The sequence below is a fragment of the Tachyglossus aculeatus genome, chromosome 6 (genome assembly GCF_015852505.1).
Source record: "Tachyglossus aculeatus isolate mTacAcu1 chromosome 6, mTacAcu1.pri, whole genome shotgun sequence".
NCBI lineage: Eukaryota > Metazoa > Chordata > Mammalia > Monotremata > Tachyglossidae > Tachyglossus > Tachyglossus aculeatus.
This window is the reverse complement of record NC_052071.1, coordinates 22,024,426-22,096,514: the sequence shown is the minus strand read 5'-3', so window position 1 is coordinate 22,096,514 and position 72,089 is coordinate 22,024,426. Positions and strand designations below refer to the sequence as shown.

At 44.0% G+C, this 72,089-nt stretch overlaps 1 protein-coding gene across 2 annotated transcripts; it reads right to left on the bottom strand.

Annotated features, from left to right (window-relative positions):
* Positions 1-29,193: 29,193 nt before the first annotated feature.
* Positions 29,194-70,560, bottom strand: UBE2A (ubiquitin conjugating enzyme E2 A). Of its 2 annotated transcripts, none has more exons than XM_038748538.1 (8): positions 70,448-70,560; positions 62,510-62,584; positions 51,448-51,610; positions 51,288-51,368; positions 51,082-51,107; positions 33,284-33,373; positions 31,187-31,275; positions 29,194-30,446 (listed from the first exon to the last, which is right to left on the bottom strand). In XM_038748538.1, exons 3-8 carry the CDS (start codon positions 51,489-51,491, stop codon positions 30,318-30,320), a joined length of 459 nt encoding a protein of 152 aa, XP_038604466.1. In that variant the 5' UTR covers positions 51,492-51,610; positions 62,510-62,584; positions 70,448-70,560; the 3' UTR covers positions 29,194-30,317. The 2 variants fall into 2 exon arrangements, with proteins under 2 accessions (XP_038604466.1, XP_038604467.1); XM_038748539.1 differs by lacking the exon at positions 70,448-70,560 and adding an exon at positions 63,347-63,363.
* Between the last annotated feature and the right edge of the window lie 1,529 nt (positions 70,561-72,089).

Here is a 72,089-nt window from a genome sequence, read left to right as displayed (position 1 = left end):
ATTAGAAACAGGGGGGGAAAAATAATATAAAAGGATGCTGAAGACACAGTATTCTACCAAAGGTATCACACAGACATCACTATTAGCACTGAATTTGCCTTCTGCACCATGGCTATATGTATCATCTTCAAGAACTGCATTTATCAAAAGAAACAGCTTTAAATTTATGAATCATTTACCTTGTTTTATAATAATCCATCTTAATAAAATGTAAAAAAGTAGGAAGGTGTAGGGGTTGACTCCATTTGCAATTTGAAGCTGCAAATTTGTTCAGCATCTTGATTTAAGGGGGGGAAAAAAAATCTAATGAAAGCCTCTGGCTGTCACATCAGGCTTAAGACAGTGAACCTATAACTAAATCATGTCACCAATGTGACTCTCAATTCTTTAAAGCAGAGAGGGCAGGTCAAAAGAGCTGACACCTAGCACATATTCTTTTCAGGCATTAAAAAAAAAACAAACCAAAAACTAATTTACCAGTCCCGAAGCTTTCCCAATTAGCAAGGAGCTCCACCTTGTGTTTCGTTTTAGTTTTTATTTTGGGGGCCTCAATTCCACTTGAGCACCAACAAATCATTGACAATCAAATTACTTTACTTTTATTAATCATCTTATCAATATTCAGTTAATCTTCACAGCCAACGAAACCAATCCTCAGTCTTCACCTGACGCACTAATGTGATTTATTGGATTTTGTTAGTGACTAAACTTGGATTTTAAACAATTGTGGTGCCTTACTATGTAATAATAAGAAAAATAAGAATAATGATGGCATTTATTAAGCGCTTACTATGTGAAAAGCACTGTACTAAGCGCTGTTCTAGCCCCTTCCTTCCTCTCCCCCTCGTCCCCCTCATCTTACTTCCTTCCCTTCCCCACAGCACCTGTACATATGTATATGTTTGTACATATTTATTACTCTATTTTACTTGTACATATCTATTCTATTTATTTTATTTTGTTAGTATGTTTGGTTTTGTTCTCTGTCTCCCCCTTTTAGACTGTGAGCCCACTGTTGGGTAGGGACTGTCTCTATATGTTGTCAACTTGTACTTCCCAAGTGCTTAGTACAGTGCTCTGCACACAGTAAGTGCTCAAAAAATACGATTGATTGATTGGGGAGGTTACAAGGTGATCAGGTTGTCCCACGGGGGGCTCACAGTCTCAATCCCCATTTTACAGATGAGGTAACTAAGGCACGGACAAGCTAAGTGACTTGTCCAAAGTCACACAGCTGACAATTGGCAGAGCCGGGATTTGAACCCGTGACCTCTGACTCCAAAGCCCGTGCTCCTTCCACTGAACCACGCCGCTTCTCTGTGTCAGTCACTGCATTAAGTGCTAGAGTAGGTTGGACACAATCCCTAGCCTACGTGAGGTTCAAAGTAGGAGAGAGAACACTTATTTAATCCCCATGTTACAGATGAGGAAACTGAAGCACAGAAACATTAGGTGACTTGCTCAATGTCACACAGCAAACAAGTGGAAGAGTTGGAATTAGAACCTAGATCCATACCCTTTCCACTAGGTTACACCTCTGATGTTGATGAAATGTCTTTGTTCATGACAAGTAGTGTGGCCTAGGGATAAAGCACGGGCCTGGCAGTGAGAAGGACTTGGATTCTAATTCCTGCTCTGTGACCTTGGCCAAGTCACTTAACTTCTCTGTTCCTCAGTTAAGTCACCTGTAATACGGGGACTAAGACTGTGAGCCTCATGTTAGACAAGGACTGTGTCCAACCCAATTGGCTTTTATCTACCCCAGCGCTTAGTACCGGGCCTGGCACATAGTAAGCACTTAATATGACTATTATGGCATCAGTCTCCTCAGGTATCTTACTGGAAACACTATTTTGGTCTTGGTTTTTCTACCACATTTCTCTCAGTTTTGCTCTTACTGTCAGGCCATTCCTTCTCAGTCTTCTTTTGCAGCTGTTTCTCTCCTTCCCACCCGTAACAGTGGGTGTCCGTTTATAACTCTCTTCTGGTTCCCTTCTCTGTTCACTTTACTCCCCAGCAGAGTCAATCTACTCCCATGGTTTAATTCGCCATCTCTACTGATGACTCTCAAATCTGCTTAGACACCTCAAGATCAACTCCTCATCCTCTATCCATTCTTCCATTCTAGCTTTCCCATTGATCGTGACCCCTTCCCACCACTCTTCGCTCCGTCTTCCCCCCCACCCCCAAGGAACAGGGACTTGTCTAATTCCTACTGTGCATACTCTCCCAGCGCTTGGTACAGTGCTCTGCACAGACTGTAAGCTCACTGTGAGCAGGGAATGTATCTACCAACTCGTACTATTGTACTTTCCCAAGAGCTTAGTACAGTGCTCTACACAGTAAGTGCTCAATAAATACAATTGATGAATAAAAACTGCTACTACTACTATCACAGCTAACATCAGCACAATCCTCCCCATCTCCAAAGCCCACAACCATGATATTATTCTTGATTCCTCCCTTTCTGTTAACATCCGTATTAAATTTGCCATCACATCTTGCCTGGGTTTATTTCCCATAGCCTTCCTTTAAATTCCACCAGGCTGGTCCAGGCCTTTGTCATATATTAGCTTGACTAATCCATCAGCCTTCTCTCAGATCTCCTTGTCTCCAGTCTCTCTCTTTTACAGCCCACACTTCACTCTGCTGCCCGGATAATTTTTCTTTCAAGTCATTCTGAACCATATTAAGCGCTTGGGCGAGTACAATATAACAGAATTGGTAGACAAGGTCTCTGCCCATAACAAGCTTATCATCTAAAGGGAGAGTCAGATATTAATATAAATAAATGCCAGATACGTATATAAGCAGCAGCATGGCCTAGTGAATACAGCACAGGCCTGGGAATCAGAAGGACCTGGGTTCTAATCCCAGATCCACCACTTGCCTGTTGCGCGACCTTGGGCATGTCACTTCACTTCTCTGTGCCTCAGTTTCCTCATCTGGAAAACGAGGATTAAAACTGTGAGCCCTGTGAGGGACAAGGACTGTGTCCCACCTGATTATCTTGTACTTAGAACAGTGCCTGGCACATAATAAGCACTTAAATATCACAATTATGAATTATTATTATTATGTGCTGTGGGGCTAAGGGTGGGGTGAATACCAAGTGCCCGAAAGGTACAGATCAAAATGTAGACAACACAGAAAGGAGAGGGAGCCCCTCATAAACTGAATCGCTCAATCCACTTAACAGTATCAGTGTTCACCAGGTACACAACATTATAAGAAGCACTTGAGTAGAATACAAGTAAAAAACACAGTCCCTACCCTCAAGGAGTCTAGTTTACAATCTGAAGGACCGCAAACCAAAAACGTAACATGGCAGGGACCTGCATGCAGAAAATAAATCAATAAAATCTTCCTTTAACCTTAGTGGTAAATGGGGACAATGGTGAGCAGTAATGGAAGTAAGATGTGGCACTACCAAGAGCCTGGGCCCATGTGAACAGATGCCCCCATGCAAAACCACTGAAACGGCAAAGTCATCATGAAACATACAGTAAATATGGCATTTTTAAAACACTTGCTAAGCACAGGAGTGGATACAAGGCTATGAAGATCAGATACAGTCCCTGTCCCACATGGAGTTTATAATATACTTTACTCTCATTTTAAAAATGAGAAATGAGCACTTGAGCTGAGTCCTAGAGAGGTTAGAACCTGATACCATTCCAAAAACTGGTAGACTTCAAGCCCATTGATTGATGATATTTATATAAAAATAGTTTCTAGGAAATACCAAAATTATAAAGATTTATTATGCTTATGAAAACAAACCACTTCTGACGGATTTTCATCATCTTAGAATCTTATGTAAATACGCTACTGATGTCATAATACTGCTACTAGGTCTGAATTGGACTATATCCTATTGACTCAGTCAGCGATGTAAACACAGTTACAGAGACTGTTAGAGAATGCTTTATGGACTAGACATTTCAACATGAATCTTCTCCTTCCACTTTTATTGCTTTCTTTTCTCATACATGGCAGTAGACCAGCTAGCAAAAGACAAATACTATCTCAAGGTATGTGTATAGTGGTGAAGTGCTAATATGACAAGTTTAGAGCAAGTTTTCTGTGAGAAAAATGCATTTGTCATGTGGGAACTATTTCTCTTTCACCTTTATTTCAAGGCATTCCTCGAATTTTAGCATTGCCTGCCTTGAAATTCTAGAGACAGTCAAGCAAACAAGCTTTTTGGTCAGCAAATAAGAAGGTGGTTAAATTCGGCCAGGGAATGATTGATCTTTTGTTTTTTACAAGAACCTTGAGTATTTCCCCTGTCGAGAACAAGTTTTCTGTTGGTTTCTTGGTACACAGTACCTGTCAGGGCCCTTTCTCCTCCTCCGCACCCTGTCCTCCGTGAGAGGAAGGAGACAGACCATGCTGACATCATCTTGCTGCCTCCTCCCAACCCCTTTATATTCGCTTAGATTAATCAGTGGCACTTTTTGAGAGTTTACCGAGGGGCAGAGCAATATACTAAGGGTTTGGGAGAATACAATACAGTTGGTAGACATGCTCCCCACCTAAGGAGTTTACAATCCCCAATGCTGGTTTGCCAGATTCATAGCACCTTTGCCACAGGCTCATTCCAAAGGTCACAGGTTGAATCCACCCAAAAAATCCTCATCCTGAGTTTTAACCCCAAATTTGTCCCAGCTCCCCCTCCACTATGACCAGAAAACACATTCAAAATGTCTCTGAGATCACTATCCCTCCCATCAGACTGAGGAACACTACTGGTTCATCCTCAATCTCCTAAAAGCTGCTCTCCCCCTCAGTTAAGTTTGAGCAATTTTTTTTTTGAGTGTACAACCCATTTCTTGAAAGAATATAGTTGAGAGCTCTAGCCTCTCAAGTTTTCCATGTGCCTTGGTTAGGAGTCAACAATATACGATGAGAATCACCCAAATTGGGGAAAAACAAAAGCCAATCAATGGTATTTATTGAACACTTACTGTGTGCAGAGCACCGCTATACTGTAAGCTGCTTGAGGTAGGGATGTGTCTTCTGACTTTAGTGTATCCAACTGTTTAGTGCAGTGCTTTGCATTAGTCTAAATTGAGTATGAGGAAAAATCTAAATTCAAGCAGAATTAAAAACGAAAAAGAAAGTGACCCATTTCAGGCTGGGTTAATTAACAAAGTTTTAACAGACTGAGGGATGTTCCTCTCCCAAATGCTAGGTAATCAATGGTTTTAACAGATTACTTAATTTGTGTGGATCACTGTACTAAACGCTTGGGAGAGCACAATTTTTTGACCCTGGCTTCAAAGAGTTTACTATTATCTAGCCAGGGAGAGAGATTAAATTACAGATATGGGGAAGGAACAGAGTATAAGGCTATGTACATAATTTCTGTGGGGGTGAGGTAAGCAACAACGTGCTTAAGGAGTACTGACAAGTGCATCAGTGGTGCAAAAGGGAGGGAGAATAAGTTGGGAGATGAGAGGTTAGCCAGGGAAGGCTTCCTGGAGTAGATACAATTTTATTAGGAAAATTGGGGAGAGGGGTGATATGTGGCGTGGCTCAGTGGAAAGAGCATGGGTTTGGGAGTCAGAGGTCATAGGTTCGAATCCTGCCTCTGCCACTTGGCTGTGTGACCTTGGACAAGCCACTTAACTTCTCTGTGCCTCAGTTACGTCATCTGTAAAATGGGGATTAAGACCGTAAGCCCCAAGTGGGACAACTTGATCATCTTGTATCCCCCATGGCACTTAGAACAGTGCTTTACACATAGTAAGCGCTAACATACCACTATTATTATTATTATTATTAGAGGGAAGTCCCAGGCTGGAGTGGAGCTGTGGGGTAGTAATAGAAGCAGAGGAAAATTAGATTTGTATTCTCATCAGTACCTCAGGCACTAGAATGGCCACCAACAGCCCATGTACAAGTACTTGTGCAGAATAATTTTAATCATCACCATCAGTAGTATTTGGGTGCTTACTCGGTGCAAACATAATGAACTGTCAAAAAAGTTTAACATGTCTTTTTTTCCTAACTTTCTTTTTCTGTCTAAAGGAAATTCAGAGGTTCAAAAGCTGAAGCAAAACCTCATCATTGCCATCCTGTGTACATGCTTAGTGTTCTCCCTCTTGTTCATTCTTTGTTTCATTTTAATGCATTACAACATGAAAGCAAACAAAACGTAAGTTCGATAGTCTAGAAATTCTATAGAGTTACTTTAATTTCTTGGAGCCTTTTCAAATTAAGTATAGATGCTTTATTTGTCCATATCTCAAATGCACATGCAGAAATAAATAAAAGCTATGTAAATTAAAGTGGTTGACTCAAGATAGAGGCAAACAAGTATCTAGTGGGGGATTAACTAAGGTAACTATTGTTTACATCAACCTGTTAACCACTGTTACCACAAAGTATTTATCAGAGCCCAAAGGGAGATAAGGACTCTGTCAAGCATTAGGGAATGTATTTTTAAAAAAATAAATAAATAGCATTAATTGAGAGGCTATAGCACATAGGACACTGAACTAAGTGCATGAGAATGTACAAAAGATTTAGAATACATGCTCCCTGACACAAAGGATCAAACATTGGTATTTACTGAGTGCTTACCATGTGCAAGCACTTTAGTTAGCGCTTGAAAGTACAAGCCAAGAGAGTTGGTTGGCACATTCCCTGCTCACCAGTAGTTTAAGTACATAAGTCCTGTGAGGTTGAGGGTGGAGTAAATATCAAGTGCTTAAAGGATACAGATCAAATGCAAGGGCAACGCAGAAGAGAGAGGGAGTATGGGGAAATGAAGGCTTAGAAGGGGAAGACAACTTGGAGATGTAGTTTTAATAAAGCTTTGAAAGTGGAGCAAGTGATGATCTGTTGAATATGAAGGGAAAGAGAATTCCAGGCCAAAGGGAGGATGTGGGCAAGGGGTCAGTGGAGAGACAGAGGAGATTGAGTTTCTGTGAGTAGGTTGATGTTGGAAGAGCAAAGCATATGGGCAGAATTGGGGAAAGAAATCAGTTAAGGTAAGAAAGGAGGGGGTGAGATGATTGAATGCATTAAAGCTGTGAAGGAGTTTCTGTTTGCTGGGTTTTTTTTGTTTGTTATGATTTTTAGAAAAGTGACCCAGGTAGCAGAGTGAAGTTAGGACTTAAGTGGGGAGACAGGAGGTTGGCAAGAGGAGACAGGATAAGTGCTATAATCAGAAAAGTAGCAGTTTGGAAGGAAAGGGAGGATTTTAATGATGGGCAATAACCACAAGAGGGATTTGGTGGCAGATTGAATATATGTTGCTATTTGTACTTCCCAAGCGCTTAGTACAGTGCTCTGCACACAGTAAGTGCTCAATAAATACGATTGAATTAATATGTGGGTTGAAAGAAATGGGTCGAGCATAATGCCCAAGTTAGAGGATTGAGAGACAGGGAGGCTACTGGAGTTGCCTATGGTGGTAGGGATGGTAGTTAAAGCCATGGGAGCAAATGAGTTTCCAAGCAAGGGAATGTAGGTGGAGAATGGAAGGGGACCCCCCTCTACCCCCTGGGTTAGTACAGTGCCTGGCATAAAAATGCTTAAATACTTACAAAAAGCAGTGGGGAAGAAGCCATTAGAGAGTGAACAGTTGACAATAGTGTTCCGGGAAAGAAGAAGGGAGGGGGTGCTAAGAGTCTTGCAGTTTTCTAACCACTGGAGTAGATACAATTTTATCAGGTTAGACACTGTCCCTCTCCCACACGGACTCATAGTCCAGATAGGAGGGAGTAAGATTTAATCCTCATTCCACAGTTAGGGAAACCAAGGTATAGAGAAGTTCAGTGACTCGCCCAAGGTCACAGCAAGCATTTGGCAGAGCCGGGATTAGAACTACTGGCTCCCAGGCCCAAGCTCTTTCCATTAATGATGGGGTCCGAGGCTCAGGGGGAGGGGGTAGACTTTTAGAAGATGTGGGAGCTTGCCCCTTGAGGTACTGTTGGACAAGATAGGAGAGTAAAAGAAGGAGCAGAAGGAGAGAGGAACTAGAGGGAAGCCAGGGAGATTTTTGAAGAGATTACGCTTGATGGTTTCAATTTTATCAATCAAGTATGTGGCCAGGTCATTAGGGACAAGAAAAAGGGGACAGGGCTTTGAGGAGGGAATTAAATGACAAACAGCTAGTTGGGGAGTGGGCATGGGAGTCAATGAGAATGGAGAATTAATGTTGCAAGACAGAGGAGAAGGGCAGAGTTAAAGCAGGTGAGGATCTGTGAGGTCTAACAGTGGTGAAAGACAACTCAAAAATTGCATACAGGGTGAGTAATTGAGTATATAGAGTAGGTACTCAAAGATTACAGGGCTTGTGGTAACCGTAATAATAATAACAACAATAATAAGTCATAAGCAGAGAAGCAGCGTGGCTCAGTGGAAAGAGCACAGGCTGTGAAGTCGGAGGTCATGGGTTCAAATCCCAGCTCTGCCACTCGTCAGTTGTGTGACTTTGGGCAAGTCACTTCACTTCTCTGGGCCTCAGTTACCTCATCTATAAAATGGGGATTAAGACTGTGAGCCCCCTGTGGGACAACCTGATCACCTTGTAACTTCCCCAGTGCTTAGAACAGTGCACACAGTAAGTGCTTAATAAATGCCATTATTATTACTATTATAAGCACTACTATGAACTAAACACTGTACTAAGTGCCAGGGAAAATACAAGATAATCAGGTCAGATAGTCCCTATCCCACATGGGGCTCAGTCTAATGAGAAGGGAGACCAGATATTTAACCCCCATTTTATAGATGAGGAAACTGAGGTATTGAGACATTGCCCAAAGTCACCCAGCAGGCAAGTGTCTGAGTCGGGATTAGAACCTAAATCAATCAATGGTATTTACGGAGTGCTTACTGTGTGCAGAGCACTGTACTAAATGCGTGGGAGAGTACAGTTCAAAAGTTACATTCCCTAGCCACAACATGCTCTGATTCCCTGGCCCGTGCTCTTCCCACTAGATCATTATCGTGGTATTTGTCAAGTGCTTAGAATGGGCCAAGCACTGTTCTAAGCAGTGGGTTGTCTGCCTTGTTTTGTGCTAAGTCATCTCCGACCCACAGCGACTCCATGGACATATCTCTCCCAGTTCGCCCCACCTTAATCTGCAATCATTGTGGTAGTGTATCCATAGAGTTTTCTTGGTAAAAATATGGAAGTAGCTTACCATTGCCTTCTTCCACACAGTAAACTTGGGTCTCCGCCCTCGACTCTCTCCCATGCTGCTGCCCAGAACAGGTGAGTTTGACTTATAGCAGATCGCCTCCAATCGCTAACCACTACTTAAGTAGGAATGGAATGGGTATGCCTCTGCTTAACTCTCCCACCCGAAGCCGAAAGTAGTAGAGTATTGGAAACTTTCCAGGTGTGATCCTGAGAGGGAACGCAGTGGGTTAGATACAAGCTAATCATATCAGGCACGGTTCCTGTCCCATATAAGGCTCATAGTTTAAGTAGGAACGTCTTAAGTGTTTAAGGGGCTCAGATGGGCAGAAGTGCCAGCTGGAGGACATAATGTGGTGAGATTAAAGATTATTGGGGAAGGCTGCCTGGAGAAGCTGCTATCTCAGAAGTCCTCTGAAGTAGTGTGGTTTAAAGGATGGGCTTGGGAGTCAAAAGGACCTTGAGTTCTAATCCCAGCCCTGCCACACATCTGCTGTGTGACCTGGGCAAGTCACTTCACTTCTCTGGGCTTCAGTTACTTCACCTGTAAAATGGGGATTAAGACTGAGCCCTGCGATTAGAACAGTACTTTGCACAAAGTGCTTAATCAATCAATCATATTTGAGCGCTTACTGTGTGCAGAGCACTGTACTAAGCGCTTGGGAAGTACAAGTTGGCAACATATAGAGACGGTCCCTACCCAACAGCAGGTGCTCATTCTAGAAGGGGGAGACAGACAACAAAACATATTAACAAAATAAAATAGAATAAATATGTACAAGTAAAATAGTAATAAATATGTACAAACATACATACACGTGTGGTGGGGAGGGGAAGGAGGTAAGGTGGGGGGATGAGGAGTGGGAGGAGGGGAAGAGGAAGGAGGGGGCTCAGTCTGGGATAAAGAGGTGAGAGTGAGGTGAAAGAGAAGAGAAATGAGAGATACAGAGCAGAGAGATGGACAGACACAAAGAGGGAAGAGAGAGATGAAACAGAAGAGAGAAGAGAGACAGAGAGAGGAAAGAAGGAGGGGGAAGAGATGAAGAGGTGAGAGAGAGGCAAAAGATGAGAGATGGCAAGCAGAGAGATGAGACACAAAGGGGAGAGATGAAACAGAGAGAAGAGAGATGGAGAGAGACAGAGAGATGAAAGATAGTGAGCAGAGAGAGGGAGAGAGACAAAGGGGAGAGAGAGATGAAACAGAAGAGAGATGGAGTCACCTGCTCTACCAGAGACAGAGGGAATTCTTCACACATCCACAGCATTGCTTTAAACCTCTCGAAGGCGATGTTGGCTGGAAGGTAGTCTACCAAGTGCTTAGTAAGGGGCACTGCACACAGTAAGCACTCAATCAATACAACTGAATGATTGAGAAGAAATGCTTTGCACATAGTAAGCTCTTAACAAATGCCATCATTATTATTAAGAGTATGAACTGGATTAGAGTGGGAGAAGAGGCATAGTGATTATGCTGTTGAATTTTAGACTATAAAATTTATGGGCAGTCTCAATTAAATGTACTCTAGGGTACCAATGAGTGAAGTCTTCTCATTCATTCAATCAAATGTATTGAGTACTTACTGTGTGCAAAGCATTGTACTCAGCACTTGGGAGAGGACAATATAACAGCAGACGCATTCCTGCCCACAACGAGCTCACAGTCTAGTGGAGGGGGACAGACAAACTGATAAATAAATAAATAAATAACAGATACATACAACTATCTCTCTCAAATCCCATTCATGAATTCTCTCTCAGGCTTTGGAAGAAGCAAGTGAAAGCAAGCATGATGACTGAGACCATTAAAACAGATTTTACCAAATGTCCCATGAAAGTTGAAAAATTAAACATCGTTGAATATGAGAAAAAAATCTCCCTAACCTCAAATAAAGCACAAAGGGCTTCTGCAAAATTGGAGTATCCAAACAAAAGCACTACTCTTCAACTGCAATCTTCATCTTCACTGTTCAATTAATGCCGAGATACTGCCACTTCCGTGAAAAATGAACTATCTAAAAACAAAGCCCTTGAATCTCTTCCTGCACATTTGTGAAGAAAGACCATCTTGCCAAGTATCCCGGTATTTGCCCTCATTTCAAAATGTGATTCACTTCTTTTATATCTGGTAATATTTCTAGTCTCCTTGCAGCTCTATTGCTTACAAAGTACATTTTGTCAATGAAAATTATAAATAAAATCAGCATTAAGTGGAAAATGTGTTTCCTGTGTGATGCTATCCTTTTTTATAGTCCAAGTCAGAGCTACTTTAAATGAGAGTTGGCTAGTATTCAGCAGTGGAACTGAGACCTTCAGCTTCCTGACCTCTACTCCCCTCTATTGTTGAAATCCACAATATATTTGGAAAATGGATCGCTATATAACACTTCAAGAATTTTCTAGAAACATGAAGGACTCATTCAATGGTTTTAGGAGCAGTTGCTGTGTCCACTGTACTAAGCACTTGAGATAACGCTAAAAGTGAATAAAAAGTGAAAAGCAAAGTCCAAGGTAAATTCTATTAGACGATACATGGAACACAACGAAAATCAGAATTTGCAGATTGCTCATCTAATTATATAAGATTTGAATTTCAAGGATTTAGTTAATCCATAATAATGGAATCAGTGTACAAGACTTGAGTCTTCCATTAACTAGAAAGCTGTACATTTAATAAACAGTTCTTTCATTAGACTCAGCTAAGGTAGTTTAGCTAATCTTATTTAGCTTAAAAAAGGTTGCTCTAAGAGTAATTTCATCCAAGTGTAGGGGCGAAGAAATAATATTACCAATCCTCACAAAAACAGAGAGTCATTTTCTACCCATTCTCTTGTCACTAATAAAAATAGTATTTATCAGATATCTACTGGGTTCTGAGCATTTACTAAGAACTTGGGAAAATACAACTGAGTTACTAGACATGATTCCTGCCTTCAAGGAGCAGAGCCTATAAAAAATTATAGTTAGGCAGACATAAGAATATTGAATACAGATCAGTGCTATGGCAATTACAAATGACGCAGCGAGATTAGAAATCATTTGGGGAAGACCTCAATGAATGGTATTTATTGAATGCTTATGGGATAAGCACTTAGACTATTTCCTGGAGGAAATGTGATTTTTAGAAAGGCCTTGAAGATGGGAAGAGCAGTGACATGCTAACTGGGGAGGGGCGGGGGGAGTTCTTCCTGGCCAGAGAGAGATGAATGTCATCAGCAGAAGAGATTGGTCAATCAACAGTATTTATTGGCCACTATGGGATGCAGAAGATGCAGAATATTGTACTAAACACTTGCCAAAGTACAACATTGGTAGATATGATTGATGTCTTCCCACAAGGTGCATACAGTCTACAGGGGGAGACAGACATTAAAACAAATTACAGATATGAGAAACAGAGTTTAAGGATATTCACCTAAGTGCCACAGCGGAAGACAGACATGAAAATCAATTACAGACATGGGAAATAGAGTATAAGGATATTCACCTAAGTGCCGCGGGGCTGGGGTATCAAAGTGCTTAAGGATGATGATGTTGGTATGTGCTAAGCGCTTACTATGTGCCAAGCACTGTTCTAAGCACTGGGGTAGATACAAGGTTATCAGGTTGTCCTATGTGGGGCTCACAGTCTTAATCCCCATTTTACAGATGAGGTAACAGGCACAGAAAAGTTAAGTGACTTGCCCATTGTCACACAGCTGACAAGTGGTGGAGCCGGGATTAGAATCCACAACCTCTGACTTCCAAGCCTGGGGTCTTTCCACTAAGCCATGCTGCTTCTTGGGGTACACAGCCGAGGGATACACACCTTAAGGGGTACACAGTCAAGTGCCCAAGCAATTGCGGTATTTGTTAATACATATATCAAGCACCCTTCTAAGCTCTGGGGTGGATATAAGTTAATCAGGTCAGATACAGTTCCGGTCCCACATAGCCTCATGTTGTAAGTACGAGGAAGGATAAGCTAATTGAATTCCCATTTTACAGAAGAGGAAGCTAAGGCACAAAGAGGTAACTTGCCCAAGGTCCCCCAGCAAGCCAGTGGCAGAGTCAGGATTAGAACTCAGGTCCTCGGGGAGAGTGGGTGGGGAAAAAGAGGGCTTAGTCAAGGAAGGCTTGTTGGAGGAGAGATGAAGGTTTACAAGTAGTGGGCAAAGGATTTTCTTTTGTCTTGTTTTTTTATGGTATTTGTTAAGTGCTTACTATGTGCCAGGCACTCTTCTAAGTGCTGCGGTAGATACAAGCTGGTCAGGTTGGACACAGTCCATGTTCCACAGGGGCTCACAATTTTAATCCCCATTTTACAGATGAGGTAACTGAGGTACAGAGAAGTTGGGTGACTTGCCCAAGGTCACACAGCAGACAAGTGGTGGAGCCAGGATTGGAATCCAGATCCTTCAAGGTATTTCTCCTCTGCCTCACCCATCCCATAGCTCTAGGGAGACCTCCCCCAACCCTGCCTCCACTCCATTGCCCCTCCACCGCCCCAGAAACAAAAGTCCACTCCACCCATCTTTATTTGAACTTCCCCGGCTCTCCCCACCCCACCGGTCCAGACCCCAACACTCTTCTCCCTCTTCTTCTCCAGCCCCTCCACTCCCCCGCCCTGGTCCCCGACAAAATACAGGGTGGCAGAGATGGAGAGAAAGATGTCTGAATCAGGATCTGTGCGGCAAGGACAGGTTGAAGAAGGTAGGAAAGGTTGGGGAACTGTATGGTGGAAAGGTCAAAGTGGGTTCCCCCCAAAACTGCAGGAATAGGGACAGGGAAAGGATCAAATGAGGCAGACTTGGGATGGGAAAGAGTACAGCAAGTGTGGTAGAGGAAGTGTGGGGGAAAAAATGACAATAGTATTTGAGAACTTATTGTGCACAAAATTCTACTAAGCACTTGGGAAAGTAGAATACAACAGAGTTAGTTGACACCCTCCCTGCCCACAAGGAGCTTGCAATCTACAGACATTAAAATTATGGATTGTACATGGGAGAATATTGGGTGCTTAATGATAATAATGGCATTTATTAAGTGCTTATTATGTGCAAAGCACTGTTCTAAGAGCTGGGGAGGTTACAAGGTGATCAGGTTGTCCCACGGGGGGCTCAGTCAATCCCCCTTTTACAGATGAAGTAACAGGCACAGAGAAGTTAAGTGACTTGCCCAAAGTCATACAGCTGACAATTGGCGGAGCTGGGATTTGAACCCATGACCACTGACTCCAAAGCCCATGCTCTTTCCCCTGAGCCACAGATCCGAGTGTAGAGGTGACACAGAAAGGTGAGGGAGTAGGAGGAATGAAGGCTTAGTTGGGGAAGGCCTTTTGGAGGAGATGTGATTTAATTGTAATAGAAAATTGCTTGTCTGGCTAAGTGCAAAAGGAAGATGCTTGCTGCATATAGCAGTGACATCTTAGTAGGCACGCTACACTGATCTGTACACTGGATAATTCTCCTAACTAGTGCTGCCTTGCAATCCTAGTAAATAGATTTCAAAAGACCATAAAAGCGTTGCAATCCGGAGGGTTTTTTGAGGACCATTCTTTTCAAATACCTTGATATTCTGAGAGGTGTCTACAGTAAATAAGTCCTCTTAAGATAGAAAGAACAATTCAATTTGCTAAGATCACATAAACTGGTTTTGAATGGATGTGGGTTTCCAAAAATGCTGAGGAAATGGGTTTTATCCTACAACATTTTAGTTTACTTCATCTAATAAATATGCTTATATTAGTAAACCAATTCAGTTATTTCCTTACAATATTTTTTTTGGCCACACGATGGCAGGATAGACAAAGCACTGCTAAATCACCTATTGTGTGGGAATTACTAACTACTTGAGTGTAATTATAATTTTATCATCATCAATCGTATTTATTGAGCGCTTACTGTGTGCAGAGCACTGTACTAAACGCTTGGGAAGTACAAATTGGCAACATATAGAGACAGTCCCTACCCAACAGTGGGCTCACAGTCTAAAAGGGGGAGACAGGGAACAAAACCAAACATACTAACAAAATAAAATAAATAGAATAGATATGTACAAGAAAAACAAATAAATAAATAGAGTAATAAATATGTACAAACATATATACATATATACAGGTGCTGTGGGGAATGGAAGGAGGTAAGATGGGGGGAAGGAGAGGGGGACGAGGGGGAGAGGAAGGAAGGGGCTCAGTCTGGGAAGGCCTCCTGGAGGAGGTGAGCTCTTATTAATATATTTTCTGGTTTTTCTTAAGCACTTAGTATGTGCCAGCCACCATACTGCAGTAGGTACAAGCCAATCAGGTTGGACAAAGTCTCTGTTCAACATGAAGTCCAGGGTCTTAATACCCATTCTACAGATGATATAACAGAGGCACAGAGAAGTTGAGTGACTTGTCCAGGCAAATGGTGGAGCCAGAATTAAAAACCCAGGTTCTTCTGACTCCCAAACCTGTGCTCTATCCACTAGGCCACGCTGCTTCTTTATTTGTCACCTTTAGTTGGTTAATCAATCATAATCAATCATATATATTGAGCGCTTATTGTGTGCAGAGCACTGTCCTAAGCGCTTGGGAAGTACAAGTTGGCAACATATAGAGACAGTCCCTACCCAACAGTGGGCTCACAGTCTAAAAGGGGGAGACAGAGAACAAAACCAAACATACTAACAAAAAAGAATAGAAATGCACTCATCCTTTTCCTTGGCAAATAACGGGGCATATTGACCTTGAAAAATATAGCTTTGTACAGTGGCTAAAGGGCTTGGGACCCATTTTCCGCTCACTGCCCCTGTCTGAACATTATAATTTTTCAGGGGTCTAAGAGGGAAGGGTTTCAGCATGACAGTATAACAATTGTAATAGTAATTATGGTATTTGTTAAGCAGTAACTACGTGCCAAGCACTGTTCTATTTGATCTGAACCTCCTGGCCCTGACAACAGGATGGAAGAGATAAACCCAGCCAGCTTTAAAGCATTTCTAACAGTGAAAACATGGTGTGATCAGCTTCAATACAGTACTAAACCATCAAATCGGACAATAAACCGAACAGTTGATGTAAAAGATCAGTGCTGGCACAGAAATCCAGATGGATTTCTTCAGTCATGACCTGCCGAGTTCAGCTCCCAAACAGGCAAGTGACATAAAGGACATTTCCACCTACTGCTTGCTGGAAAACACTTTGGAGGCGCTTAGACTATTTAATGACTCATAATTGGATGAGGAACTGTAGAATTGAATGGAAGTATATACTTCTGTTTTCTTTTTGGGGATGACATAGGGAGATATACTAGTAAAGCTATTAGTAATAACCTGTCAGGGTATTAGTAAATTGAGAACATGGGGATATGAATCATTGGTATCTTCAAAGCAACTTCTATAACATTTTGTTGTCAGAATTATTTTTTAATCTGGAGAAGCAGCGTGGCCTCATGGAAAGAGCATGGGCCTGGGAGTTGGAGGACCTAGGTCTCAATCCCTGCTCCTCCAGTGACCTGCTGGGTGACCTTGAGCAAGTCACTTAACTTTTGTTCCTCAGTTTTCTCAACTGTAAATGATGATTCCACACCTGTTTTCCCTCCTACTTAGACGGAGCCCCATGCATTACAGGGACTGTATCTGACCTGATAAACTTGTATCTACCCCAGAGCTTAGAACAGTGGGACACATAAAAAACACTTAAAGACCATAAAGAACTTGTGTCACTGAATAAAACAATCTCGAAGACCTTATTAATAAAATTAAATTCCCAAATTCAGACATCAGATTTGTAATTCTAATACAGACGTGAAAGAATACTAGATAATGAATATCCATGTTGAAAAGAAATTTCTACATTTAAACATTCCTCCAATGACATTTAAATATTAGTGTCATTACTATCATTAATTAATGGTTCATCCAGCTCAGTTAATACTGAATCCAACAATTACAACAGGATTCTTAGTGCAATGCTCCAGCACTTAATAATAATAATAATAATAATAATAATAATGATGGCATTTAAGCACTTACTATGTGCAAAGCACTGTACTAAGCACTCAGGGGGATATAAAGTGATCAGGTTGTCCCACGTGGGGCTCACAATCTTAATCCCCATTTTACAGATGAGGTAACAGGCTCAGAGAAGTTAAGTGACTTGCCCAAGATCACACAGCAGACATGTGGCAGAGCAGGAATTCAAACCCATGATCTCTGACTCCCAAGCCCGGGCTCCTTCCACTGAGCCACACTGCTTCTCTTAAGCACAGAGTTAGTACAGTGTTTAATAATCAATTGCTCTCCTTGGCATCATTTCTAATAGTCATGGTTTATCATCTTACATCCCTAACTTTACTATTTACACTCCTAACTTTGCATCTAGCAGCCCATGAAATACACATCTACAAAGAAAAAAAATCTCCAATTTTTTTTCATCGTTATGCAGATTTTTCCTTATGTGCTCAAAGTTTCTTTTTTAGAATGTATACCTGAGACTGGATGATTTGGAGGCTTCCCTCACCAGCAAGAAGGCTAAATTTACAGTTACCCATTATCGCAGAGTGGCTCTACCACATACATCAATTGTATTTATTTAGCGCTTACTATGTGCAGAACACTGTACTAAGCGCTAGGGAAGTACAAATTGGCAACATATAGAGACAGTCCTACCCAACAGTGGGCTCACAGTCTAAAAGGGGGAGACAGAGAACAAAACCAAACATACTAACAAAATAAAATAAACAGAATAGATATGTACAAGTAAAATAAATAGAGTAATAAATATGCACAAACATATATACATATATACAGGTGCTGTGGGGAAGGGAAGGAGGTAAGATGGGGGGGATGGAGAGGGGGAGATCATCAGCACTGTTGTCTACTAATCCCCTACTTAATCTCTAGTACTAGTTTTCTAGAAAGTAATCAGTAATGCTACCCAAAAACCGCATCTCCAACTTCTTCTCCGAGGATAATCTCCCACTTTGCCCCAGTTTTATTACTTCCCTAACATTGTCTACCCTTTCCTCATTATCATCACATGGTCTATTTAGCAGTCCTACTCTGGTATTTTTGTTAAATTTAGTATTTCTTACCCCTAAGGTTTCCAGACAAGAAGTCGACATCATCAGCCGTCTTCTCAGAGACCGTCACCCATTTTTGTCTTTATTGTTTTTAGCCTGGCAGCAGCCAATCTGTCACTGAGTTTACTGAGCGCCACTGAGTGTGGAGCACCCTAAGCACTGGGGATAATTTAGCAGATGTAGGAGACATGATCCCTGCCCACAAGGAGTTCAATCTGAAATGGGAACAGACAAAGTTCACAGGTGGAAGGCATGCTTCAGTATCAGAGGATGAAAAACAATATGTGCAAGAGAAGTTTGTGAGCGCTAAATGAATAAGGCATTAGTGCTTCCTAATCCAGCAGTTCTGGGTTCAAGTCTCATCTGGAACACAATTTTTTCCTTCTAAACTGTAAACCCGTTGTGGGCAGGGATCGTGTGTACCAACTCTTATATTGTACCTTACCAAGAGCTTACTACAGTACTCTCCTCACAATGAAGGGCTCAACAAATACAACATTGTTAAAGTGCTGAGGTGATGCAAAGGTACTGAGATGAGAATTGACTGGTTGCAATATGGGGAGAAGAGAAATTAATCAGGGACAGCTTCTGAGAGGTTGCAAAATTTCAGAAGGACTTGAAGAAAGGGAGAGCTGTGGTCTGATAGATTTGAAGGGAGACCTGGTTCCAGCCAGGAAGGATGTAAACCAGAAGCTGGAGATGGGTAAATTAAAAACAACGTACTATATTTAAGCACTTGGGAAAGTACAAGACTGTTGTTTTAGGAGGGATGATAAATCTGACGGTGTGTTGTAGGAGGCCCAAATGGCCCATCTCCATGTGGCAGCCCCTTCTCATTCAGTAGAAGCAGCATGTCCTAATGGCTAGAGCACAGGTCTGAGAGTCAGAAGGTCATGGGTTCTAATCCCAGCTCTTCACTTGTCTGCTTTGTGACCTTGGGCACAGTTCCTTCAGTTCTCTGTGCTTCAATCCCCATTTTACAGATGAGGCAGCTAAGACTGTAAGCCCTATATGGGACAGGGACTATAGTGAACTAGGTTATCTTGTATATCCCCAAGTGCTTAGAACAGTGCCTGGCACATAATAAGCACTTAAATGCCATTGTTATTATTAATAATTGGTATTAACAGTAATAATAATAATGGCATTTGTTAAGTGCTTACAATGTGCCAGGCACTGTTTTAAGCATGGGGGGAGTGGGGGGAGGTACAAGGTAATTGGGTTGTCCCACATGGGGCTCACACTTTTAATCCCCATTTTACAGATGAGGTAACAGGCACAGAGAAGTGAAGTGACTTACCCAAAGTCACACAGTTGACAAGTGTCAGAGCAGGATTAGAACCCATGACCTCTGACTCCCAAGCCTGGGCTCTTATCACCGAGCCACGCTGCTTCTCAGTATTATATTATTAGGAGATGAGAGTGTATGGGTAAGGGGGAAAATGATGGTGCCATAAAACCAATGTTCAAAAGTTTGATAAAGAGAGGAATGTATAACACTGAAAGTTTTGTTTTGTTGTGTGTTTTTTTTTTTTACAGAAGAGATTTGTGCAGAAGGACATGAAAGACCACAGATAAAGACCACTAATACAATGATCTAGCTGAGATATGACACTTCTGGAACAGGGTGGGAGCTATTTAGATAGAAGGGGGTTATCAGAATTTCCAAGCATTCCAAATCACTCTTTATATTTTTTTTAATCTTCTATATCATGAGTAACAAAGAATTAGCATATTTCGGTTCTATTTTCACCCATTTCCATCTTGCCCAGTTAACAAAATGTTTCATTTGCCCTCTTCATTTACCGTGAATGCTCTTTGTTTTTCCCTCTACAATCCCTCAGCCCCTCCTTGCTATTTACTCAGTTATCGCTGGAGTTTAGCAAATCGGGGTTGTGTGGTTTTTTTTTGTATTCACTAGCTTTCTTCCAACTTCAAAAACATATCATTATAGCTGTTTTAAAATTCATGATTTAACTTGGAGCTGTATTACCATCAAAGGCATTTGAGTGTTTACTATGTGCAGTTGACAGTACTTAAGCACTAGAGAAGCAGCATGGCTCAGTGGAAAGAGCACAGGCTTGGCAGTCAGAGGTCATGGGTTCTAATCCTGCTCCACCACCTATCAGCTGTGTGACTTTGGCAAGTCACAACTTCTCTGGGCTTCAGTTGCCTCAACTGTAAAATGGGGATTAAGACTGTGAGCCCCATGTGGGACAATCTGATTACCTTGTATCTCCCCCAGTGCTTAGAACAGTGCTTGGCACATAGTAAGTGCTTAACAAATACCAAAATTATTTTACTGTATTGGGAAAGTACAACACAATAAACGCAATTCCCACCCTTATGGAAACTAGAGCTAAACTTATTAAGTTTCCAAAGCAGATATGAAATTAATGTCTCTCACCAGCAAACTAGCTCTGAGCCAAACTAAACAAAATTAAGATCAGGACTTGAAGACAAATTGAAAACTCACAACCCAGAATGCAAAAAATATTTACCATTGACTTAAAAGCACTGAGTCAGCTCACCTCCTCCTAATTTACCCGGCTGATTTCCTGCAATCTACACACTTTGCACCTCTAACACCAATTTACTCACTATTCCTCCATCTTGACTATCTCACTGCTGACCCCTTGCCAACATCCTCTGTCTTAAAACTCCCACCCCCTTCATTTCAACAGTCTACCACTTTCTCACTTTCAAAGCCTTATTAAAATATCTCTTCCAAAACGTCTTCCCCAATTACGGCCTCTTTTCCCCTACACTCTCCTTTCTCCATCACCTGCACACTTGATATTCACCCCCACCCTCAGCCCTACAACACTTGCACACCTGTACATACTTGTAATTTATCTTATTGTCCATCTCCCCCTCTAGACTCTAAACTTCTTGTAGGCAGAAGACTGCCCTCTTACAAACACTTAATACAGTGCTCTGCATACAATAAGCACTCAAACACCACTGATTAAATATTAAAAGAGATATTTCTAGCTATTTACAGCTCTAAAGTTCTAAACTGCAAGCTCAACGTGGGCAGATAACATGTCTACCAAATCTTGGTTTGTACTGTCCCAAGTATTTAGTACAGTACTCTGCCCACAGTAAACACTCATCAAATCCTATTGATGAATGGTTCAACAACCAATTTAGAGGCATTTAGGATTTTTGGGCCCCGCGCTTGTTCCAGGCATGGCTCTTTGAGAAACACTGATAAAACTGGTTTAGATTCAAATCTCCCAAAAATTACACTCCCAACTAAGTTAACACACACTAACCTTCCTTTGTCTTCTCCAGGGTAGCACAGAGAGAACGAGGCATACACTGCCAAGTGCAGATTGCTCTGGTTGAAAGGCAGGAACAGGAGTAAGGTTCACCACAGCAAGCTCGACCTCCACCAAAAACTGAAATATTTCCCCCATTCAACCCCACCCCCCCCAGAAAATAGAGCTTTTCACCCTATTGGCTGAAAAGCAATCCGCCCCCAGGCTATTCCAAATGACTTAGGAGGAGGTGGGGTAAGGGGGAGATTTACCTTGAACCAACGTGTCACCTGGCTCATTAAAGCACCTTGAATTCAGTTTGATTATTAGGAACACCTGCATAGTAACTTTTCACGTGTTATCCATGAAATTAAAATGACTTTTGCCCCTTCCTTCCTCTCCCCATCTTACCTCCTTCCCTTCCCCACAGCACCTGTATATATGTTTGTACATATTTATTACTCTATTGATTTATTGATTTATTTTACTTGTACATATCTATTCTATTTATTTTGTTAGTATGTTTGGTTTTGTCTCCCCCTTTTAGACTGTGACCCCACTGTTGGGTAGGGACTGTCTCTCTGTGTTGCCAATTTGTACTTCCCAAGCGCTTAGTACAGTGCTCTGCACACAGTAAGCGCTCAATAAATACGATTGATGATGACTTCTGAAGTGTTATTTTTCCAATTGGGTGTATCATGAAAGTGTAAACTGGTTTTTTGTTTGTTTTTAATGCATCAGGCCCAGGGAAAGCTTTAAAATTGGCCAGTTAATTCCTGTCTGGGCCAAAGAGATCCTGGGAACTGCAGGCTGACCTGAACCCACACAGATTGAGTTTGTAGAGATATGAGCCTGAAGGTGTTTGGGTTTCAGCATAAATTATTTTGTGCACTGAAAGTGAGAGTCAGTAACTTTAAAATTCAGGAGTGCTTAGTTTCTAAGTATGCAATGTAGAAAGTGGTATTCTTACCATTTACTACCTTTCCCTATGCCTGCCCTGGATTTCACAGATTTTCAGTTATAGTTCTTTTCTGTACATATGCATATGATTTATATTGCCTTGTTATTTCTTACAAACTGATTTCTGGGACCTCTGTCTAGACTGTGAGCCCGCTGTTGGGTAGGGACCGTCTCTATAGGTTGCCAACTTGTACTTCCCAAGCGCTTAGTACAGTGCTCTGCACACAGTAAGCGCTCAATAAATACGATTGAATGAATAACAGAAAATTTTTTTCTCATCAGTCTTAAGAGGAAAAACCATTTCTGGACAGTGAAAAGCTTTTCTAGGAGTTTAGAAATAATCAATCCCAAAGATTCTAAGAGCTTTAAAAAAAATCCATTTCCTGCCTTCTTGGGCCTGGACGCACTTTCTTCAATCCATGCCCTTCCAACTAACACTTTTTAATCTTTTCTTGATTTTAGTTCATTTACATGTGAAGGAAAACTTAACTGATTTTATTAAACTTGGTTTCATTTTTTGCCCCCCGACAAGATTGTGCTGTCACAAGTCATATAAAAAGATAGTGATGTCATAATTCTATAATTCTATTGATTCTGATGGCATTGACACCTGTCTACTTGTTTTGTCGTGTTGTCTGTCTCCCCCTTCTAGACTGTGAGCCCGTTGTTGGGTAAGGACTGTCACTATATGTTGCCGATTTGTACTTCCCAAGTGCTTAGTACAGTGTTCTGCACACAGTAAGTGCTCAAAAAGCATGATTGAATGAATGACTGAATAATATATTGGATTCAGTCTACTAATCTCCAATGACGTTCTAAGCGCCAATGAAAAACAGTGTCCAGATGTGAAGTCAACTCACAGCTAAAACATTCAACATGGATATTTATTTCAGTAACTTTTTACTGTTCTCTACTTGGATGAATTGTTATATCACAACAGGCAAACAGGGAACTTCTGAAGGTGTGACATTAAATTAAAACCTATAATTAAAAATCTATGTACAGCATCAGTAAGATATTATAAACATTGAAATTTAATGCTTATTATAAGTTTTCTAGCCTAGTTCATTCATTCATTCATTCAATCGTATTTATTGAGCGCTTACTGTGTGTAGAGCACTGTACTAAGCGCTTGGGAAGTACAAGCTGGCAACATATAGAGACAGTCGCTACCCAACAACGGGCTCACAGTCTAGAAGGGGGAGACAGAGAACAAAAGAGAAGCAGCGTGGCTCAGTGGAAAGAGCCCGGGCTTTGGAGTCAGAGGTCATGGGTTCGAATCCCGGCTCCGCCACATGTCTGCTGTGTGATCTTGGGCAAGTCACTTAACTCTCTGGGCCTCAGCTACCTCATCTGTAAAATGGGGATTAAGACTGTGAGCCCCATGTGGGACAACCTGATCACCCTGTATCCTCCCCAGCACTTAGAACAGTGCTTTGCACATAGTAAGTGCTTAACAAATGCCAATTATTATTATTAAAACAAAACACGTGGACAGGTGTCAAATCATCAGAATAAACAGAAATAAAGCTAGATGCACATCATTAACAAAAGGGACACTGGTCTGGAAATCAGGAGTCCTTAAATTCTAGTTTCAGTTCCATCTTTTAGACCGTGAGCCCACTGTTGGGTAGTGACTGTCTCTATATGTTGCCAATTTGTACTTCCCAAGTGCTTAGTACAGTGCTCTGCACATAGTAAGCGCTCAATAAATACGATTGAGGATGATCTATAACCAGCTAAAGTAGGTCAAGACCTATTTACTCACTTTCTGCACTCCTTATCCCAGTGGAAACACAACTTGTAGGAATGGGAGAGTTTGAGAGGGACTTGCAGCCAGCCAGTAGCAATATAATCAATTCTTCTGCACAGGTTTTCAATCCTGTAAACTCAGGTCAGAGGCTCAGCTGTGGTTCATCACAGGAGACTCTGCCATTGCTGGGTTTTGAGATGTTTCTCAGCCAACAACTGATGAAGTGCTTGTTTCTTAAAGACCTAGTAGATTTTTTTTTAATTGGAATTTGTTAAGCCACCTGAATCAAGCACTGATCTAGCCCTGGGGTAAATTCAAGTTAATCAATATACCAGTATCAGTATCAATATAATAATAATAATAATGGCATTTATTAAGCGCTTACTACGTACAAAGCACTGTTCTAAGCAATATAAGGGTAGCTGTACCATATGGGGCTCACAGTTTAAGTTGGAGGGAGAACAAATATTTAAATCCCATTTTACAGATGAGGCAATTGAGGAACAGAAAATGTATGAGATTTAGGCAAGGGCGCACAGCAGGTAGAGAAGCAGCATGGCTCAGTGGAAAGAACGCGGGCTTGGGAGTCGGAGGTCATGGGTTCGAATTCCTGCCCAGCCACTTGGCTGTGTGACCTTGGGCAAGCCACTTAATTTCTCTGTGCCTCAGTTAGGTCATCTGTAAAATGGGGATTAAGACTTTGAGCCCCACGTGGGACAAGCTGATCACCTCAGGGCTTACAACAGTGCTTTGCACATAGTAAGCGCTTAATAAATGCCATCATTACTATTGTATCCCCCAGCGCTTAGAACAGTGCACATAGTAAGCGCTTAATAAATGCCATCATTACTATTGTATCCCCCAGCGCTTAGAACAGTGCACATAGTAAGCGCTTAATAAATGCCATCATTACTATTGTAACCGAACAGTGCTTTGCAAATAGTAATCACTTAATAAATGCCATCATTACTATTGTATCCCCCCAGCGCTTAGAACAGTGCTTCACACGTAGTAAGCGCTTAACAAATACCATCATTAGTAGGGATTAGAAATTAAGTCCTCTTACACCTAAACTCTTTCTACTAGGTCACTCTGTTTCTCTTACCTTGGAGTTATCTTCCCTTAGATTTATTTAAAAAGGGTATTTACTGTGTCCAAGGATAGGATCCAGCCTAATCAAAGTTACCACTCACCTCTTGAAATCTTTTCCCAAAGCAGAAGTTGTAGATCTGGGAATTGCTGTGAATCTTAGAGGGCACCAGCCCTCCATTGTTCAAAGGTTTCCGACCCTAATCGCCCCCTTCTCTCTTCTCCGCCTTCTCTCCTTCTCCATCCCAGCCCGCCCGTTCCGCTCCTCCGGTGCTAACCTTCTCACTTGGGCCTCTTCTCTCAGCTCCCGCCTCAAATCCAGACTAAGCAAGCAGCAGATCAAAGAGGACAACATCGGGAATCAGCTTTTGCGGAAGATGGGCTGGACCGGCGGCGGTTTGGGAAAGTCCGGCGAAGGCATCCGGGAGCCCATCCCGGTCGAAGAGCAGCATAAGAGGGAAGGGCTCGCGCTCGACGTGGAGCGGGTCAATAAGATCGCCAAGAGGGACATCGAACAGATCATCCGAACTACGCCCGCTCGGAGAGCCATACCCATCTGACTTTCTCCACCGAGCTGACCAACGACGAGAGGAAGCATTCATTCATTCATTCAATCGTATTTATTGAGCGCTTACTGTGTGCAGAGCACTGTACTAAGCGCTTGGGAAGTCCAAGTTGGCAACATATAGAGACCGTCCTTACCCAACAGCGGGCTCACAGTCTGGAAGGGGGAGACGGACGACAAAACAAAACATATTAACAAAATAAAATAAATAGAATGGTAAATATGTACAAGTAAAATAAATAAGAGTACTAAATCTGTACAAACATATATACAGGGGCTGTGGGGAGGGGAAGGAGGTGAGGCGGGGTGATTCATTCATTCAACCGTATTTATTGAACGCTTACTGTGTACAGAGCACAGTACTATTCATTGAATTGTATTTATTGAGCGCTGTGTGCAGAGCACTGTACTAAGTGCTTGGGAAGTCCAAGTTGGCAACAGATTAGAGACGGTGCCTACCCAACAGCGGGCTCACAGTCGAGAAGGGGGAGACAGACGACAAAACATATTTACAAAATAAATAGAATAGTAAATATGTACAAGTAAAATAGAGTAATAAATCTGTACAAACCATATATACAGAGGCTGTGGGGAGGGAAAGGTGAGGTGGGGGAATTCATTCATTCATTCAATCGTATTTATTGAGCGCTTACTGTGTGCAGAGCACTGTACTAAGCGCTTGGGAAGTCCAAGTTGGCAACATATAGAGACCGTCCTTACCCAACAGCGGGCTCACAGTCTAGAAGGGGGAGACGGACGACAAAACAAAACATATTAACAAAATAAAATAGAATGGTAAATATGTACAAGTAAAATAAATAAGAGTAATAAATCTGTACAAACATATATACAGGGGCTGTGGGGAGGGGAAGGAGGTGAGGTGGGGGATTCATTCATTCAATCGTATTTATTGAGCACTTACTGTGTGCAGAGCACAGTACTATTCATTGAATCGAATTTATTGAGCGCTGTGTGCAGAGCACTGTACTAAGTGCTTGGGAAGTCCAAGTTGGCAACAGATTAGAGACGGTCCCTACCCAACAGCGGGCTCACAGTCGAGAAGGGGGAGACAGACGACAAAACATATTTACAAAATAGAATAGTAAATATGTACAAGTAAAATAGAGTAATAAATCTGTACAAACCATATATACAGGGGCTGTGGGGAGGGAAAGGTGAGGTGGGGGGATTCATTCATTCATTCAATCGTATTTATTGAGAAATTACTGTGTGCAGAGCACTGTACTATTCATTCAATCGTATTTATTGAGTGCTTTACTGTGTGAAGCAGATCCATCAGATCACCCAGAAGTACAGTCTGAAGAGTAAATCCCACGGGATCGGCCACGATCGATATCTGGTGGTGGGGCGGAAGAGGCGTAAGGAAGACCTGCTCGATCAGCTGAAACAAGAAGGCCAGGTCGGACACTATGAGCTCGTCATGATCCAGGGCCAATTAAGGCCCAGAACTGCTGCTCCTTTTCCCAAACAAACACTTACCGGGACAGGTTGGTGATCTACGAATTAAAGAGAAAAATGCTGCATTTTCTGGTTGCAGGATATATTTATTTGAAGATGTTTTACTTTGCTCATTTAATTTCTAACGCTTGATTAGGCCAAGTTGGAACTCAAGAAATTCTGTCCCGTCGTACTAGCATAATCCCCGAAGACAAGATAGTGCAGTTACCGTGTGTCTTTGATATTACTCTCCCCTTCATATTTTCATACTTTACGATAGCCAAAACACATGACCAGCTCGAAAGGAATTCGATGTCCTTTGAAATATGGTTTCCTCGTCTTTTGCCCCGGGAGAGGCATTTGCCATTTTCTTGAGCTGAGCAGTTTGACAATATATATGTAAAGTTGGTATTAATGACAATAAAAGTTCAATCGTATTTCCAGAAATATGGAAATGCCACATTATTTTGTATCAGCTCTTTAATCTGTGTAAACCTCAGTATTCTAGACTAATTAAGTAAAATTGTCCCTACTGGGTTGTATGTGTGCGTGTGAAAAGTTTTTTAATAGCCCCACAATACAGTGCTTTTCATGAAGTAATTTTTAGCATTCCAGCGTAATGTCTACCACATGGCTTCAAGAGTTCTGAGTGATGGACAACTTTGAGCACATCTGGTTTCCAGCTTTGAACGATGCTCTTTTAACTCAATCTGGTGACAGTTGAGATTAATTCCAAACTCCTGACTGTTTTTCTTACTTCTAGTTTTTTATCTTATTAGTAAGATTACTGGAGAACTGTCTTTGCAGAATTGTTAGTTGATGTTTTTATTGGGAGGATAATTGACGTGGTCACATCGAAACAGGGAAAAAGCTGGAAGTTTGTCGTACTACTTACTAGCTAATGTGCCTACAGTAGCTCCAGCTGTAGCCACATTTCCCCTTTGCACATGGTAGTTAGCATCACTGGAATTGTACTTTCAGAACTTTTGTTTGCTGGAACCAGAACACTGTTTTGATAAAGTGCAAATTTTCCTTGCGTAAATGTGCTTCCTTCCCTCCTTCTCCCAAGTGTTCTTTGTCTGTCCTTAAGGCTGATAGGAATGAAGGTAAAAGGTAGGCTTGTGCCATTTTGATGGACTTTTCCTGTCTCGTTCTTTTGTAGGCAGGGAGTTGTCTTGTTGTTAAATTGAGTTTTGTAAATGTAGGGGTCTTGGAAAGACTTGCTTTCCAGCTCCGTTAGGGAGGGTGAAGCCTTACCCAGATCATGGTTTAGAATCGCATTTAAGTAAAATTCACTCAGTATTATTTATTTATCAAGTGCTGTACTGTGGTAGAGAACTTTTAGCAAATCCCCTTTAACAGATGAAGAAATTCATTCCTCATGGACTTGTTCAAGAACGTACAGCAGGACAAGCTGTTAGTGGGATCCACAGCCTGTGGGAGTCCGTTTCTTTATGCCGGGGGTTTCTTTATTCTTGAGTGGGGGAACCTGGAGCTAATGTGCAGATTTGTTGGGTGGTTAATGGAGATGGTCCCATCAAAGTAGGGAAATGGCCAGGTTTGATTTAGGATTAGTCACCCTGCCATATCCACCCTATAAGCACTTAGGTCACTGGGAGGGATTGGCTTTCCAGCTTTACTGTGGAGAACTTGTATTAAATCTCCTTTTACAGGTGCCAGAGTCTTCCGCTTCTGTATTGCAGGGATCTTTATTCCTTACAGGGTGAAGCCGGAGCTAATATGCTGGTTTGTTGGGTGGGGAAGAGGACGCGCTCACCAACTGACACGTAGTAAGCATGTGATTTTTAAGGGATGGAGCCTTTCCACTCCTTTACTGCAGGTGTGTTTTTTTTCTTCACAGCTTTTTATTGGGGAGGGAGGAAGAAAACCAGCCGTGACTAGAATTGTTTTTCTGTTACATTTACTTTACACTTTTTGAAAATTGTACACATTCCTCTTTACATGGGTTACTTGTGTAAAGGCTTACACATTTTGAGGTACAGAGACTCTTTCCAATACATGTCTTACATCTTGAGCTATGCGCGGTGCTGCCAAATCCATCCAAAGGTACACACAGCCTTCTCCACAGTATGATTTGCCTTGAAATTTTCAAAGACCAAGAAAGAATGCACCTATTATACTGGTAGGAAAGAAGTCAACATCTCCTTGGTACTCTGGGTTTCTTTCCCCTCACATAAATTGTCTGCCAGAGCATCGCTACTTCTTGTACAAATCAGTGACAGACCAACATTAGCTCCGTCTTCTTTTCCCCCCATTATAAACACACACATACACGCCTTCGTTTTCTGGAATAGAGAAGATCTTTCTGCTGAAGCAGACCTGTGATTTCTAACCCATTAAATGCACCAGCTGGTCGGCTTGCTCTGCACGACCCTCTCCGGTCCACTAGCGCATACCACAGTGAAGTTCTGCCGGTTTGGAAGGGGACGGGAGCCATTTCCTAAGCCTCATTAAAGTGGGTAGAGCTTGACTTGTCTATACTGAGAAGGCTTCTGCTCCACTATTCCATGAGCCATGACTGAGAGGTCAGTCTTCAGGTAGTGCTTATCACGGTAGGCTCTAAACACAACCATACGAGTGAACGAGTGGCCTAGCCCACTCCGCTCCTGGGGCCTCAGTCTTTTCAAAGCTCTCTGTCCATCAACATGCCTTGCATCGAGCCCCACGAGCCTCACTGCCTACCCCAATTTTAAAAGCTCAGTGTGAAGTACAGAAATGCACACTGCCACCCTAAGATTGGAGAAGTACCACAGAAAAGAAATTAAGCATTAGTAATTCTTTTCGCAAGTAACCCAGGTACAGTACGTTTGACTTCTTAGTGGGTGTTTTCTGATGTCCAAAAGGAGGGGGGAAAAAGCTTCAGCGAGGGAGGCAACAGAACGGCTATTTTGCTTTCACCAAAGTAAATGTAAATGATGCTGAGGAGCAGAAGGAAGATGACTCAAACACTTCATATATATATATATATTTTCCTCATGACCAGAGTGTTCATTTACATCATCCTGGGTCAACAGTCACGCCAGCTCTGTTCTACTATTGCAGAAACCCGTTTTTCGTATTCCCGCTTGTTCTCCTGGTACAACTGTGCAGCCTGGCTGTTTGCTGGACTATTGGGATTGGGTTCGTCCAATAAAGACTACAAAGAAAACAGAGAAGTTTCAACTTGGAGCAGTGATAAGCTGTAAGAAAGACATCTGAGTTTACATTTTGAAAAGAGGATTAAGTTCAGGCAGACACATTGTGCTGGGCAAGTGTCATCTCCCCCACTATTCACTTAATACTCTAATAGATTATCTCTTCCCATTTTTATAATGAACCAGTTTTCCAAGGACTGGCATAACTGTATGTTAAGCACTCTCCATGTGTGTTAAGAACTGTACTAAGCCACACTGTCGATACAGGACAGTTATAATAGGTTAGAGTCCCTTTCCCACAAGGGGTTCACAGTTTAAAGAGAGGGAGGAGAACAGGTATCTAATCCCCATTTGCCATAAGAGGAAATGGAGGTACAGAAAAGCTATGTGACTCACCTGAGGTCACACACCAGACAAAAGTGGCAGAGCCAAAATCAGAACTCAAGTCCCCCTACTCCCACTGCTTCTCAGTGTGGTTAAATTCAGTGTTTGATGACTGTAGTTATCCATCAACAGCACTCAAATCTGTAAAACTGGATGCTTTCCTAAACTATGATTTTATACTGAGGTGCAGACTCTCGAGGGCACCAGTCATGCCTACTTAGAGGAAAAAAAAGAGTATTACACTGTACCGTAAGTGCTGTGTTCTTTTCTGCACTGCCCTAACCTAAAGTACAATGTGCAGAATAGGTCCTAACATCTATTACTGACTGAGGTGATACTTAAGTATGGAAAGACTCACCTGTATGGAAGTTAATATGGAGGATACATCATAGGTTGGACTCCAACGGTTTTGAAGAATATCCAGACATATACTACCATCTGCATAAACTAGAAGGGGGAATGAAGAAACGAGGTTCATTTAAGGACTGATTACTTTCAACTGGCTAAAACTGCTTATTTTCCAATATACCGCTACTAGTTGATGTTTTTCTTTTCCCTTCGATTCAATTTTTTAAATAAAAAAACACGGCTAGGTTAAGTACGGATAATAGTTGTATCGGTTGAGAAGCAAAGGAATCATGATTTGAAAAACCTCGTTAAAAAACATCCTGACGTTTTTGCTTTAAAAAGTTTAAAGATGGTGCTTGTTCATTACTCCCTTTTATCCCTGGGAAGTTTTCTGCTGCCAGCCTACCACCACCGCACATTCCCACTGCGGTAAGTCTGGAAGAGGGTAACCTCAGCACTGAGTGCAATGCCTTCAAGGAAGATTTATCACTCCCCTTGCATCACCGAGAAATAAGAAGAGCCCTACATCTGGTTTAATGGGCTGTCATCAGCTCCCTCGATAAGTGAACAGAGCATTAGGTTCTCTATAACCACGACTTGTGCCTCAGTTACTCTGCCTAAACAGCCAGTGGTGATGAGCCCAACAAACCGGCCTGAAGGTGATCACTGAGCTCTGTTTTGCTCCTCTCCCACTACACTCCAGCCTGCACACTTGGCCCCTTTAACACCAATCGACTTACTCTGCTTCCATCTCTCCTGCCAACCGCAATTTAACAGCCCTCTCCACACCTACTCTGAAAGCTCCCAAGGACAGCAATCGGGTCCTTGCCGCCCTCTTACAGCCCTGAGCTCTTTGTACACTGCTTTCCGCACCGTAAGCATGTGTACACCTCTGATTAGGTTGTACCTGTTATAAACAGGTTTGGCATTAGGAAAAAAAGTACTAGCACCCCAACCACAGAATTTACTCTGCCACAGCTGAGAGGCCACAGCTCCAGAGGCAACAACTTAAGAAGTAGCAGTGGCTTCTCTTCACCTCTGAAGGTGACTGCTGCTCGGCTTTCCCTAAGTTCTTGCATCTACGAGAAGTACTCAGCAGTGGTAGGGGTGTACTTAAAATAGCCATTGCCACCCCTACCTTTCAGTTCTTTCCAGTATGCCGGGGCTTAGCAGTACTTTTGATTGAAAGCCTCTGGCCTGCAAGGTCACCATTACTTTATTCCCATTGAATGGAAGATTTCCAGACAGGCCTCAGGGACAAACATGTCTCTCACTAAGCGAAACCTAAACTTCTGCACATTCCCTAAAAGGTTTATTTTCTTCTCCCTGTGACTGCTCTTGAAGTGACAGGTTGGTCCAAGAGCAGTTGAAAGGACCCATGGTTCCACTTACAACAAGGAATGGTTGAGGGAAAGCAGTGGAAAGGGAAGAAGTCAGAATGTGGCAGAGAAAGAGTCAAATATGCCAGGCCCACACACTCAGTAATTCCTCCTTTCCTCTCTGTTGTGACCCAGGGCTCGGCTCCCATCCTGCCTTGTTGTAATTGGGACCACGGGCTCTTTCAATCGCTCCTGGACAAACCTATAGCTTCAAGAGCAGTCACGGGGAGCAGAAACTGAACCTGTAGATTTGATCTTTCCTAGGGTATCTTTCAAGTTCATCCCTGATTGTGTTCTTTCCCACCACTTAAAATAGAGTGCTTTTGTTTATAATACCACTGAAATTAATAATCGGTACTTATACTCAGATCAAGATACTACTGATTTAAGGGCAATCATGATAAGATTCAGGTATTTAAAAAAACTGGCAACAGTTAAGTGTTCTAAGAAGCATGAACTGGATATCAGAACTGGAAAAATAACAACATAGTCTAAATGACACACACAAATTTCAGCCATTTCCTATAACACTGTAATCTCTAACCTCAAGATTACAAAACAACAGACTGCTTTAATTCTGCCCCTCTTCTCTGGTCCAGAAAAGGCAACAGCTTCAACTTTCCACACACAAATGTACCTAGCCAGTGACTGGTCTAACCAATTAGTGAAGAGCACGGCCCGGCCATTACACATGACTAGATATGAAGTGTGACTCTAGAAATACTTACCATTTGGATGAAACATTTTTGAGACAAATCTAACTGTAGGCGGCTTATTTGGATATTCTTCTGTGAATTCTATTGTCAGTTTAAAAGTTCCTGGAGTGAAAAAAAAAAAGGCAAAGTTTAAGCCAAAGGAAAATCTGCAAGTTTTCATCTGTCATAACGATTTACGGTACTACTCCACAATGTATGCATGTTATTGGATGCTAATGGTTTTAATATAGAGTTCATCCAGTACTTACCAGCAAAACTTTCATGATTTTTCCCGCCCAAAAATCCTCAAGCCAAACTACGCTCAGAGTAATTTTGTCCCTTAAGATATAAGTTCTGAAGGCTGGGTCCAGAGAAGGAACAAAAGCTCCTGATGATCCTTTATATTTTCAGGTGAGCTCACAAAGGTCTACTTCAGGGTTAGTAGTTATTTTAGATGTGCAGCCAGGCTTCACCCACACTGAGCTCAGGTTCAGAGAGCATTACTAAAGTTATAAATGGAAAAAAGGAGATTCTAAATAGGCATTCCATTCAATTCCGCATGCTACTATGAGGTAGACAGGAAATTTTCCACAAGATAACAAAAAAAGGTTAGAAATGGACTATTTTCTGACCTGATGGATGCCCTCTGATAAGCAAGGGTAGTCAGTTCAATAATGGAGAGAAGAGGGGGAGATGAGGGGGGAAGAGAAGAGGGGGACGCTCACCCTGTAGTGCACACCCCTTGCCCGCTGCCACACACACAAAATCACTTCCAACACCCCCCTTCTGTCTAAAGGTGTTGGAAACTTCAGAACTTCAATTTGATCCTATTCAAAACACATCACAGAAATGCTCATTATGGGAGAGCTGACCATTTTATAATGATGCTATCAAAACTTGACATTTAAGATCAATAAAGCTACCCTATTTACTCACATCACTGCCCCAATTTTCAGCAACCCAAAAAAAGAGAGGGGCGATAACAGAGCTTAACAGAAAGATGAGCGGGAAGGAAATGAAAAGGGGAAAGGAAAAGGAAGGTAAGGGGGCTTTTGAGGTCACATCTCTCCTACTGCAGTCCATCAAATGCTGCATGCATCACAGGCTTACATCAAACAGGTATTCAATGAATTAATGCCTCCCCACTTCCCCCCGTTCTATCCCTCTGTGAAGAAAATCTCTCCCTGGTACCTGCAGCAAAACCACGTTCTGAAACTTTTCTTCAAATGCACTGCTGTCAGGGATTACATCATCTTCTATTCCTCAAAGATCGGGGGCAACCAAACAGGTAAATGAGGTATATACCAATAGAGATTGAAAAATGTGAGAAGCATTACTCAAGTTCTTAGACTGGAAGGTAAGATGAGTAGTGAACTCATTCACTTACGTGGCTTCGGTCACCACCTTTATGCAGATGATTCCCAAATCTACACTCCAGCTCTGATCTCCCTCTCCCTCTGCAAATTCGTGTCTCCTACTGCCTTCAAGACATCTCTACTTGGATGTCCCGGCCACGTGTTTGGGCCTTGCTTCTCCACTCCTCAAGAACCTCCAATGGTTGCCCATCCATCTCTGCGTCTAGCAGAAACTCCTTACAATTTGCTTTAAAGCACTCAATCACCTTGTCCCCTCCTACCTCATCTCACTGCTCTACTACTACAACACTAATGCTCCTCCAATGCTAACTTTCTCATTGTACCTCAGTCTCATTTATCTCACTGCTGATCTCTTGCTCACATCCTGCTTAGGTCCTAGAACACCCTCCCTCTTCATATATGACAATTACTCTCCCCCTGTTCAAAGTCTTATTGAAGCCACATCTCCTCCAAGAGGCCTTCCCTAAGCCCTCTTTTCCTTTTCTTCCACTCCCTTCTGCATCACCCTGACTCATTCCCATTATTCATCCCCCTTCTCAGCCCCACAGTAGAGGCACACACCTGTGATTTTGTTTATTTAATGTCTGTCTCCGCCCTTTAGACTGCAAGCTCTTTATGGGCAGGGAATGTGTCTGTTATATTGTACTCTCCCAAGTGTTTAATATGGTGCTTTGCACGCAGTAAGCGCTCAATAAATACGATTGACTGACTGATGGTGCTGGGACTGATAGAAGATTTCTTTGTGAGGAAAAATGTGACATTATAATCCTGCTTCCATTGCTGTGATCATGGGAAAGTCACTTCACTTCTTTGGGCCTGTTACCTCATCTGTAAAATGGGGATTAGGACTGTGAGCCCCGTGTGGGGCAGGGACTGTGTCCAACCTGATTTATGTATATATTGTAATTTTATTTATTTGTATCGATGTCTGTCTCCCCACTTCTAGACTAAGCACATTGTGGGCAGGGAATATGACTTTATTGTTGTATTGTGCTCTCCCAGGTGCTTAGTACAGTGCTATCTATACACACAGTAAGAGGTCAATAAATACGACAATGTATGATTGCCTCATACATATCTACCCCAGCACTTAGAACAGTGCTTGATACATAGTAAGCACTTAATACCATTATTATTATGGCAATACTAAATGCTACCTTTCCATTAACAAGACTGTGGAAAACATTTTGCTGCCACAAGTGCCGAGTTGAACACGTTCATAACCCAGGGATGCATTACTTTCAAGTTTGCCGTGTGCTTTCCCGATGACAGTGACTGGTCCCCCAGAAAGATCTGATTTCCTTGCAGAACTTGAATCTAAGATTTTGCAAAATCAAAAGCAAGTTGCAGAACAAGCAGTCAGATCATTTCTTGGGAGAAGGAACTGGAACTTGTCAGAACATTCTGCCCAATTTTCATTAAGTGAACATAAAGCTGTCTCCCTGAGAATACGGGAGAGACAACTTTCAGTACCGTGGACACTAAGAAAGGAGAGCAAGCCCAGAAGCTCCAGAAGGTCTCACCTGTAATCTGATGGGCTTCATCCATTTTGATTTTGGAGTTCAGTAAAGTTTGTTTTTTTCTATTAGATAATAATAATAATAATAATAATGATAATAATAATAATAATAATGGCATTTGTTGAGCGCTTGCTATGTGTGAACCACTGTTCTAAGCACTGGGGGGGATACAAGATGATCAGGTTGTCCCACGTCAGGCTCACAGTCTTAATTCCCATTTTACAGATGAGGTAACTGAGGCTCAGAGAAGTTAAGTGACTTGCCCAAGGTCACACAGCAGACATGTGGAGCCGGAATTAGAACCCACGACCCGACTCCCAAGCCCATGCTCTTTCCACTGAGCCACGCTGCTTCCCAATTCATACAAAAATCAAAACCTTCAGCTGAAAATATTACCTAAAAATAATGCAACGACATCAACATGCGCTACACAGTGACGATTCTGAAGCATCATTTCTTTTCCAGACCTACTGACCAGCTGGAACAGCACTTTAGGAATTTAAGCTACCAAGCTTCAAAGGAACTGGGAAGCAATGGGGCCTTGGACGTCACTTAACTAAGGGGAAAAAACGGTAGGCTCTTACTATGTGTCAGGCACTGTACTAAGCGCTGAGGTAGATAAAAGATAATCAGGTTGGGCACAGTCCCTGTCCCACATAGGACTCTCAGTCTTAATCCCCACTTTATAGATGAGGTAACAGGCACAGATAACTTATGTGACTCGATCAAGGTTACACAGCAGTCAGGTGGCAGAACTGGGATTAGAAGCCAGATCCTCTGACTCCCAGCCCTGTGTTCTTCCCACTAGACCATACTGCTCTGTGCCTCGGTTTCCTCAACTGCAAAATGGAGAATACCTGATCTCCCTCCTACCTGTGAGCTCGAAGGAGGACAGGAACCGTCTCTGGTCTGATTAACCTGTACCCACTCCAGCATTTACTTAGAACTGTGCTTGAAACTTAGTAAGGGCGTAACTATATATTTTTAAAAAAGCAAGCTGCTGTATTAATTTTCACGTAAGTGTGAGAGGTTTTTAGGCTCATCAAAAGTTCTTATTTTAATGGTGTTTACAAAGTTCCAGTAACATGGATTCTCCCCAAAACTGCCAAACATCACTGGCTTAGAGAGAGACAAGAGTTCACTAATATGGTAATGTTTCTAAGCCCAGAGGGAAGACTCAAAGGTACTTTAAACATGTTTCTTGGGAATTCCTACCTCAGATTACCCACTCCAGTCCATACTTCGCTCTCCTGGCCCTATCCTTTTTCTCAAATTAAATCTTCAGTCCACGTCTCTCTGCTCCAGAACTTCCAGTGGTTGCCCACCTACCCACCTCCAAATCAAACTCCTCACCATCAGCTTTGAGCACTCTTTCCATCACCTCTCCCTCTTCTACCTAACCTGGCTGATCTACTGCACCCCAGCCATGACAACTGGCTCCTCTGACACCACTGTAATCTCCATCTCACCAGCAACCCCTCACCCCCCAACCTTTGGCCCCAAACTCCCTCCCCATTCATACCCCCTCTAGACTGTAAGATCGTTGTGGGCAGGGAATGCGTCTACCAGAGCGTGGTACAGCGCTCTGCACACAGTAAGTGCTCAATAAATACCACTAATTGATATGGCAGACCGCCACTCCCCAACTTCAAAGCCCTCCTAAAAATCACATCTCCAAGAGGTCTTGCAATCAATGGTATTTACTGAATATTTACTATGTGAAAAGCACTGTACTACGCGTTCAGGAGAGCACAATACACGAGAGTTGACAAGACACATTCGCTACCCACAAGGAGCTTACAATCTAGAGGGGGAGACAGGGATTAATACAAATTAGGTATGTACATAAATGCATACAGTCTCAAGACTGTACGCTCATTGTGGGCAGGGAATGTGTCTATTGGTTCACTGTACTCTCCCAAGAGTTCAGTACAGTGCTTTGCGCACAGTAAGCGCTCAATAAATATGGTTCAATTAAAGAATGAATACTATGCCTCGATTTCTCCAGTAGGTCCTATGGAAAACACTAAGAATTGATCAAATGGCTCAACTATCCTGAAAATCCAAATATTGGGTCTGATTCTGGATTGCTTTTGAGGGAGAGCATAATATTCTAGGGACAGCCTACCACTTGGACTCTCAATAGGCTACAAATTAGGTATGTACATAAATGCATACGTACACTTCCTTTCCCAAATAATCATTTTTCCCCTACTCACTCTTTTTCCTCTGCATCATGTACGCATTTCGATATGAACCCCTGAAGCACTTGCTATTCGTCCCACCCTCAGCACTTAAATGCATATCCTTAAGTCACTTTTAAATCTGTCCCCATGTCTAGCCTAGAAGCTCCTTGTGGGCAGAGAACGTATCTACCTCTTCTCTATCATTCTGAGCTCCCCCAAAAGCTATGCACCCAGAAGGTGCTCAAATAATACCACTGATTGATTGTTTTGCTGAAAAGGAGTCTCATTTCTTGACTCATTACATCCTTACCTCTCACTATGATATACCTCCAATTGCAAATATAACCTGTTTGGTACAGTCTCAAGACTGTACGCTCATTGTGGGCAGGGAATGTGTCTATTGGTTCACTGTACTCTCCCAAGAGTTCAGTACAGTGCTTTGCGCACAGTAAGCGCTCAATAAATATGGTTCAATTAAAGAATGAATACTATGCCTCGATTTCTCCAGTAGGTCCTATGGAAAACACTAAGAATTGATCAAATGGCTCAACTATCCTGAAAATCCAAATATTGGGTCTGATTCTGGATTGCTTTTGAGGGAGAGCATAATATTCTAGGGACAGCCTACCACTTGGACTCTCAATAGGCTACCCCTCCAAGCCCACAATTTATCAACTCAAGATCCTAGTCTCGAGGACCCTTGGGTTCTTTCCATAGTCATGAACATTTAGCAAGGAATAAACTTTTAACAGAAAATTAATACAAGCAATGTTGATGAAAACTGGGGATTACTTTTACAACTACTCCTTTCAAAGCCCTACTGACAGCTCACCTCCTTCAGGAGGCCTTCCCAGACTGAGCCCCCTCCTTCCTCTTCCCCCCGCCTTACCTCCTTTCCCCTCCCCACAGCACCTGTATATATGTATTTACGTTTGTACATATTTATTACTCTATTTATTTTACTGATACACATTCTATTTATTTTGTTTTGTTTTGTTGTCTGTCTCCCCCTTCTAGACTGTGAGCCCGCTGTTGGGTAGGGATCGTCTCTATATGTTGCCAACTTGTACTTCCCAAGCGCTTAGTACTAGTGCTCTGTACACAGTAAGCGCTCAAATACGATTGAATGAATGAATGAATACTCTTGCCAATTTGGATGGCACAAGTTGAGTATCCTGTATAACCTTCAGATTCAGCAGAGGGAGATCCATTATAAAGCAAAATTGGAATCTATTGACCAACCTTCCTAGGCCTTCCAAAGAGGGGCTAAATTCATGATAAATTCAACAATTCATCCCTTTGGCCTGAAAATGTCTTAGCATCTTTTCCCTTAGGAAGGCAATTCAAGGCCTGAACACTGCAGAAACTCCCAAGCTATCAATCAGTAGTATCTGCTGAGCACCTGCTGTCCTATACATGCTTGGAAAGGTCCAACAGAATTGGCAGCCGTGAACCCTGCCCTCCATGAGCTTGCAGCCCACCAAAAGGAGACAGGCACTAAATTAATTACCAAGAGAAGTAAAAATACACATCCATCAAGCTGATCAAGATTAGCTTTCAAGAGGGCAAATGTCCTTTCTGTTGCTACTCTGTCGTAATACACTGAAAGTGTCAGAGCAATGCAGACCAGCACTTCATTGACTGAATCAACCTATTCAACTCCAACTCTCTCCTAGACCCCCACCAATCTGGCTTCCGTCCCCTACACTCCACCGAAACTGCCCTCTCAAAGGTCTTTTGCCAAATCCAATGGCTCCTACTCTACCCTAATCTTTCTCGACCTCTCAGCTGCCTTCGACACCGTGGACCACCCCCTTCTCCTCAACACGCTATCCACAGCACTTGTATATATTTGTAGAGATTTATTACTCCATTTATTTTACTTGTACATATTTACTATTCTATTTATTTTGCTAATGATGTGCCTATAGCTACAATTCTATTTATTCTGACGGTTTTGACACCTGTCTACGTGTTTTGTTGCCTGTCTCCCCCTTCTAGACTGTGAGCCCGTTGTTGGGTAGGGACCGTCTCTATATGTTGCTGACTTGTACTTCCCAAGCGCTTGGTACAGTGCTCTGCACACAGTAAGCGCTCAATAAATACGATTGAATGAATGAATGAATACAGCACAGGCCTGCGAGCTCTGCCACTTGTCTGCTGTAACCCTGGGCAAGTCACTTCCTTTCTCTGGGCCTCGGTCACCTCATCTGTAAAATGGAGATTAACACTGTGAGCCCCATGTGGGACATGGACTGTATACACAGTGCTTAAATATCATTTAAAAAAAAAAGTATTTTTCTTCTGAATGCCTCTGCCTCTCAGAGAGAAAAGCGGGGAGGGGGAGAGAAGAGGGAAGACCTTTCATTGGTCAGAATTATATAGTTTCCTACTTTTTCTAAACATTTGGGAACGCAGTTACGGCATGAAGTCACCACAATCTCAGCATCAATAAATCGGAAGTTAAAACAAATGTTGGAAGTGATGGTGCACGCTCTGCACATAGTAAGCGTTCAATAAATACGATTGAATGAATACCTATACAAATGCAAGGTGAAATGTTTTAAAACACGTTTTCATACGTCAGGGTTCATTTCAACATTTGCTCTAATGGAACATTTGTTGACTGTGGCAGGTACCTGGGCTTTTTCCGTCACCCTCTATAGAGGTATAAATGATGCTCACATTGAGAGGGCAGGGTCTTCTGGTAATTCCTTGAGTTACACTGGGAAATCCATAACAACATGAAATGTCGCGTCACTTTTAATGACAGCGGAAGAGCTCGTGGACGTCCTCAGAACAAAATGAGCATCTTCCAGATGGACTTCTTGAAGTCGAGGCAGTTCTGAAACACTGATGCCATTTGGGGACAGCTGAATCCAGCAGGCAGCATTTTTACTAAAGTGAGGCAGGAAAGTCAAGCTAAATTCAAGGGGTCCATTTTGCTAGTAAAAACAGCCACGTAACCAGCACGAAAAGCCTAGGAACAGGGAGCCAAATACATCCATTAGAGGAAAATTATATCTAGCTCCAAGTAGATAAACTACTTCTGCTGAAGAAAAAACCATTCAATTGCTTAAATGTACCTAACAACTCTGGGTCCTGAAAATTCTCTTCCTGCACTGTCAATTTCATTTCAGTACTGAACAGCAATGGCATTTATCTAACATTGTGGTGGGGGAGGAATCTTTGGAGGCATTTAAGCAACAGCATTACCCTGCAGAAGTTTATGCAACTGGTATTTCAAATTATAAAGGGCTAACTAATACTGATCCACATCACAGGTAGATTAATCTGAATCCCCATCCTTCCAATAAAAGAATCCTGAATTGGCTGATACTTGTATTTAAATAAAAAAAGAAAACAACCCCAAAAAGCCCTCCTTCCCCTTCAAAAACCTAGGAACTTTATTCCTGATTTCTACACCTCTTAATTTAGTAAACTCTAAAATAAATGCGCAAAGAGCTACATGACCAGGAGAAAAAGCAGCACTGTGAGATATAACTTGGCCCAACTGAAGATCCAGCACCGGACTGTGACAACACTTGCGAGGCCTTTTCAATTTTAAAAATAAAAAGATGAAAACAGTAAGGTTTATACTGCCAATACTGCCCCTTCATTCTGAAGCTTTGTTACAAGTAGGCTCGATGCTATATAAAGAATTGGCGTTTGGGAGAAGCGAGGTCAGGCTCTTCCAGCCCTGAGTGATCCCTTCCAGTCTGTAAGCATCTTCAGCACGTGGACCGTGTCTCCATACTCTGTTAAATTGCGCTTTTCCCAAGTCCAGAACAGTGTTCTGCGCACAGTAAGTGATCAATACAGCCTACCGATTGATCGACATTATCACCCGACCTCAGCCGGGGTCACCTAGCGTCGGGAAGGGCCGAGGTGGGGAGCTACGGTGGGGGAAGCGGGGACCCTTTTTAAACAACAGAAAGAGGGCAAGTACAAGCAAAAAAACAAAAATGACGATTCCGTCAGGAGGAGAGCAAAACAACAGAAAGAGCAGTACACGGCAGAAGCAAAAAAAATGAAGTTTCTGTCAGGAGGAGGGCACCGGTGCCTCCTTCCTGGGGGTGGGCAGCGGGGCCCTACGGAGGCTTCCGAGCCCCATCGCCCCCACCCCTGAGGTCATGGAGCAGCGTGGCTTGGTGGAAAGAGTCAAAGGTTGTGGGTTCTAATCCCGGCTTCCCCACATGTTTTGTTTTGTCGTCTGTCTCCCCCTTCCAGACTGTGAGCCCGTTGTTGAGTAGGGACTGTCTCTATCTGTTGCCAACTTGTACTTCCCAAGCACTTAGTCCAGCGCTCTGCACACAGTAAACGCTCAATAAGTACGATTGAATGAAAGCTGTGTGACCTTGGGCAAGTCACTTAACTTCTCTGAGCCTCAGTTACCTCATCAGTAAAATGGGAGGACTGTGAGCCCCACATGGGACAATAATAATAATAATAATGATGACGGCATTTGTTAAGTGCTTACTATGTGCCAAGCACTGTTCTAAGCACTGGAGGGGGGGGGTTTACAAGGGGATCAGGCTGTCCCACGGGGGTCTCACAGTTTTAATCCCCATTTTCCAGATGAGGTAACTGAGGCCCAGAGAAGTGAAGTGACTTCCCCAAAGTCACACTGCTGACAGTTCTCCCCAGTGCTTCAAGAAGCAGCATGGCTCGGTGGAAAAGAGCATGGGCTTTGGAGTCAGAAGTCATGGGTTCAAATCCCAACTCCACCATTTGTCAGCTGTATGACTTTGGGCAGGTCACTTCACTTCTCCGTGCCTCAGTTCCCTCCTCTATAAAGAAGGGGATACAGACTGTGAGCCCCACGTGGGGCAACCTGGTCACCTTGTATCCCCCGGCGCTTAGAACAGTGCTTTGCGCATAGTAAGCGCTTAACAAATACCATGATTATTATTACCGTATCCTCCCCAGTGCTTAGAATGGTGCTTTGCACATAGTAAGCGTTTAACAAACACCATCATTCTCCTGGTTCTCCTCATCTCTCCTGTCGTTCATTCTCAGTCTCTTTTGCAGGTTCCTCCTTTCCCTCCCATCCCCTTACTGTGGGAGTTCCTCAAGGTTCAGTGCTTGGTCCCCTTCTGTTCTCAATCTACACTCACTCCCTTGGTGACCTCATTCGCTCCCACGGCTTCAACTATCATCTCTACGCTGATGACACCCAGATCTACCTCTCTGCCCCTGCTCTTTCCCCCTCCCTCCAGGCTCGCATCTCCTCCTGCCTTCAGGACATCTCCATCTGGATGTCTGCCCGCCACCTAAAACTCAACACGTCCAAGACTGAACTCGTTGTCTTCCCTCCCAAACCCTGCCCTCTCCCTGACTTTCCCATCACTGTTGACAGCACTACCATCCTTCCCGTCTCACAGGCCCGCAACCTTGGTGTCATCCTCGACTCCGCTCTCTCGTTCACCCCTCACATCCAAGCCGTCACCAAAACCAGCCGGTCTCAGCTCCGCAACATTGCCAAGATCCGCCCTTTCCTCTCCATCCAAACCGCTACCCTGCTCGTTCAAGCTCTCATCCTATCCTGTCTGGGCTACTGCATCAGCCTCCTCTCCGATCTCCCATCCTCGTGTCTCTCCCCACTTCAATCCATACTTCACGCCGCTGCCCGGACTGTCTTTGTTCAGAAACACTCTGGGCATGTTACTCCCCTCCTCAAAAATCTCCAGTGGCTACCAATCAACCTGTGCATCAGGCAGAAACTCCTCACCCTGGGCTTCAAGGCTGTCCACCACCTCGCCCCCTCCTCCCTCAACTCCCTTCTCTCCTTCTCCAGCCCAGCCCGCACCCTCTGCTCCTCAGCCGCTAATCTCCTCACCGTTAGGCCTCGTTCTCGCCCGTCCCGCCATCGACCCCCGGCCCACGTCCTCCCCCGGGCCTGGAATGGCCTCCCTCTGCCCATCCGCCAAGCTAGCTCTCTCCCTCCCTTCAAGGCCCTACTGAGAGCTCACCTCCTCCAGGAGGCCTTCCCACACTGAGCGCCCTCCTTCCTCTCCCCCTCCTCCCCCGCGCCTTACCTCCTTCCCGTCCCCAAAGTACCTGTATATATGTACATATGTTTGTACATATTTCTTACTCTACTTATTTTACTTGTATATATCTATTCTATTTATTTTATTTTGTTAATATGTTTGGTTTTGTTCTCTGTCTCCACCTTCTAGACTGTGAGCCCACTGTTGGGTAGGGACCGTCTCTATATGTTGCCAACTTGTACTTCCCAAGCGCTTAGTACAGTGCTCTGCACACAGTATGCGCTCAATACGATTGATTATTATTGTATTCTCCCCAGCGCTTAGAATGGTGCTTTGCACATAGTAAGCGCTTCACAAATGCCATCATTCTTATTATTATTGTATCCTCCCCAGTGCTTAGAACAGTGCTTTGCACATAGTAAGTGCTTCACAAACACAACCATTCTTATTATTATTGTATCCTCCCCAGTGCTTATAACAGTGCTTTGCACATAGTAAGCGCTTCACAAACGCCATCATTCTTATTATTATTATGGAGACACACACACACACACATCATTCTTATTATTATTATGGACACACACACACACCTCTCACCCTCCTTATCCCCCCCGCCTTACCTCCTTCCCCTCCCCACAGCACTTGTATGTATGTATATATGTTTGTACATATTTATTACTCTATTTATTTATTTTACTTGTACATATTTATTCTATTTATTTTATTTTGTTAATATGTTTTGTTTTGTTGTCTGTCTCCCCCTTCTAGACTGTGAGCCCGCTGTTGGGTAGGGACCGTCTCCAGATGGTGCCGACTTGCCCTTCCCAAGTGCTTAGTCCAGTGCTCTGCACACAGTAAGCGCTCAGTAAATACGATTGAATGAATGAATTTATTTATTCATTTTACTTGTACATATTTACTCTATTTGTTTTATTTTGTTAATATGTTTTGTTTTGTTGTCTGTCTCCCCCCTTCTAGACTGTGGGCCCGCTGTTGGGTAGGGACCGTCTCTAGATGTTGCCGACTTGGACTTGCCAAGCGCTTACTTAGTCCAGTGCTCTGCACACAGTAGGCGCTAAATAAATATGATTGAATGAATGAATGAATCCTCCCCAGCGCTTAGAACAGTGCTTTGCACATAGTAAGCACTTAAACACCATCATTCTTATCACTATCCTCCCCAGCGCTTAGCACATAGTAAGCGCTTCACAAACGCAATCATTATTATTATTGTATCCTCCCCAGTGCTTAGCACATAGTAAGCACTTCCCAAACGCCATCATTCTTATCATTGTATGTTCCCCAACGCTTAGAACAGTGCTTTGCACATAGTAAGCACTTAAACGCCATCATTCTTATCACTGTATCCTCCCCAGCGCTTAGCACATAGTAAGCGCTTCACAAATGCCATCATTCTTCTTATTATTGTATCCTCCCCAGCGCTTAGCACATAGTAAGCACTTCCCAAACGCCATCATTCTTATTATCATTGTATCCTCCCCAACGCTTAGAACAGTGCTTTGCACATAGTAAGCGTTTAACACCATCATTCTTATTATCATTGTATCCTCCCCAGCACTTAGAACAGTGCTTTGCACATAGTAAGCGCTTCACAAATGCAATCATTATTATTATTGTATCCTCCCCAGCGCTTAGCACATAGTAAGCACTTCCCAAACGCCATCATTCTTATTACCATTGTATCCTCCCCAACGCTTAGAACAGTGCTTTGCACATAGTAAGCGCTTAACACCATCATTCTTCTCATTGTATCCTCCCCAGCACTTAGAACAGTGCTTTGCACACAGTAAGCACTTCACAAACACCATCATTCTTATTATTGTATGCTCCCCACCGCTTAGAACAGTGCTTTGCACATAGTAAGCACTTAAACGCCACCACTATTATTATTATTGTATCCTCCCCAGCGCTTAGAACAGTGCTTTGTACACAGTAAGCGCTTCACAAACGCCATCATTCTTATTATTATTGTACACACAGTAAGCGCTCAATAAATATGACTGAATTTATTAATATGCTTTGTTTTGTCATCTGTCTCCCCCTTCTAGACTGCGAGCCAGCTGTTGGGTGGGGACCGTCTCTAGATGTTGCCGACTTGGCCTTCCCAAGCGCTTAGCCCAGTGCTCCGCACATGGTAAGCGCTCAATAAATACAACTGAATTTATTTTATTAATATGTTTTGTTTTGTTGTCTGTACCCCTTCTAGACTGCGAGCCCGCTGTTGGGTGGAGGACCGTCTCTAGATGTTGCCGACTTGGCCTTCCGAAGCGCTTAGCCCAGTGCTCCGCACACGGTAAGCGCTCAATAAATACGATTGAGTGAGTGAATGAATTTATTTTATTTGGTTAATATGTTTCGTTTTGTCGTCTGTCTCCCCCTTCTAGACTGCGAGCCCGCTGTTGGGTAGGGAACCGTCTGTGTTGCCGACTTGGACTTCCCAAGCGATTAGTCCAGTGCTCCGCACACGGTAAGCGCTCAATAAACACGATGGAATGAGTGAATGAATTAATTTTATTTGGTTAATATGTTTTTATTTGGTTAATAAGTTTCGTTTTATCGTCTGTCTCCCCCCTTCTAGACTGCGAGCCCGCTGTTGGGTGGGGGACCAACTCTAGATGTTGCCGACTTGGACTTCCCAAGCGCTTAGAACAGTGCTCCGCACATGGTAAGCGCTCAATAAATACGACTGAATTTATTTTATTTCGTTAATATGTTTTGTTTTGACGTCTGTCTCCCCCTTCTAGACTGCAAGCCCACTGTTGGGTGGGGGAACGTCTCTAGATGTTGCCGACTTGGCCTTCCCAAGCGCTTAGAACAGTGCTCCGCACACGGTAAGCGCTCAATAAATACGACTGAGGACCGTCTCTAGTTGTTGTCGACTTGGACTTCCCAAGTGCTTAGCCCAGTGCTCCGCACACAGTAAGCGCTCAATGAATACGATTGAGCGAGTGAATGAATTTTATTTGGTTAATATGTTTTGTTTTGTCATCTGTCTCCCCCTTCTAGACTGCGAGCCCGCTGTTGGGTGGGGGGCTGTCTCTAGATGTTGCCGACTTGTACTTCCCAAGCGCTTAGAACAGTGCTCCGCACATGGTAAGTGCTCAGTAAATACGATTGAGTGAATGAATTTTATTTGGTCAATATGTTTCGTTTTGTCGTCTGTCTCCCCCTTCTAGACGGCGAGCCCACTGTTGGGTGGGGGACCGTCTCTAGATGTGGCCAACTTGGACTTCCCAAGTGCTTACCACAGTGCTCTGCACACGGTAAGTGCTCAATAAATACGACTGAGTGAATGAATTTTATTTTGTTAATATGCTTCGTTTTGTCACCTGTCTCCCCCTTCTAGACTGTGAGCCCACTGTTGGGTGGGGGACCGTCTCTAGATGTGGCCAACTTCGACTTCCCAAATGCTTAGAACAGTGCTCCGTGCGTGGTAAGTGCTCAATAAATACGACTGAATGAGTGAATAAACAACCACACACACACACCCACACACGCTTAGCCCAGTGCTGAATAAATATGACTGAATGAATGAATAAACGAACGAACACACACACACACACACGTACACTTAGCCAAGTACTCCGCGCACGGTAAGCCCTCAATAAATACGATGGAATGAATGAATAAATGAACGTGCGCACACACACACACACACACACACGCTTAGCCCAGTGCTCTGCGCACGGTAAGTGCTCAATAAATGCGACTGAATGAATGAACGAGCGAGCATACCCACCCACCCACCCACACACGCTTAGCCCAGTGCTCCGCACACGGCAAGCCCTCAATAAATACGACGGAATGAATGAATAAACCAACGAGCACACAAACCCACACCCACCCACACGCTTAGAGAAGCAGCGTCGCTCAGTGGAAAGAGCCCGGGCTTTGGAGTCAGAGGTCATAGGTTCAAATACCGGCTCCGCCAACTGTCAGCTGTGTGACTTTGGGCAAGTCACTTCACTTCTCTGGGCCTCAGTTTCCTCCTCTGTAAAATGGGGATTAAGACTGTGAGCCCCCCGTGGGACCTGATCACCTTGTAACCTCCCCAGCGCTTAGAACAGTGCTTTGCACATAGTAAGCACTTAATAAATACAGTTATTATTACTATTATTAGTCCAGTACTCCCCACACGATAAACGCTCAATAAATACGATGGAATGAATGAATAAACGAACGAGCACCCCCCCCACACACACACACTTAGCCCAGTGCTCTGCGCACAGTAAGCAAGCGCTCAATAAATACGATGGAATGAATAAATGAACGAGCGCACACACACACACACACGCTTAGCCCAGTGCTCCGCGCACGGTAAACCCTCAATAAATACGACGGAATGAGTGAATAAACCAACGAACACACACACGCGCGCTCCGCACACGGTAAGCCCTCAATAAATACGATGCAATGAATGAACGAACGAGCACACACAGGCCCACACACGCTTAGCCCAGTGCTCCGCGCACGGTAAGCCCTCAATAAACACGATGGAATGAATGACTAAACCAACGGGCGCGCACACACACACGCTTAGCCCAGTGCTCCGCGCACGGTAAGCCCTCAATAAATACGATGGAATGAATGAATAAACGAACACACACACACGCTTAACCCAGTGCTCCGCACACGGTAAGACCTCAATGAATTCAACGGAATGAATGAATAAACCAATGAGCGCGCGCACACACACACACACACACACACACACACACACACTTAGCCCAGCGCTCCGCGCACGGTAAGCCCTCAAACACGATGGAATGAATGAACCAACCGAGCGCGCGCGCACACACACACACACACACACACACACACACACACACACACGCTTAGCCCAGTGCTCCGCGCACGGTAAGCGCTCAATATATCATCATCAATCGTATTTATTGAGCGCTTACTGCGTGCAGAGCACTGTACTAAGCGCTTGGGAAGTACAAATTGGCAACATATAGAGACAGTCCCTACCCAACAGTGGGCTCAAGCCTAAAGGCGATGAGAGGAAAAAGGAAGGAGGAGAAAAAGGGGACTCAGTCTAGCACTTGTGTATATTTGTGCATATTTATTACTCTATTTTACCTACCACTAAATGAATGAATAAACGAAGGAGCACGCACGCACACACGCACACGCTTAGCCCAGTGCTCCGCGCACGGTAAGCCCTCAATAAGTACGACGGAATGAATGAATAAACCAACGAGCGCGCACACACACACGCTCAGCCCAGTGCTCCGCGCACGGTAAACCCCCAATAAATACGACTGAATGAATGAATAAACGAACGACCACACACACACGCTTAGCCCAGTGCTCCGCGCACGGTAAGCCCTCAATAAATACGACGAAATGAATGCATAAACCAACGAGCACACCCCCCCCACACACACACACGTTTAGCCCAGTGCTCCGCGCACGATAAGCCCCCAATAAACACGACTGAATGAATGAATAAACCAACGAGCACACCCCCCTTAACACGCTTAGCCCAGTGCTCCGCGCACGGTAGGCAAGCCCCCAATAAATACGACTGAATGAATGAATAAACCAACGAGCACACACACACACACACACACACACACGGTTAGTGCTCAAGAAATACGATGGAATGAATAACTAAACCAACGAGCACACACACACACACACGCTCAGCCCAGTGCTCCGCGCACGGTAAGCCCCCAATAAACACGACTGAATGAATGAATAAGCCAACGAGCACACCCACCCACCCACGCTTAGCCCAGTGCTCCGCGCACGGTAAGCCCCCAATAAACACGACTGAATGAATGAATAAACCAACGCGTACACACCCCGCCCACACACACCCCTACACACGCTTAGCCCAGTGCTCCGCGCACGGTAGGCAAGCCCCCAATAAATACGACTGAATGAATGAATAAACCAACGAGCGCGCGCGCGCACACACACACACACACACACACACACACACACGGTAAGTGCTCAAGAAATACGATGGAGTGAATGACTAAACCAACGAGCACGCACACCCACGCTTAGCCCAGTGCTCCGCGCACGGTAAGCCCCCAATAAACACGACTGAATGAACGAACCAACGAGCACACCCACCCACCCACCCACGCTTAGCCCAGTGCTCCGCGCACGGTAGGCAAGCCCCCAATAAATACGACTGAATGAATGAATAAATAAACCAACGAGCACACACACACACACACACACGGTAAGTGCTCAATAAATACGATGAAATGAATGAATAAACCAACGAGCAACCCCCCCCCACACACACACGTTTAGCCAAGTGCTCCGCGCACGGTAAGCCCCCAGTAAACACGACTGAATGAATGAACCAACGAACACACCCACCCACCCCCCACACACACGCTTAGCCCAGTGCTCCGCGCACGGTAAGCCCCCAATTAACACGACTGAATGAATGAATAAACCAACGAACACACCCACCCTCCCACCCACATACGCTTAGCCCAGTGCTCCGCGCACGGTAGGCAAGCCCCCAATAAATACGACTGAATGAATGAATGAATGAATAAATAAACCAACGAGCACACACACACACGGTAAGTGCTCAATAAATACGATGGAATGAATGACTAAACCAACGAGCCCCCCCCACACACACACACACGCTTAGCCCAGTGCTCCGCGCACGGTAAGCGCTCAATAAATTCGATGGAATGAATGAATAAACCAACGACCACACACACACACACACACACCCCCCGTTCCGCCCCGACTTACCGTCTTCGAAGGGGGTCCCCTCGGGCCTGCAAAGGCAACGGATTGGGCAGTCACCGCGGGCCGGGCCGGGCCCCCGAGCCGAGCCGCCCCCCGTCCCCGAGCCGCCCCCGGCCGGGGAGGCCGCTACTCGAGGCCCCGGCTCGGCGGGCCCGGCTAGGCCCCGGCCCGGATGTTGGGACGGACGACGACGACGACGACACACCTACCCGAAGATGACGGCGTTCCACACCATGATGTTGTTCTCCGACGGGGCCCCGCTCACCCCGGCCGGGGGGTCCTCCTGCAGCCTACGGGAGGAGAAGAAGGGGAAACAGACGGTCTCCCCGTCCCGTCCCGCCCCGGTAGCCCCCCGCCCCGTCCCTTTACCTCTTAAAGTCCCTCATGAGGCGCCGCCGGGCCGGGGTGGACATGTCGGGCCTGCTGCCGCCTCACGAATGACGCCTCACGACGACGACGACGACGACGGGACTCCGGCGGCGCAAACCACCGCTCCCCGGCGCGGGGGGGCGCCGCGGCCTCTACCAACGGCCTGGCCGGGGGGGGGGGGGGCGGCAAAAGAAAGCGAAAAGGGCGGGGTCGGGTCGTACCACTGAGGGACGGGAGGGGGAGCGGACGAAGAAAGCGAAAGGGGCGGGGCGGGTCGTACCACTGAGGGACGGGAGGGGGAGCGGACGAAGAAAGCGAAAGGGGCGGGGCGGGTCGTACCACTGAGGGACGTGGGGGGAGGCTGAGCCCTCCCTTCCTCATTCATCCATTCAACCGTATTTATTGAGCGCTTGCTGTGTACTAAGCGCTTGGGGAGTACAGAGAAGCAGCGTGGCTCAGTGGGAAGAGCATGGGCTTTGGAGTAAGAGGTCATGGGTTCGAGTCCCGGCTCTGCCAATTGTCAGCTGCGTGACTTTGGGCAAGTCACTTAACTTCTCTGTGCCTCAGTTACCACATCTGTAAAATGGGGATTCAGACTGTGAGCCCCCATGGGACAACCTGATCACCTTGTAACAACATGATCATCTTGTAACCTCCCCAGCACTTAGAACAGTGCTTTGCACATAGTAAGTGCTTAATAAATGCCATTATTATTATTATTTTACCTGTACATCTCTAATCTATTTATTTTATTTTGTTAGTATGTTTGGTTTTGTTCTCCGCCTCCCCCTTTTTAGACTGCGAGTTGGGTAGGGACTGTCTCTAGATGTTGCCAATCTGTACTTCCCTAAGCGCCTAGTACAGTGCTCTGCACGTAGTAAGCGCTCAATAAATACGATTGATGATGATGATGATGATGATACACATCAGCAACACATACCGACGGCCCCTACCCCACAGTGGGCTCACAGGTTAGAAGGGGGAGACGGACGACACAACAAAATCAATCAGTCAATCAATCGTATTTATTGAGCGCTTACGGTGTACTAAGCGCTTGGGACGTACAAATCGGCAACACATACGGACGGCCCCTACCCCACAGCGGGCTCACAGTTTAGACGGGGGAGACGGACGACAAAACAAAATCAATCAATCAATCGTTTTTATTGAGCGCTTACTGTGTGCGGAGCACTGGGCTAAGCGCTTGGGAAGTACAGGTCGGCAAAACAAAACAAGTAGACAGGTGTCAATCATCATCATCATCAATCGTATTTATTGAGCGCTTACTGTGTGCGGAGCACTGGACTAAGCGCTTGGGAAGGACAAGTCGGCAGGTGTCAATCATCATCATCATCATCATCAATCGTATTTATTGAGCGCTTACTGTGTGCGGAGCACTGGACTAAGCGCTTGGGAAGTACAAGTTGGCAACATATAGAGACAGTCCCTACCCAACAGTGGGCTCACAGTCTAAAAGTCAATACCATCAGAATGAATACAATTAAAGCTACAGACGCATCGTTAATAAAATACACAGCACCTGTAGTCAATCGATCGATCAATCCTATTTATTGAGCGCTTACTGCGTGCAGAAAGTCCAAGTTGGCAACATAAAGAAGCGGTCCCTACCCAACAGTGGGCTCACAGTCTAGACATTCAATCGCATTTATTGAGCACTTACTGCGTGCAGAGCACTGGACTAAGCGCTTGGGAAGTCCGAGTTGGCAACATAAAGAGACGGTCCCTACCCAACAGTGGGCTCACAGTCTAGACATCCAATCGTATTTATTGAGCGCTTACTCCGTGCAGAGCACTGGACTAAGCGCTTGGGAAGTCCAAGTCGGCAACTTCTAGCGACGGTCCCTACCCAACAGTGGACTCACCTGCATAGATGGGGATGAAGACTGTGAGCCCCACGTGGAACAACCTGATCACCTTGTAACCTCCCCATTCATTCATTCATTCATTCAATCGTATTTATTGAGCGCTTACTGTGTGCAGAGCACTGTACTAAGCGCTTGGGTCCCCAGCACTTAGAACGGTGCTTTGCACATAGTAAGGGCTTAATAAATGCCATTATTATTATTATAGATGTATATATGTTTGTACCTATTTATTACTGTATGTATTACTGTATTTACTTATTTAATTTGTACATATTTATTCTATTTTATTTTGTTAATAAGTTTTGTTTTGTTCTCTGTCTCCCCCTTCAAGACTGTGAGCCCGCTGTTGGGTAGGGACCGTCTCTAGATGTTGCCGACTTGGACTTCCCAAGCGCTTAGTACGGTGCTCTGCACACAGTAAGCGCTCAATAAATACGATTGAATGAATGAATGAATGAATGAATGGGGCGGGTCATACCACTGAGGGACGGGAGGGGGAGCAGGAAAAGAAAGAGGGCCAAGAGGCTAAACCACAGCGAAAGGTGTGTGGGGGGGGGAGCGGGTCGTACCACTGAAGGGCGGGGGGAGAACAGACTGAGCCCCCTCCTTCCTCTCCCCCTCATCCCCCCCGCCTTACCTCCTTCCCCTCCCCACAGCACCTGTATACTTGTTTCTACGTATTTATTACTGTATTTACTTATTTAATTTGTACATATTTATTCTATTTATTTTATTTGGTGAATATGTTTTGTTTTGTTCTCTGTCTCCCCCTTCTAGACTGTGAGCCCGCTGTTGGGTAGAGACTGTCTCTATATGTTAACCAACTTGGACTTCCCAAGCGCTTGGTACGGTGCTCTGCACACAGTAAGCGCTCAATAAATACGACTGATTGATTGACTAAAGGTGCTGTGTATTTTATTAACGATGTCTTAATGAATGAATGAATGAATGAATGAATGGGGGGCGGGTCGTACCACTGAGGGACGGGAGGGGGAGCAGAAAAAGAAAGCGGGCCAAGAGGCTAAACCACAGCGAAAGGGAGGGGGCGGATTGTACCATTGAGGGACGGGGGGGAGCGGAAAAAGAAAGCGGGCCAAGAGGCTAAACCACAGCGAAAGAGCGGGGGGGGGGGCGGGTCGTACCACTGAGGGACGGGGGGGGGCTCGGGAGGGGAGAACGACGCCCTGTGGGGCGTTTGGGACGCTACCATTAATGGGCCAGGGGAGGGGGGACGGATTAAAATGGTGCCACGTATTAAGCGCTTACTATGTGCCCTGTTCTGATAATAAGGATGGAATTTATTAAGCGCTTACTGTGCGCAAAGCACTGTTCTAAGCGCTGGGGAGGTTACAAGTTGATAATAACAATAATAATGATGATGATGGAGTTTATTAAGCGCTTACTGTGTGCCCTGTTCTAATAATAAGGATGGAATTTATTAAGCGCTTACTGTGCGCAAAGCACTGTTCTAAGCGCTGGGGAGGTTACAAGTTGATGATAATAATAATAATGATGATGATGGCATTTATTAAGCGCTTACTATGTGCCCTGTTCTAATAATAAGGATGGAATTTTATTAAGCGCTTACTATGTGCCCTGTTCTAATAAGGATGGAATTTATTAACCGCTTAGTATGTGCCCTGTTCTAATAATAAGGATGGAATTTATTAAGCGCTTACTGTGCGCAAAGCACGGTTCTAAGCGCTGGGGAGGTTACAAGTTGATAATAACAATAATGATGATGATGATGGCGTTTATTAAGCACTTACTATGTGCCCTGCTCTAATAATAAGGATAACATTTATTAAGCGCTTACTGTGTGCAAAGCACTGTTCTAAGCACTGGGGAGGTTACAAGTTGATAATAATAATAATGATGATGGCATTTATTAAGCACTTACTATGTGCCCTGTTCTAATAAGGATGGAATTAAGCTCTTACTGTGCGCAAAGCACTGTTCTATGCGCTGGGGAGGTTACAAGTTAATAATAATAATAATGATGATGATAGCGTTTATTAAGCACTTACTAAGTGCCCTGTTCTAATAATAAGGATGGAATTTATTAAGCGCTTACTGTGTGCAAAGCATTGTTCTAAGTGCTGGGGAGGTTACAAGTTGATAATAATAATAATAATGAGGATGATGGATGGAATTTATTAAGCACTTACTATGTGCCCTATAATAAGGATGGAATTTATTAACCGCTATGTGCCCTGTTTTAATAATAAGGATGGAATTTATTAACCGCTTACTATGTGCAAAGCACTGTTCTAAGTGCTGGGGAGGTTACAAGTTGAAAATAATAATAATAATAATGGCATTTATTAAGTGCTTACTATGTGCCCAGTTCTAATAAGGATGGAATTTATTAAGTGCTTACTATGTGCCCTGTTCTAATAATGATGGAATTTATTAACCGCTTACTATGTGCCATTCTAATAATAAGGATGGAATTTATTAAGCGCTTACTATGGGCCCTGTTCTAATAAGGATGAAATTTATTAACCAGTTACTATGTGCCCTGTTCTAATAATGATAGAATTTATTAACCGCTTACTATGTGCAAAGCACTGTTCTAAGCGCTGGGGAGGTTACAAGTTGATGATAATAATAATAATAATGATGATGGCATTTATTAAGCACTTACTATGTGCCCTGTTCTAATAATAAGGATGGAATTTATTAAGCGCTTACTATGGGCCCTGTTCTAATAAGGATGAAATTTATTAACCACTTACTATGTGCCCTGTTCTAATAATAAGGATGGCATTTATTAAGCGCTTACTATGTGCAAAGCACTGTTCTAAGAGCTGGGGAGGTTACAAGTTGAAAATAATAATAATAATAATAATAATGGCATTTATTAAGCGCTTAATATGTGCCCTGTTCTAATAATAAGGATGGAATTTATTAAGTGCTTACTGTGTGCAAAGCACTGTTCTATGTGCTGGGGAGGTTACAAGTTGGTAATGATAATGATGATGGCGTTTATTAAGCGCTTATGAGCAAGGCACTGTTCTAATTGCTGGGGAGGTTACAAGTGGATAATAATGATAATAATATGGAATTAAGCGCTTACTATGCGCAAAGCACTGTTCTAATTGCTGGGGAGGTTACAAGTTGATAACAATAATAATAATGATGGAATTTATTAAGCGCTTACTATGCGCAAAGCACTGTTCCAATTGCTGGGGAGGTTACAAGTTGATAACAATAATAATAATGATGGAATTTATTAAGCACTTACTATGCACAAAGCACTGTTCTAAGCGCTGGGGAGGTTACAAGTTGATAATAATAATGATGATGATGGCATTTATTAAGCACTTACTTTGCGCAAAGCACTGATCTAAGCGCGGGGAGGTTACAAGTTGATAATAATAATGATGGTGTTTATTAAGCGCTTACTTTGTGCAAAGCACTGTTCTAAGCACTGGGGAGGTTTCAAGGAGATCAGGTTGTCCCATGGGGGGGCTCACAGTCTTAATCCTCATTTTACAGATGAGGTAACTGAGGCACGGAGAAGTTAAGTGACTCGCCCAAAGTCACACAGGCGACAGTTGGCGGAGCCGGGATTTGAACCCATGACCTCTGACCCCAAAGCCCGGGCTCTTTCCACTGAGCCACGCTGCTTCTCTGATCAGTTGATCAGGTTGTCCCACGGGGGGGGGGGGGGGCTCCCAGTCTTCATCCCCATTTTCCAGATGAGGTCACTGAGGCCCAGAGAAGTGAAGTGACTTGCCCAAAGTCACACAGCTGGCGGAGCCAGGATTTGAACCCATGACCTCTGACTCCAAAGCCCCAGCTCTTTCCATTGAGCCACGCTGCTAAGCGCTGGGGAGGTTACAAGGTGATCAGGTTGTACCGCGGGGGGCTCACAGTCTTCATTCCCACTTTAATAATAATAATAATAATGGCATTTCTTAAGCGCTTACTATGTGCAAAGCACTGTTCTAAGCGCTGGGGAGATTACAAGGTGATCAGGTTGTCCCACGGGGGGCTCACAGTCTTCATCCCCATTTTTCCAGATGAGGTCACTGAGGTCCAGAGAAGTGAAGTGACTTGTCCAAAGTCACACAGCTGACAGTTGGCGGAGTCGGGATTTGAACCCATGACCTCGGCCTCCAAAGCCCGGGCTCTTTCCACTGAGCCACGCTGCTTCTATGCCGGGGAGGGATGGGGAGCGTTTAAAGCTCAGCCGTTAATAGGGGGCGAAAGTCCACCACCCTGTGCGCAGGACAGTCAATCAATCAATCGTATTTATTGAGCGCTTACTGTGTGCAGAGCACTGTACTAAGCGCTTGGGAAGTACAAGTTGGCAACATCTAGAGACGGTCCCTACCCAACAGTGGACAAACTATTTCCAAGAGAGAAGGAACTTTCGGATATCCCGACCTACATTCAGAACAGAAGCAGGCGGGGGTGGGTGCGGGGGGCGGGAATCCCAATTAATAATAATAATAATGATGGTATTTGTTAAGCGCTTACTATGTGCAATTGTCAGCTGTGTGACTTTGGGCAAGTCACTTCACTTCTTTGGGCCTCAGTTCCCTCATCTGTAAAATGGGCATTGACTGTGAGCCACCCGTGGGACAACCTGATCACCTTGTAACCTCCCCAGCGCTTAGAACAGTGCTTTGCACATAGTAAGCGCTTAATAAATGCCATTATTATTATTATTATTATTATAGAGGGCGGACTGTACCAATGCCACTGAGAGACGTGGTGCTGACGACACGACTGAACCAACAATATTCATTCATTCATTCCATCGTATTTACTGAGCGCTTACTGTGTGCAGAGCACTGTACTAAGCGCTTGGGAACAGTGCTTTGCACATAGTAAGCGCTTAATAAATGCCATTATTATTATTATTATTATTGTGGGCGGACTGTACCAATGCCACTAAGAGATGTGGTGCTGACGACACGACTGAACCAACAATATTCATTCATTCATTCCATCGTATTTACTGAGCACTTACTGTGTGCAGAGCACTGTACTAAGCGCTTGGGAAGGACAAGTCGGCAACATAGAGAGACGGCCCCTACCCAGCAACGGGCTCACAGTCTAGAAGGGGGAGACTGACAACAAAACAATGTAGAAAAGCAGCGTGGCTCAGTGGAAAGAGCCCGGGCTTTGGAGTCCGAGGTCATGGGTTCAAATCCCGACTCCACCAACTGTCAGCTGTGTGACTTTGGACAAGTCGCTTCACTTCTCTGGGCCTCTGTTACCTCATCTGGAAAATGGGGATTAAGACTGTGAGCCCCCGGTGGGACAAGCTGATCACCTTGTAAGCTCCCCAGCGCTTAGGACGGTGCTTTGCACATATTAAGCGCTTAATAAATGCCATCCTTATTATTATGTAGACAGCAAGGGGAAGAAGAACGAGTAATGGAGCCGGCAGGGAATCGATTTGGGTTTGTTTTTTGATTTTTCTGGGGGTGGGAGGGGGGATACGTACCAGCTGAATTATGGTTTATGCTCAATCTGTTCCTTCGTACCTTAGGGAGCTAATTTATCAAAAATGAACTTCCGCTAGTGGGAGGAGTAAAGCGGCTTTCCCACGGAATTGAGGGTCGGCAAATGACTTGAGAGGAGGAGTGGGAGAACGTGGGAATTTTTTTATATCAAGAAAGAACACCTTTAAAGATAGGAAAGTGCTCTATGGTTGGGCAGGGACTATATATGTTACCGAATTGTACTTTCTAAGTGCTTAGTCCAGTGCTTTACACCCAGTAAGTGCTCAATAAATACGATTGAGCGCTTAGTCCAGTGCTTTACACCCAGTAAGTGCTCAATAAATACGACTGAGCGCTTAGTCCAGTGCTTTACACCCAGTAAGCGCTCAATAAATACGATTGAGCGCTTAATCCAGTGCTTTGCACACAGTAAGCGCTCAATAAATACGATTGAATGAATAAGTGTCTAAGAAAGGTGCATATCATCTCTGTTATGCCTATTATGTTTATGGGTTCTAATCCTGGTTGATGATGACGGCATTTGTTAAGCGCTTACTATGTGCAAAGCACTGTTCTAAGCGCTGGGGGGGGGGATACAAGGTGATCAGGTTGTCCCACGGGGGGCTCACAGTCTTAATCCCCATTTTACAGATGAGGGAACTGAGGCTCAGAGAAGTGAAGTGACTTGCCCAAGGTCACACAGCAGACATAATAATAATAATAATAATAATAATGTTGGTATTTGTTAAGCGCTTACTATGTGCAAAGCACTGTTCTAAGCGCTGGGGGGGGGGGATACAAGGTGATCAGGTTGTCCCACGTGGAGCTCACAGTCTTAATCCCCATTTTACAGATGAGGGAACTGAGGCTCAGAGAAGTGAAGTGACTTGCCCAAGGTCACACAGCAGACATGCGGCGGAGCTGGGATTCGAACCCATGACCTCTGACTCCAAAGCCCGGGCTCTTTCCACTGAGCCAAGCTGCTCCAGCCACATGTCTGCTGAGCCCACTGTTGGGTAGGGACTGTCTCTACATGTTGCCAACTTGTACTTCCCAAGCGCTTAGTACAGTGCTCTGCACACAGTAAGCGCTCAATAAATATGATTGATTGATTGATTGCTGTGTGACCTTGGGCAAGTCACTTCACTTCTCTGAGCCTCAGTTACCTCACGTGGAAAATGGGAATTAAGACTGTGAGCCCCACGTGGGACAACCTGATCACCTTGTATCCCCCCCAGTGCTTAGAACAGCGCTTCGCACTTAGTAGTACAATGTTCTGCACACGGTAAGCGCTCAATAAATGCGACTGAATGAATAGTAAGCGCTTAACAAATGCCATTATTATTATTATTATCTCGCCTTGGCTGCTCCATCAGTTCCTCTGGAGCAGAGATCATCATCATCATCATCATCATCAATCGTATTTATTGAGCGCTTACTGTGTGCAGAGCACTGTACTAAGCGCTTGGGAAGTACAAGTTGGCAACATATAGAGACGGTCCCTACCCAACAGTGGGCTCACAGTCTAAAAGGGGGAGACAGAGAACAAAACCAAACATACTAACAAAGTAAAATAAATAGAATAGATATGTACAAGTAAAATAAATAGAGTAACAAATATGTACAAACATATATACATATATACAGGTGCTGTGGGGAAGGGAAGGAGGTAAGATGAGGGGGATGGAGAGAGGGACGAGGGGGAGAGGAAGGAAGGGGCTCAGTCTGGGAAGGCCTCCTGGAGGAGGTGAGCTCTCAGAGATCCTGTTTTAGCCTTCTTCAGTTTTTACCCAAAAACCTATTAGGGTGTTCTGCGCCCTGCGGCTGTTCCAAAGAGCCATGAACGGAGCCCCTTTAAAATAATCCCTACCAAAAAAAAAAAAAAAAAAAAAATCGGCCAAACAATCCCTCTTCCCCCCCTTCAAAGCCCTACTGAAAGACTCACCTCCGCCAAGAGGCCTTCCCGGATTAAGTCCCCCTTTTCCTCAGCTCACCCTCCCCATCATCCCGACTCGCTCCCTTTGCTCTACGCCCTCTGCCCCACAGCATTTGTACCTATGTACACATCTAGAATCCTATTTGTTTATACCAATGTCTATTTACCTGTTTTGCTATGTCTATAATTCTATTTATTTATAATGATGCCCGTTTATTTGTTTTGATGCCTGTCTCCTCCCCTTCTAATAAGAATAATAGCATTTATTAAGCACTTACTACGTGCTAAGCGCTGGGGAGGTGACAGGGTGATCGGGTTGTCCCACGTGGGGCTCACAGTCTTCACCCCCGTTTTACAGATGAGGGAACTGGGGCACAGAGAAGTGAAGTGACTTGCCCCAAGTCACACAGCTGACGGTCGGCGGAGCCGGGATTTGAACCCGTGACCTCTGACTCCAAAGCCCGGGCTCCTTCCACTGAGCCGCGCTGCTTCTCAACTGTAAAACTGGTGTGGGCAGGGACTGTCTCTCTTTATTGCGGAACTGTACTTTCCAAGCACTTCGTGGCTCAGTGGAAAGAGCCCGGGCTTTGGAGTCAGAGGTCCTGGGTTCAAATCCCAGCTCTGCCAATTGTCAGCTGTGTGACTCTGGGCAAGTCACTTAACTTCTCTGTGCCTCAGTTCCCTCATCTATAAAATGGGAATGAAGACTGTGAGCCCCCCGTGGGACAACCTGATCACCTTGTAACCTCCTCAGCGCTTAGAACAGTGCTTTGCACATAGTAAGCGCTTAATAAATGCCATCATCATCACTTAGTACAGTGCTGCACACCGTAAGCGCTCAATGAACACGATTGAATGAATGCACTTAGTACAGTGCTCTGCGCATAGTAAGCGCTCAATAAATACGACAATGAAAGAATGAATTCAATCCTATATCTGCACCGTTTACTGTGTCTAGAGCACTGTACTTTGTGCTCGAGACAGTACGATATATTAGAAAATAAAGACACATTCCCTACCCACAACGAGCTTACAGTCTTACGGTCCCCATTGCTGGGGGGCAGAACGGTTGAAAAACTGGATTTACTCTTCTCGCTGCAGTGGGTGAGGATCCTGGGACCCCAATGGAAGGGGTCGGCTTGCTCTGAGCTTCAATCATTCATTCAATCGTATTTACTGAGCGCTTACTGTGTGCGGAGCACCGTACTAAGCGCTTGGGAAGTACAAATCGGCAACACCTACATACAGACGTACCCAACAACGGGCTCACCGTTTAGAAGGGGGAGACAGACAACAAAACAAGTAGACAGGTGCCAATACCATCAGAATAAATACAATTAAAGCTGTAAACACATCATTAATAAAACAGAGTAATAAATATGGACAAATAAAATAGAGTAGTAAATATGTACAAATAAAATAGAGTAATAAATATGTACAAATATATACAAGTGCTGTGGGGAGGGGAAGGGGGTACGGCAGAGGGAGGGAGGGAGGTGATGGGGAGGGGAGGAGGGGAGGGAAAAGGGGGGGCTCAGTCTGGGAAGGCCTCCTGGAGGAGGTGAGCTCTCAGTAGGACTTCAGGCAGTGGGCATCAAAACCCATTTGAAGGCAACTTTCCAACCCCGCTCTTTCTCTTCAGCTTTACACCAAGCCACGCTGCGGCATGTTTGCACCTGTGGAAGGCCCTCAATTGCCTGCTCACCCAATCCCCTCCCTTATTTTCAGCCCTCGGCAGTGCAATACACCCGGTGAAGAGGGTAGAAAAGGGATAATACCTCAGTTTTTGTGCAACGCTTTTATTTCCCAAGCACGCTCACGTTAATCGTCTCTGTTCTGCCCCGCCGACAACCCTGTGAGGTAGGAAGAGAGGCAGGGGTTACCATGGGTTGATCTGGATACCGACCGCTTATGACTCTTTAAGGGTGGAGTTTTGCACCTAGATCTCTAATGAGATTCATTTTCTTGCGTGCCGCTCTACGACCGACTTATCGAAGATTATACAATGAGTCAATAGTAGAATCAGAAAGGGAAACCATGACTACCAACTCCCAGTCACAGAGCTGCCTACTGTACCTTTCAAAATCTGGTGTCCCGCCAAAGAAATTCAATCGTTTTATTGAGCGCCTACTGTGTGCCGCGCACCGTACTAAGCGCTTGGGAAGTACAAGTTGGCAACATATAGAGACGGTCCCTACCCAACAATGGGATCACCGTCTAGAAGGGCGGGGGGGGGGCAGACGACAAAACGAAACATGTGGGCGGGTGTCATCAGAATAAATAGAAATAAAGCTAGATGCATATCATTGAGAAAATAAATAGAATAGTAAATATGTACTGAGGGACTCTGCCGTCGGAGGTGAAGGCCTCTGCTTGAAAAATCACCAGCCGGGGGTGTCTCACAAGGTGGGCACGCTCAGCCGGCATCCTGAAAATGGCTAATGGGGGCACAGAGACCCGAGAGGCCCCCTGCCAACCGCCCGATCGCGTAGGGTGCCACGGTGCCTTGCATTTGCTGCAGAAACTTCAACCAAAAATAAGTTTTGCAAGTAAAATCCGCGCATGCCCTTCACAGAATCTGCCCCCCCGCCGGCCCACTGGCCCGTTGGACCCACCGTCCCGCCCCGGCGGGGCCGTGGCTTGCGGGGCAGAGCGACTGCGAGGGGCTCCGCGCCAACCACAAACACGTCATCGACTCCTTCGTGCGGGTTCTCAATTCCAAAGTCTTCCCGACTGGACCGAGCCTGCCCTTTATTTGGGATGGGAGACCCCACCGTCTCTTCTCCGACAGATGTCGGGGACCTCGGAATCTCGCTCTCAGCACTGCACGCCGGCACGTTACCGAGAGATCCGCATGTTTCCGACAGATTCCTCTGCCTCTTGAAACGCTATTTTTTTTTTTTTTTTTACTTAAAATTTAAGCCTGGGGGACGACACTGCTACGGAAATCTGCTGGGGAAACTACTATTCCTGGTTTTCCAGAATGGCATTTTGTCTTGAGGGCAATGTTTCTCACTCCGCCCCTCACATCCTTCCCGCCCCCTGCGAGCCCCAGCTCCACCAGCCCATTAAAAACAGGTTGTCATAGCAGGCATTATCGCTGAAGAACATTTTTAGGTGCAGACGGCTCACCGGCTTGGAACATACTAACTATAGCTGATTTGGCTGAACACTCTCTTCCACCCCCCTGCCACTTCGGTAGTCCAAAGAGATATCCCCCTTCGGCGGAAAAACGCCCGCCTGGTTGCTATTCCATAGGCAGGCAATAGGATTATTTTCCATTTATTAAAAAAAATAAGCTATTGTTTCTACTAGAGATCATTTCCTCCCTAGATTCCAGAAGGCTTGGGGAAACTGCACACCTAGCCCAGAAAAATGGAGCTCGGTCAGTAAATCAACCACACCGACTGAAAGTCTGAGTACTAGGCACTTGCTGAGTGAAGCAACGTATCCTAATGGTCAGAGGACCTGGGTTCTAATCCAGCTCCGCCACTTGCCTGCTGTGTGGCATCTTGGGCAAGGCCCTTAATTTAGGGGGGCCTCGGTGTCCTCATCTTTAAAACGGAGATGAAATACTTAAGACTCTGAGCCCCATGAGGGACAGAGACTGTGTCCAACCTGATTATTGACAGCCTGGCACATGGTAAGGCTTTAACAAATAACAGAGTTATAAAAATAAACACTCAGGAGAGTTCAACAGTAATGAGGCACGAGTTCCCTGCCTTCAGAGAGCTTTCAGTCCAGCAGAGACGGACAAAAACGATTTACAGATTTCTCCAAGACTCGAACTCCCCCCTTATGACAGTTCTCGGCCTCCTGTTTATCACTCTCACTACTAAATATTTGTGCGCACGTACATACAAAAATACTTTTTCTAAATGGCATTTTTAAAGTGCTTATTATGTGCCAGTGTATATATGTATGTTTGTACATATTTTTTACTCTATTTATTTATTTTATTTGTACATATCTATTCTATTTATTTTATTTTGTTAGTATGTTTGGTTTTGTTCTCTGTCTCCCCCTTTTAGACTGTGAGCCCACTGTTGGGTAGGGACTGTCTCTATATGTTGCCAATTTGTACTCCCCAAGCGCTTAGTACAGTGCTCTGCACACAGTAAGCGCTCAATAAATACGATTGATGATTATGATGATGATGCCAGACCCTGTTCTAAGTGCTGGGGTAGATACAAACTAATCAGTTTGGGCACAGTCCATGTCCTACATGGGGCTCACAGTCTTAATCCCCATTTTACAAACAAGGTAACTGAGGCACAGAGCAATTCATTCAATGACTTGCCTAAGGTCACACTGCAAACTAGTGGTAGTGTCGGGATTAGAACCCAGGTCTTTCTGACGCCCAAGCCCATGTTCTATCCACTAGACCACACTGTTTCTCAGGATTCAAGGACAGGGTGCTCCAAAAAAATATCAGTTCCAGCTCTTTAAAAATCTTCCCCAAATTCTGAACAAGCAGGCGTCCACAAATACACATACGTGCACAACACTCGCAAAGACACCAGTGGCAGTGAAACACACCCTTTGAGTGTAAGCTCCATCATCATCAGCGGTATTTAGTGAGTACTTACGGGGTGCAGGGCACTGTGCTAAGCGCTTGGGAGAGTACAACAGGTTTAGTAAACACATTCCCTGCCCACAACTTAGTCTAGTGGGAGAGCCAGACATTAATATAATTTGTAATATACAATTTATAATAATAATAATAATAATAATAATGGTGGCATTTGTTAAGCGCTTACTATGTGCAAAGCACTGTTCTAAGCGCTGGGGGGATACAATGGGATCAAGTTGTCCCCCGTGGGGCTCACAGTCTTAATCCTCATTTTACAGATGAGGTAACTGAGGCTCAGAGAAGTTAAGTGACTTGCCCAAGGTCACACAGCAGACATGTGGCAGAGTCGGGATTCGAACCCATGATCTCTGACTCCAAAGCCCGGGCTCTTTCCACTGAGCCACGCTGGTCGCTGTGGGGCTGAGGATGGGGCGAATATTAAATACTCAAAGGTCATGAAGCCAACTGCATAGACGACGCCTAAAGGAGAGGGAGCCGGGGAAGAGGCCTTAATTGGGGAAGGCCTCTTGGAGATCAATCAATCAATCAATCGTATTTATTGAGCGCTTACTGTGTGCACAGCACTGTACTAAGCGCTTGGGCAGTACAAACTGGCAACATATAGAGACAGTCCCTACCCAACAGTGGGACCATAACGGGATTTTGTGGGCAGGGAATGCGTCTACCTACTCTGTTTGTATCGTACTCTCCCAAGCGCTTAATAAAGTGCTCTGTAATAATAATAATAATAATAATGGCATTTGTTAAGCGCTTACTATGTGCGAAGCACTGTTCAAAGCACTGGGGGGGGTACTAGGGGATTAGGTTGTCCCACTTGGGGCTCAAAGTCTTAATCCCCACTTTACAGATGAGGTAACTGAGGCCCAGAGAAGTTAAGAGGCTTGCCCAAAGTCACACGGCAGACAAGTGGCAGAGCCGGGATTAGAACCCATGACCTCTGGCTCCCAAGCCCGGGCTCTTTCCATTGAGCCGTGCTGCTTCTCTGTACCCAGTAAGTGCTCAACAGATACCACTGATTAATGACTGCGGGTGTGACTAGGCCACTGTGAGACTCACACTTCAATCAATCAATCAATCAATCGTATTTATTGAGCGCTTACTGTGTGCAGAGCACTGGACTAAGCGCTTGGGAAGTACGAGTTGGCAACATCTAGAGACAGTTCCTACCCAACAATGGGCTCACAGTCTAAAAGGGGGAGACAGAGAACAAAACCAAACATACTAACAAAATAAAATAGAATAGATATGTACAGGTAAAATAAATAGAGTAATAAATATGTACAAACATATATACATATATACAGGTGCTGTGGGGAAGGAAAGGAGGTAAGATGGGGGGATGGAAAGGGGGACGAAAGCCTTCCTAAACTCCCACTCACAGCGCTTCGCATTCATTCATTCATTCAATCGTATTTATTGAGCGCTTACTGTGTGCAGAGCACTGGACTAAGCGCTTGGGAAGGACAAGTCGGCGACATATAGAGACGGTCCCTACCCAACAGTGGGCTCACATTCATTCATTCATTCATTCGTATTTATTGAGCGCTTACTATGTGCAGAGCACTGGACTAAGCGATTGGGAAGGGCAAAATCAGCAGCATATAGAGACGGTCCCTACCCAACAATGGGCTCAGAGTCGAGAAAGGGGAGACACACAACAAAACACGGAGACAGGTGTCAAGGCCGTCAAACACCTAGTAAGCACTTAACAGATACTATTATTATTATTATCATTATTATTATTATTATTATTATTATTATATCTACCCCAGCGTTTAATAAGCGCTTACCACTGAGCACAACCATTAACAATAGGCCTTCCCAGACTGAGCCCCCTCCTTCCTCGCCCCCTCCTCCTGCCTTACCTCCTTCCCCTCCCCACAGCACCTGTATATATGTATATATGTTTGTACATATTTATTGTTCTATTTATTTATTTTACTTGTACATATTTATTCTATTCATTTTATTTTGTTAATAACATTTTGTTTTGTTGTCTGTCTCCCCCTTCTAGACCGTGAGCCCGCTGTTCATTCATTCATTCATTTAATCGTATTTATTGAGCGCTTACTGTATGCAGAGCACTGTACTAAGCGCTTGGGAAGGACAAGTTGGCAACGTACAGAGACAGTCCCTACCCAACAGCAGGCTTACTGTCTAGAAGGGGAGACAGACAAAAAAACTTCTAGACTGTGAGCCCGCTGTTGGGTAGGGACCGTCTCTATATGTTGCCAATTTGTACTTCCCAAGCGCTTAGTCCAGTGCTCTGCACACAGTAAGCGCTCAATAAAATACAACTGAATGCATGAATGAATGAAAAACAAAACACATTAACAAAATAAAATAAATAGAATAAATATGTACAGGTAAAATAGAGTAATACGTACGTTGGGTAGGGACCGTCTCTATATGTTGCCAACTTGGACTTCCCAAGCGCTTAGACCAGTGCTCTGCACACAGTAAGCGCTCAATACGACTGAATGAATGAATAACAAAACATATTAACAAAATGAAATAAATAGAGTAAATATGTACAGGTAAAATAAATACGTTGGGTAGGGACCGTCTCTATATGTTGCCAACTTGTACTTCCCAAGCGCTTAGTCCAGTGCTCTGCACACAGTAAACGCTCAATAAATACGACTAAATGAATGAGAAACAAAACATATTAACAAAATAAAAGAAATAGAATAAATATATACAGGTAAAATAAATACATTGGGTAGGGACCATCTCTCTATGTTGCCACCTCGTCCTTCCCAAGCGCTTAGTCCAGTGCTCTGCACACAGTAAGCGCTCAATAAATACAATTGAATGAATGAAAAACAAAACATATTAACAAAATAAAATAAATAGAATAAATATGTACAGGTAAAATAAATACGTTGGGTAGGGACCATCTCTATATGTTGCCACCTTGTACTTCCCAAGCGCTTAGTCCAGTGCTCTGCACACAGTAAGCGCTCAATAGATATCATTGAATAAAAAATGAAACATATTAACAAAATAAAATAAATGGAATAAATATGTACAGGTAAAATAAATACGTTGGGTAATAATAATAACAATGGCATTTATTAAGCGCTTACTGTGTGCAAAGCACTGTTGTAAGCGCTGGTAGGGACCGTCTCTATATGTTGCCAACTTGTACTTCCCAAGCGCTTAGTCCAGTGCTCTGCACACAGTAAACGCTCAATAAATACGACTAAATGAATGAGAAACAAAACATATTAACAAAATAAAAGAAATAGAATAAATATATACAGGTAAAATAAATACATTGGGTAGGGACCATCTCTCTATGTTGCCACCTCGTCCTTCCCAAGCGCTTAGTCCAGTGCTCTGCACACAGTAAGCGCTCAATAAATACAATTGAATGAATGAAAAACAAAACATATTAACAAAATAAAATAAATAGAATAAATATGTACAGGTAAAATAAATACGTTGGGTAGGGACCATCTCTATATGTTGCCAACTTGACCTTCCCAGGCGCTTAGTCCAGTGCTCTGCACACAGTAAGCGCTCAATAAGTACGACTAAATGAATGAAAAACAAAACATATTAACAAAATAAAATAAATAGAATAAATATGTACAGGTAAAATAAATACGTTGGGTAATAATAATAATAATAATGGCATTTATTAAGTGCTTACTATGTGCAAAGCACTGTTCTAAGCGCTGGTAGGGACCGTCTCTCTATGTTGCCACCTTGTAGTTCCCAAGCGCTTAGTCCAGTGCTCTGCACACAGTAAGCGCTCAATAAATACGATTGAATGAATGAAAAACAAAACGTATTAACAAAATAGAATAGAGTAAATATGTACAGGAAAAATAAATACGTTGGGTAGGGACCGTCTCTCTATGTTGCCACCTTGTAGTTCCCAAGCGCTTAGTCCAGTGCTCTGCACATAGTAAGCGCTCAATAAATACGATTGAATGAATGAAAAACAAAACATATTAACAAAATAAAATAGAATAAACATGTACAAGTAAAATAAATACGTTGGGTAGGGACCGTCTCTCTATGTTGCCACCTTGTAGGTCCCAAGCGCTTAGTCCAGTGCTCTGCACATAGTAAGCGCTCAATAAATACGACTGAATGAATGAAAAACAAAACATATTAACAAAATAAAATAGAATAAATATGTACAGGTAAAATACGTTGGGTAATAATAATAATAATAATAATAATGGCATTTATTAAGCGCTTACTATGTGCAAAGCACTGTTCTAAGCACTGGTAGGGACCGTCTCTCTATGTTGCCAACTTGTCCTTCCCAAGCACTTAGTCCAGTACTTGGCACACAGTAAGCACTCAGTAAATACGATTGAATGAATAACAAAACATATTAACAAAATAAAATAAATAGAATAAACATGTACAAATAAAATATACACGTTGGGTAGGGACCGTCACTCTATGTTGCCAACTTGTCCTTCCCAGGCGCTTAGTCCAGTGCTCTGCACACAGTAAGCGCTCAGTAAATACGACTGAATGAATGAAAAACAAAACCTATTAACAAAATAATAAACAGAATAAATATGTACAGGTAAAATAAATACGTTGGGTAGGGACCGTCTCTCTCTGTTGCCAACTCGTACTTCCCAAGCGCTTAGTCCAGTGCTCTGCACACAGTAAGCGCTCAATAAATACGACTAAATGAATGAGAAACAAAACATATTAACAAAATAAAATAAATAGAATAAATATGTCCAGGTAAAATAAATACGTTGGGTAGGGACCGTCTATGTTGCCACCTTGTATTTCAGCGTGGCTCAGTGGAAAGAGCCCGGGCTTTGGAGTCAGGGGTCATGGGTTCGAATCCCGACTCCACATGTCTGCTGCGTGACCTTGGGCAGGTCACTTCACTTCTCTGGGCCTCAGTTCCCTCATCTGTAAAATGGGGATGATGACTGGGAGCCCCACGTGGGACAACCTGATCACCCTGTATCCTCCCCAGTGCTTAGAACAGTGCTTTGCACATAGTAAGCGCCTAACAAATGCCAATTATTATTATTATTATTTCCCAAGCGCTTAGCACAGTGCTCTGCACACCGTAAGCGCTCAATAAATACGACTGAATGAATGACTGAATGAATGAATACTAAGCGCTTACCACAGAGCGCCACCATTAACGGCAGTGACGGGTGGGGCTGCGTGAGCCGGAAGTGAAGCTAGTTGGGGCGGAAGTAGCGGAAGGAAGCCGAGGCGGTGTGGGGGCGTGCGTCACTTCCGCCCGGCTTCCGGGTGGGAGGGGCCGCGCTATACGTCACTTCCGCCGGGTTTCCGGGGTCAATCAATCCTGTCTATTGAGCGCTTACTGTGTGCAGAGCACTGTACTAAGCGCTCGGGAAGTCCAAGTTGGCAACATCTAGAGACGGTCCCTCCCCAACAGCGGGCTCACAGTCTAGAAGGGGGAGACAGAGAACAAAACATATTAACCAAATAAAATAAATAGAATAAATATGTACCAATAAAATAGTGTAATAAATCTGTACACATACATACAGGTGCTGTGGGGAGGGGAAGGAGGTAGGGCGGGGGGGGGGGATGAGGAGGGGGAGGGGTATTGAATGAATTGCAATTCGTCATTATTTATTGAGCGCTTACTGTGGGCAGAGCACTGTACTAAGCGCTCGGGAAGTCCAAGTTGGCAACATCTAGAGACGGTCCCCACCCGACAGTGGGCTCACAGTCTAGAAGGGGGAGACAGACAACGAAACAAAACATATTAACCAGATAAATAGAATAAATATGTACAAATAGAGTAATAAATCTGTACACATATATACAGGCGCTGTGGGGAGGGGAAGGAGGTAGGGCGGGGGGGATGAGGAGGGGGAGAGGTATTGAATGAATTACAATTCATCATTATTTATTGAGAGCTGAGCACTGAGTGATTCATTCATTCATTCAATTGTATTTATTGAGCGCTTACTGTGTGCAGAGCACTGTACTAAGCGCTCGGGAAGTACAAATTGGCAACATATAGAGACAATCCCTACCCAACATTGGGCTCACAGTCTAGAAGGGGGAGACAGAGAACAAAACAAAACATATTAACCAAATAAAATAGAGTAATAAATCTGTACACATATATACAGGTGCTGTGGGGAGGGGAAGGAGGTAGGGCGGGGGGGGGACGAGGAGGGGGAGGGGTATTGAATGAATTACAATTCATCATTATTTATTGAGCGCTTACTGTGTGCAGAGCGCTGTACTAAGCGCTCGGGAAGTCCAAGTTGGCAATATGTAGAGACGGTCCCTACCCAACAGCGGGCTCACAGTCTAGAAGGGGGAGACAGAGAACAAAACCAATCATATTAACCAAATAAAATAAATAGAATCAATATGTACAAATAAAATAGAGTAATAAATCTGTACACATCATCATCATCAATCGTATTTATTGAGCGCTTACTGTGTGCAGAGCGCTGTACTAAGCGCTCGGGAAGGACAAGTTGGCAACATGTAGAGACGGTCCCTACCCAACAGCGGGCTCACAGTCTAGAAGGAGGAGACAGACAACAAAACCAAACATATTAACCAAATAAAATAAATAGAATAAATATGTACAAATAAAATAGAGTAATAAATCTGTACACATCATCATCATCATCAATCGTATTTATTGGGCGCTTACTGTGTGCAGAGCGCTGTACTAAGCGCTCGGGAAGTCCAAGTTGGCAACATGTAGAGACAGTCCCTACCCAACTGCGGGCTCACAGTCTGGAAGGGGGAGACAGAGAACAAAAGCA

What these genes read in the sequence shown, in the direction of transcription:
- UBE2A (XM_038748538.1), bottom strand. Translation starts at nt 51,491, where the DNA reads ATGTCCACCCCGGCCCGGCGGCGCCTCATGAGGGACTTTAAGAG. An exon ending in AAAAATGTTTCATCCAAATG is followed by an intron (nt 31,276 to 33,283) that starts GTAAGTATTTCT and finishes TCCCCCTTCTAG; the next exon opens with TTTATGCAGATGGTAGTATA. An exon ending in CCATATTAACTTCCATACAG is followed by an intron (nt 30,447 to 31,186) that starts GTGAGTCTTTCC and finishes TTTTCTTTGTAG; the next exon opens with TCTTTATTGGACGAACCCAA.